Consider the following 65,450-nt stretch of genomic DNA (forward strand, 5'->3'; position numbering starts at 1 on the left):
AGTATTTAATGGAAATGAGTAAAATGTGACCGAATGGCCCAGACTGCTAGTAACACATCCACCCTTGGCTGGGGGGGGTGTTGGCAAGGTGCTTCCATGACTTGACATGGTGAAGAGTGACAGGTCTGCCAGCTGCCCAGCTGACCCCTGGGTACCAAAGTGGCACCCAGCCTACAGTGCAGTAATTTTAAGAGCTGTGAGATGTGAGAACTGTTTGTTGCCAGGAAGATGGAGACCACTGAGCTGTCGTCATGGTGACCATCCCTCTGTCCTCCAGAGGAGACCGTGCTTCAGACTCAGTTTAAGCTTTTGCAGTGAAGTCCCTGCAGGCTGTGGGGTGGAGAGGGAAGGAGCACAGCTTCCACATCCCTCCCTGGTCTTCTAACAGCCCTCTTGCTTCTAACGGAGAAGCTGGAGGAGATACATCTAAGGTTCGAAGGCGGAGGAGGAGACAGTTCAAGCATCATCAGATGTGTCGTGATGTTCAATCACCTGACTTGGGGAAGAGATCCACTGAAAGCTTCTTGCATTTGATGCTCTGTTGCTGCCATCACACCTTCTGGTGACAAATGTTCTCACGAATCGGCAATGAGCTCCAGTCTTCGCATTGCGATTAATGAATTCTGACAGACAGTTTTAGAGAATGTTCATGAGCATTTACACTTTCTTCAAAGCAACTGATAGTGTTGACAGTGAGTAGTGCTGCTGTCTCACACCTCGTGGCTTTGGTGGCCTGTCCTCCTGTCATGATCCATCAATCAGACTGGACAACTCACTCATTTTCCTACCTCCTCGGCTAAGAGTCTGGGAGTGACGATTGACTCAAGTCTGTCTTTCTTTCAGCACCCCAAAGAAACAACCCGGTCCTGCAGATACATCCTGCAAAACATCCACAGGATCTGTCCTTACCTCACAATTGACTCTACCCAACTACTTGTCCAGGCCATGGTGACGTAACGTCTGGACACTGCAGCTCTCTCCTGTGTGGCCTTCCTGCTACTGTCATCAAATCTGTACAGCTGATACAGAATACCGTGGTACAAGTTGTGTTTGACTTGTTGAAGTGTTCCCATGTATCTCCTCTTCTCATTTCTCTGCACTGGCTTCCTATAGCTGCCCAGATCACATTCAAGACCCTGGTTATTGTCTACAAATGCATCAATAGAACTGCTCCCAGCTATTTACCGGTCTTGATCAAAAGCTACACCCCAGCCAGACCCCTTCGCTTGTCTACTTCTGTTTGCTTGGTGGTCCCGCACATGAAAGGTAAAGCAGAGGATCTCGGTTCTGGCTCCGTTGTGGTGGAACAACCTCCCCCTCTCACTCAGAACTGCTGAAACTGTCTACATTCAAGAAGGGTCTGAAAACATCTTTTTCGGACTCACTTTGCCCATCATCTCTTAAGTTTATCTAAGGTGTAGATGTTCATGCACCATAACTTTATGATCATTCCCAGATAAACTTTCACACAGCTCCTCTTGTGATGTAACATAAAGGTTAATATATATGTATATATTAAAAAACTTTTATGCAGATACTCATGTGATGAAGACTGGTTCATATGGTGGAAAGAACCTACTTTAGAATCACGTCTGTATCTAAGTGTCTCTTTCTAATGTAATGAACACATTGTATTTTCGATGAGATGTTCGTCCCTTTTCTCCAAAGTGTCTGATAAATGATTACGTGTAATAAATGTCATAAATGTAGTCTGGGGTTTCATTGTCAACTGGTTCCTCTGAGAGCTGCACTCGGGTTCTGTTATTGCACCACCTGCAGCACCGCAGTTTTGAAAGTCTGAGACGTTCGCACTGCGTTTCCAAAATCATCCATCTATTTCAGAGGCACGGCAGCGCAGCGGATCTACAGTGGGCTCTGTGTCACACGGTGTAAAACACGGTGCATCACAGCGGTGCGGGGAGCTGAGCGAGGAGTCGGCAGCAGCGATGCGAAGAGAGCATGTTGTGGGCAGAGCTACGGCTGTCGGGAGGTTCTCCGATCCAGTGGCCTACAAGCTCCTGTAAATACTCTGCTCTTTACCACGTGGGAACGATGCAACGCAAGGAAAAAAAAACAAAAAGAGCAGAGGAGAGAAGCACTGGGGTTCGAGACACACGACGGGCTGCGAACACACGCTCACATCACACATTGAACTCCACCACTGCCTCGTCTCAGCATAAATTACCTCTGGGCTTTTTATATTTATATATGCTACAAATTTTATTCCCATAAAAATATATCTCCGTACAAAAAATCTTTTCTCATTCCCACATTTCTGGCCCGAAGGTCACATTCACAAATATTCCTCATAAGTCGCATCTGGTCGACGGCAAACAGCACAGCACGGAGACGATGGCCAAGATCCCGTCTCAGTCGCCCTCGGTCCACCTCTGACACGGCACACGTTCCGCGCGAACAATTTCAAAATATAAATACAAAACAATCCAGGGCACATGATCAGACATGGTAAATATGGTAAACATAAAGATTGTGCATGTCCCAGAAACACCTTTTCAATTTACTGCATGCAGTCCGGTCCAGTACAGTACACTCACTCCAGTACAGTATAGGATACTCCAGTCCAGTACAGTACACTGCAGTACAGTACAGTCCAGTATAGGTGGACCGTGGATCCTCAGAGACACGAGCCAGGCCCCTCCACACAGGAAGTGTCCACCCACAGTACATCTTTGCACATGCTGGACTCATCCTCATCCCATGTAACCTGATGGTCCCACCTCACATGGTGGAATCCCACAATGCTTTGTGTGAACAAGGATGGTTCCACTGGGCCACGAAAAACATCAACACCTCAAGCAGGACTCCAGGCTCCAAGAAACTCGTCCGAGCGTTGGAGAAACGGGTTCGACCCCTCAGGGGACGACTACGGTGGAAAAGTGTGTCGTGGAAGACCTACAGGCTGTGTGTGCAGAGAGGTCACAACAGGGCTACATGGGCGGTTCAGCTGAAATGGGGGCATTAGAAGGTGTCAGTCAGGACTTCTGCACAGTCACACTGATATCCACTGCACCGACAGCGGGGCAGTGAGAAGACGGAAGAAGACAAGTGAACTCATGGACGCCAGCCTTTCCCTCACTTCAGACAATGCCACGGGACCAGGACCCTCGAGGACCACCCTGCTCACGTTTTCTGCTGTGAGGTACTGAGGACCTCCCTCCAGCAGGGAGTGCTCTTTCTCACGGCTCCTCATGAGGTGTCTGCTGACAGTCGGAGATATACGGACAGCAGCACATCCTCCAGCTGGCAACCGACTCCTCCATACCTGGACACACCACGGCGGTGGATGGGCTCTGGGTGAAGATATGTGGTATGACGGCCATCTTCCGCAGACTCGGTAGCCAGTCACTGGGATCCTGGGGGCAGGACAGGAAGAGGAGGGACAAGGAGAACATCAGGCGGGCTGGAAAGGAGTGAGATGTTTTAAACTGGGACCCAGATGAAGACACCGTCTGTTCGCTGTTGACAGCCAGGTGCCCTGGGCTAGGTCTCAGGGGTCCAGAGTCCATTCCGGAAGCCTAGGATGGAGGGATCATGAGGGTACACCCTGGATGGGACACAACGCACTGCAGGACTCCGCCCACAGTGGTCTATGAGCACGGGCTGCTCTTACTTCTGCTGGGAAAGGGGTCTCCCCAAAGCCTTCTGGAAGCACAGCTGCAACAGTTCTCCTGAAGACCCACCTGAGGAGTTATACCGTGGTGCACACCGTGCTGATGGCGACCTGGGGCTCTGCAGGCCTCTGCCTGGGCTGGTCGTACACGGGGTTCTCAAAGGTGGTCCTGCTGTTGCTGTTCTCGTGGGTCGTGCATCCTGGGTACGGAGCCCTGGGCCTTTTCCTGTAGGGGCCAAAAGGACAGGGTTCAGGGTCTGGGTCAGCGGGGGGGCTACAGTACATGTGTTTGTACAGATAGAGAGCGTGGCTATGGTACCTGTGTTTGTACAGGGAGGGGGTGTGGCTACAGCACCTGTGTCTGTACATGTAGAGGGCATGGCCACAGTACCTGTGTTTGTACAGGTAGAGCGCAACCCCAGCGATGCTCAGCGCCATGACGGGCAGCAGGACAGCTGCTACGATGGAGCTGCTGTGGGAGAAGTTGTGGGGTGAGGAGTTTCCTTCCTTCCTCTGACTCACCGCGTCTGCAGGACGAAAGGAAACAGGAGCCCTACTTCAGTCGTCACGTGGGAACAGGAATAAGTCACAGAGCCACAGCTAATGGAGGACGTCTCACTCGTTCTGTGTGATCAGCGCGGGGTGGGGGTTCCACTTTTAAGTGAGGACCTTGTGCTTCCTCCCAGTATATCCAATAAAAGCTGTACGTACATGATTATTGACAATTCGCTGCATCAGGGTCACACATCAATAAAGTTCTATTTTTCTTTTCCAGACCAAAGACGCCAGAAAAACTACGACAGGTTCAATAAAGAGGTTCATCTACAGCGGTTCATCAGATGTTCACCATCCGTCTCCATAGCAACGGCTTCCTCACCTATCCTCTGCAGGCCAAACCGGCCGAAACCTTTAGCCCGGACGAAGCCCTGATAGATGAACGCCTGGCTGGATGTGATGTAGGACACCTGGAAGAGCAAGGCACTGTCTGAGAGACGCTGGAGCAAGAGGTCAGAGGTCATTTGCCTCGTACGCTGCATGGTGACCACTGGGGCTGATTCCTCCTTTCTCTCTCTCTCTCACACACACACACACACACACACACACACACATACACACACACTGACATGCCCATCCAGTGCCCAGCCATCCCTCTTGAACTTGCTGAGGAACATCTCCACTGGTCCCTGGATGTGCAGCATCTCAAGTAGGAGGTGTGAGTCCTCCGGCCTGTAGCTCCCTGCAGAAGACAGTGAGTTGAACTTGAGGAAGCAGGAGGTTCTGTGGGTGGAGTCAATATACAGAATGGGTGGGGTCAGGCACTGTGGGTGGAGTTAGAGTACCTGCTACTATTATCTCCACCCCACTGCGGTCGGTGAGAGTCGCCCTGATGCTGCTGCTGGGCGACTGAAAGGCTGTGATCACCAGCATGGCTGGATGCTTCTTCCCCAGGTATTCATAGGAGCCCTTCCACTGAGAGCTCGAGGTGAACAGGACGTCAGGCCCTGGAACATGGTGAGAGAGACCAGCACCAAGACACAGTGAGAAAGACACAAAGAGACACAGTGAGAGAGACGCAGAGAGACCAGCACTGACCCTCCTACCTGGCAGTGTGAAACTGGGCAGCTCCTCCTCCATCAGCTCATGGTTTTTGTCACTCGGTCTGTTATTTGCTGGAAAACCACAGACAGGAGAGAGCGGTGAACCCGTGACCTGTGACACGCAGACGGAAGCAGAAGAACACGCCTTGCGCACCACAAACACAAAAAGCTCACGTGTGCACGTCGGCCGTTTGCCCGTCCAGCTGCCGTCCGAGCGACACGTGCGGAGCTCCGAGCCGCCGGCCAGAAGAAAGCCGGGCTGACAGGTGTACAGCAGGGTGTAGCCCAGCGCGGGTATCTCCAGGGCACGCACGTTGGCATGGGGGGGCAGCTCCGGTTGGTGGCAGCGGTGCGCTGTGTCGGGGGAAATGGGGGGGTTGGGGGCCACCGATGGAATCACACACATTAACAACAGGTAAGAGTGGCCGTGGACGCAGAGCACACCTGTACACCAGGGCTGAGTGCCGCTCCAGGTGAGGTTCGCCTGACAGGTGCGAGACGTGGAGCCTTGAAGCAGGAATCCTTTCCTACAGCTGAAGAAGAGCGACCGGCCGATCTGGGGGGCAGAAGGGGGATGGGGGGTCTGTAGCTCAGTTTGCAGGAGCACAAACACACACACACACACACACACACACACACACACACACACACACATACATACAAACATACACAGGGCAGTCCTCACCTCAAACCCTTGGGAATTGTTCTGATGTCCAAACAAAGGGACACCTGGGTCCACACAGCTGGTCTGCCTGGGATCTTCAACAGAAACAATCTAGTTCATCTCGGGTCTCCCATGATCACAGGTTGTGACTGACAGTGAGGAGCCCCCCCATTGCCCCGCCCCTCCCCCATCCCCCTCCCCCTTTCTCACTGATGCAGGAAGGCTGGTCTCCACTCCATGTGCCGTCTGCCTGGCAGTAGCGCCGGGGCGCCCCCACCAAGACGAGCGGGACGGGACACGAGAAGGTCACAGAGGAGAGGTAGGTGAAGCCGCGCTCCTCCCTTCTTCCCTGAGCCGGAACCCCGGGGTCACCGCAGGACATGGCTGTGCACAGAGAGCAAGAACAACGGGAGGCAGCAAGGATTCGGTAGGTTTTGCATTTGACTCATCGAATCAGTGAGACGTGTCAGAGAGCGGACAAACACCCGGATTTATACACGTGAAAGAGGAACCACTGCTGGAAGGGTGGGACTGATGGTCAGGTGTACAATGACGAGGTAGACACAGTGTGGTCTAGATGACGAGGTACAGACGTCGATGTACAGACCCCAAGTCCAGCATAACTCACGGAGGCAGTGAGGTGTCTGTCCACTCCACTCTCCAGTACCCTGGCAGGTAAGCACAGCAGGCCAGGAGAGCCGGTGGCCTTCGCTGCAAGAGTAGCTCACGGTCGAGCCCCAGCGGAAGTCGGTGCCCAACACATGGCCATTAGGGATGCTGGGAGGTGCTCGGCACACGATGGCTACAGGAGACAGAGGAACCACCAGAATCCATGAAACCAGAGTCATTTCCACAGGGAGGTCCTCATCCATTCATTCTGAAACTGCAGGAAGCCCCAGGGTCGTCAGACAATCGATGGAACGACAAATTTTGGGAACAACAGATAACGGCTGAAAAAAATTTTTTTATGTTTTGGATAAAGAATTCAAAATAAAGGAATGTGCGGGTGCTACGGTGGCACAGCGAGAGCGCTGCTGTCTCACAGAGCCAGCGTGGTGCGAGAGAACGTGGGTTCGATCCCCCCTCAGTCTGTGGGAAGTTTGCATGTTCTCCCCGTGTCTGTGTGGGTTTCTTCCCACAGTCCAAAGACATGCTGTTCAGGTCCCCCATAGTGTGTGAGTGTGTTTCACCAATGCATGAATGAGTAACCCCTTGTAAGTAGTATATCTAGCAGTGTAGTCACTGTGGTGAATAAGATGTGTGGGCTGATAGTAACACTACATAGAATCTGTTGTAAGTTGCTTTGGACAAAAGTGTCTGCTAAGTGAATAAATGTAAAATGTACTTTTTCAAAATAAATTGCAAAAACAGGCATTGAAACCAATAAAAAAAAATGTACACGTAGAGATGTACATAGACTGTGAGTGTAGACCAATCACAGCTCATGTTACATCAGCCAATCAGAGAAAGCCTTGTGTCTCCCTCTCAAGGTTTGCAAAGCAGGCTCTTGATTGCATGTTTCACAGCACTTGTTACCATCCATCCGTCCATCCATCCATCGTCAACAACCACTTGTCCTGAGAGGGGTCGCAGCAAGCGTTTTTTTTTTTTCATTTTAACTTAAGACTTAATTTGACTTGCATTATTTTACAGGAAAGTATAAATTAATGCACATGCTTGTATTTTCATATATTTGTAAATGTTTCTATATATATTTTTTAAAAATAAATTATTAGTAAGGTGATCAGAAATCATTGCGATTCAGATAAAGTTTTATGCAGCTCCTCGTGCGATGAACATGATTCATACGGTGAAAGACAGTAACTGTAGTGTAGAATCACACGTCTGTATCCAAGTGTCTCTTCCTGCTGCTCTAATGAACACTTTGTATTTTCTATAAGATGTTCGTCGCTTTCGACTAAAGCGTCTCATAAATCAATACAATATACATGTAAATGGAATATAATAAAACACTGAGATCATATTGGCATGCATATTAAATGTGTGTATACACACAAACACACACACGTGTACAGTACACAAGAACACGAAATACTGGGAACGGATTTTCGGTGCAGTGAAACCCCCCCTAGAGACCCTTGTTCTGAGGACGGACTGACAGACTGACGGACCGACGGACCGTACGTTCCCATTCCCGTGCACTTCGACTCCGAGGGCCTCCTGATCTCTGAGCTCCTCAGCCTGTCACGGAGTGCGTGGCCCACCAGCCTTCACGGGAAGTTAACGTGTGCTGCTCGTTCCTGCGATCTTGTTCTTCAGGAGCTCGTGACCATGACGAGGACATAGACCAAGTGGGTCTGGAAGGTTTGACTTCTTCATCACAGCTTTGTACAGCACAGCGTTTTCGGTTCTATAAAGGCTCTACAGCAGGATGGGTTGGACTTCTGGAACGAACGGAGACCATTCTAGCTACGTCTCCACCCTGACCCTGCAGGGATTGAGGATTTTTGCCACCCGTCTACATATCCCAGCATTTGCGGCAGCACAGGCTACCTGTTCTATGAGGGTGAGTCTCCCTCCTGCCAACTGTGTTGAGGGACAGCATAGCTCCTCGCCGCTGTGGCCGTGCGGAGTAGACGGTCCACTCCTCTGGAACTGTCCCTCCCCAACGCAGGCCGCTCCGCACCGGCCAGATACCGGGTAGTGGACAGTACCATTATTAAAGGGCGCTGGGGGTTCGATGAGGTAAAGGACGGGTTTGCAGCGTCCGGCGTTAGCGGGTCCCACTCGGCCGGCGCCACTGCGATGCCCAAGAGGCCCAAGAGGATTGTCGCTGTCCTGGTCCTGAGGACACAAACTTGGACTTTTCAAGGGTGACCGGGAGCAAGAAGAGACACAGGAGGGGCGTGGGGCCAGTCATCGGTACTACGCTGGGGGTGCCTGTTTTGATGGGCACCCCTAGAACGGCCAAGAAAACCCCGCCCCCCCGTCCAGTCGGACCTGATCGTTCAGGTATGTCGATCAATGGTTTGTCCCTCCTAGGTTCAGTTTTTCAGGGTCTGGTGAGGGGAGATGGGGGGGGAGGGTCCCGTTTGAGAAAATTGCTTAATCTCTTCATTTTAATGCGATGTCACTGCAATTTTAACATTTGCTGATATTGAACCCTGTTTAGAGAGTTGTTCGCTGTCAGATATTGTTCTTGTCGTTAGTTAATACAGTTTGAATGTTGCTGTGATTTTCATACATGCTGTGGGCAGATGCATAAAGTTACGAATACGTTTGGGAGTCTCACACAGACAGCGATATTAATTGATTATGTGGCTCACAGCGTGTTTCACCATGTTGTATGTCAGACGGTGATTATCGCTGTTAATTTGAACATGAGTTTTTGTAACCAAACAGTTATACTTGTTATGTGTCCTTTCAGCAAGAGCGCAAGAAAGGTTGTTTCTGATTATTCATTCATTTTAAGTTTGTCTTTGTGGCGTCTCATGTTTTTAGTGTCATCTGAGGACATTGAGTTATGTGTTGCTATTGTGATGATTTTATTGAGTCAGGTGGAGACATAATTTCTAAGTGTTTTGTAATTGGATTAAATCCAGTAAAGGAAAACAAAAGATGTGCTCTATTCCAGCGTGGCGTCCTGCCAAGCCCAGTCCTCACGAGACACTAACCGTAACGTGACCAGGTAGTGGCAGTGTGTCACAGCTACATTTGCAGATGCTACCTCTACAGACAGGCCTGCTCCCGTTCCAGGTGCGGTCCTCGGTGCAGGTGAGGCTGGCAGCACGGTCATTGTCCAAGGCGTAGCCCGGGGAGCAACCGAAGGTCACGCTGCGGTTATAGGTGAAGTCATCGCCAAGCCTAACGCCATTGGCCGGCACACCCGGGTCACCGCAGCTGATCACTGTGTGTTGGAGAGGATCAGAGACAGACAATCACTTCCCATGCCATATTCCCGTGGACATTCGGCAGTGGGCGGGGTCTGTGAGCCTCGGCCAATGAGATTACTGCACATTCGGTGGACACAGCGATGGACTCTTGTCCTTCTCCAACACAACTTCTCTGCATTTCTGTGTATGTTCACTGAGGAGGGATGGTACTGGTACCACTGCAGAGCGGAATGCTTCCGGTCCAGGTCCCACTGGCTGCGCAATGGCGGGTCAGCGGTCCAGCAGAGTAGTAACCTTCGCGGCAAGAGTAGGAGACGGAGTGAGAGAAGGCGAGTCCATCGTGAAAGAGCACCCGGCCATTGCGAGGAGTTCCCGGATTGCCACAGGACACCGCTGAGAGGGCCACAGGGAGAGTGGGCGGGGTTTGGGTTAGAGAGCAGGTGGGTTAGGGTTCGAGGGAGAGAGAACGGGGAAGGGAGCAAGAGAGAGAGAGAGGGAGAGGGAGGGTGTCGATGGCAGAATTAAATACGAGAAACAGATTTTAAAAATGCGGGTAAAGTTCCTCACTGTGACTCCACTCGTACCGCGGCAGTGCGGCTGAGTGCCGGTCCAGGTGCCATCAGCCTGGCAGCGGCGCAGGGCAGAGCCCTCCAGGATGTGGCCCGGTTCACAGCTGAAACGTAGCGTAGAGCCTATCGCCAGCCCCGCCCCCACACGGAGCCCGTGGAGCGGCACCCCTGGATCACCACACACTCCCTGTGTCCCGCCTGGAGGTGGAGAGAGAGTCAGCACACACACACACACACACACACACACACACACACACACACACAGGTGAGCTCACTCCGGCACAGAGGAGACTAAGGGCTCTAGACACCTACCCAAAATGAAGCGAACGACACGATACCTGAACAGTGTGGAACAGACCCGCTCCAGGTACCATCCAACTGGCACATCTGGGTCGAGTTCCCCACGAGGGATCGCAGCCCCAAGCAGCTGAACCGGATGACAGCCCCCAGAGAGCGGCGCTCTCCTGAAACCTGGATGTACGGGGGCAGTCTGGGGAGGACACACTGCACCTCTGCTGGATCAAAGAGACAGACACACTGATGACATCAAAGTGTGAACAACATCACAGAGAATGAGGTGCTGGAAAACAAAGGAGAAGCTGGGAGAGTAGCAAGAGGGCGGAGATGTTACCAAGGGGTGGAGACAGGACGGTACCAGGAGGTGGAGACAGGACAGTGCCAAGGGGGGAAGATGAGACACTACAGAGGGGCGGAGACAGGACACTACCAAGGGGTGGAGACGAGACAGTACCAAGGGGCGGAGACAGGACGGTACCAGGAGGTGGAGACAGGACAGTGCCAAGGGGGGAAGACAGGACAGTGCCAAGGGGGGAAGATGAGACACTACAGAGGGGCGGAGACAGGACACTACCAAGGGGCAGAGACAGGACACTACCAAGGGGTGGAGACGAGACAGTACCAAGGGGCGGAGACGAGACACTACCGAGGGGTGGAGACAGGACACTACCGAGGGGCGGAGATAGGACACTACCAAGGGGCGGAGACAAGACAGTATCAAGGGGCGGAGACAGGACACTACCAAGGGGCGGAGACGGGACAGTACCAAGGAGCAGAGACAGGACACTACCAAGGGGTAAAGCCCATGGCAGAGGGAAAATGGAGGGCCAGAGACTCACGGAGGCACGTTGGCAAAACTTGATCCCAGCTGCCGTCCCCCTGACAGGTGAGCATGCTGAGGCCCAACAGCTCGTACCCAGGGTCACAGCTGTAGGACACGCTGCTCTGGAAGCCAAAGGTGAGGGATCCACTGGATAGAACCTGACGGGTGCCATGCTCCACATGACCAGGGTCCGAGCAGGACGTCACTGGGGGAAGAGCCTGTCCATCACTACTTCAATCACTCACAAAGACATCTGACAATCACATGAAGAACAATGTTGTTTCGGGGGACATCCCCACAATTTACACACAGTTCTGCAGTTCTACCCTCATCTGGTCCTCACCTGGTCCTGACAGTAGACAGATCTACCCTTGAGTCAAATAAAACAGAGGTTTAACTGTCATTATTTATTCAACCAAAAATACGACAGCTGGCAGAACCCTCGTGTGGGCGAAAGGACAAGGACCGTGAAAACCATCAGCAGATCTGTTCTGCTCAGACCTGATCGTTCACTAGACCCCAACCAGACTGCTACGCTCCTCCAGCTCTGACCGCTTGGTGTTCCTACACACAAGAGGACCAAAATCAAAAGCACAAAGGTGGAATGACCTCACTCAGAACTGCTGAATCTCTCTATATTTAAGAGGGGTCTCAAAACTCACTTCTTTCAGACTCATTTCTCGCTTGAACTCCTATGTGCTCCACAAACATGTACCATGTTTTGTGTTTAATAATGTTTAAATTATTTGGACAGCTGGCAGCAGAGCGGTAAGGGCCGCTGCCTTTAGACCCAATGGTTGCAGGTTCAAATCCCACATGCAGCTGCAATATCCTTGAGCAAGGCACTTACTCTAAATTACTCTAGAAAAATTACCCATCTGTATAAACCGGTAAATAACAGTAATTAGTTTAATATTGTAAGTCACTTTAGAGAAAAGCCCCAGCTGAGTGAATGTAAAAAACAAATTTAAAATATTGTAACGACCCGCATTGCTGTTTAATGTAATTGGTTGGCGTTTGGTGACGTACAGGGAATATAAGGGGGTGGTTGCGTCTGTCAAGTGAGAGAAGGAGGAGAGAGTCTGGGGGCGCTAAGCAGGCTGGGAAGGCTGGCTGTAGGCGCAGGTCCTGGAGGAAACGGGGTCCTTGGACCGAGAGCACTATTTCCCTGGTGCTGGTGTTCAAATAAATCCTTCGAAATGAACCCTGCCTCTGCGTGATTCTTCGCCCCGTCCAAACCCACGGAGCTGCGCGCCACAATATACAGCTATTTGTGTAATGTACGCTGGTTTGTACCATGGTATATGAATTTGTTTGTACTTAAGAATCACAGTCTGCACCAGAATTCTCTCCCTCCGTTGATGTAAAGCACCGCTGTATTGTTCTCGGAGATGTAAATTGCTTTGGAAAGAAGAGTCGATGTGAATAAATGTAAATATAAATGTCCATTTGACACACGTCCCTCAAGCTCAAATGAGGCTCAGGACACAAACAGGGATCAGTCTTCTGGCACAAGACACAGGATGTGAGATCAAATGTTATTGCTCATGCGTTAGTCACCAGGCCAAGTGTCCTCTCGTTCCCTGAATGCTCGCTCACACACACACACACACACACACACACACACACACACTGTACCTTACAGCCTCCTTAGACACACCCCTCACAAACAGAAAGACACACTTACTGCTACATGTCGGCAGGGTGCTGCTCCACTGTCCGCTGGGCTGGCACTGGGCTTGGAGCGCCCCCTCGAGAGCGTAACCGATATTGCAGACAAAGCGCACGATGTCGTTGAGATCAAAGTGCGAACCCTGTGTGAGGCCATGTGTGGGGTTTCCAGGGTGGCCACAGGAGACAGCTGCAGGACCCACAAAAAGAGAGCGCCTCACAGTGGTGCAGAGCGCACGTGTCCATCTGGGGATGTCTCACACACACACACATGCACGCACGCACGCACGCACGCACGGAGCACATACTCACGCACACATGTGGGAGCTCTTCCAGACCAGGTGTGGTTCTGCTCACAGGTGAGCACAGACTGGCCAATGATTCGGAAGCCCTGGTTACACTGATATACCACGCTGTCTTGGTAGCTGTAGTTCTTCTCCAGCATCTGGCCATTTACTACAGGATCTGGAGGACCACAGTGGCCAGCTGGCACACACACAGACACACACAAAATAGAGTTAAATTAAGAAAGATAGTTGAGCTTGACAAGTATGAGGAAAGGCCTAACACCTGACGAAAGGAGGAGTGGAGGACATGTCCGATGTAAAAAGATGAAAGTCACACGAACTCGGTGGTAGCTGGGTAGGTGGGTTGGGGTAAGTAGTGCTGGGGGGAGCCATACCTATACAGTGGGCCTCGGTTCCGCTCCACAAGCCACTGGCCAGGCACTCCCGCACCTGCGAGCCCATGAGGGTGTAGCCTGTGTTGCAGGAGAAGATGGCAGTAGCTCCATAACCACTTAGTGTCCCCAGCTTCTCCCCATTGGACGGGGAGGCCAGATCCCCACACGAGACTCCTGACAGAGATGGGACACCGGTGAGGATCGAACATGTTTCGCAACAAAGTGACACTTTGACCAGTGATTCTGTATAAAGTAGTGAAGACACCTGGTCTTCGGCAGGAACTCAAATGGACAAGTCCTGCTAGGAACAGACCAAGCAGAGCAAGGTCACTACAAGCCAAGGTTGTGGTCATAGTGCAGCTGCCTCCGGTCACCCTGTTCACATCCTGCCGATGAGCTAAACAGCAGCACTCACTCTCACAGGTTGGCAGGGGCTCGGGGATGTCCCAGGTGCCGTCACCTTGGCAGCGAATGACCCGCTGTCCCCTGCAGTGATAGCCAGGATCACAGGTGAGCAGCATTGTGGCACCATACTGATGGTGGATACCGGAGAGAAGCCGCCATCTCCCATGATGCACTGCAAAGTGCCTGGTATCTGGGCAGGTCACCGCTGTAAGACACCAAGTCTGAAGTCACGGCGATGAGCCTTGACCTCCAGGCCAGACCAGCGTTTGCATCAGTGGAGCTGCAGCACTGAGCCACACTCTGTGAACCCTCACCAATGCAGCGGGGTGGCATCGCGTCAGGACCCCAGGTCCCATCCTCCAGGCATACGAGAGGAGCCACCTGAGGGCTTTCCAGTCTGAAGCCCAGCTTGCACTGGTAGGATACTCGAGATCCCAGGCTGAAATCACGGCCGATTACTGTGCCATTTTCTGGGGCCGGTGGCACACCACAGGACATCACTGAGGGCACACAGGGTACAGCATACAGGGTACTGCCCTACGGGACATGGACAACCGCAGCGACCACGGATAACTGCATGGTATATGGAGATGACTGTAGGATGTACAAATAACTGTAAGGAGCATAGCTAGGGTACCACAGGGTATATAGAGATAACCGCAGGAAGTAGGGACAGTGTGTGACCTTGGCAGAGGGGTACAGACACGTTCCACCGGTACAGGCCCTGGGAGTCCCGGGTGCAGGTGGCGCTGCTTTGGCCGACGAGGCGAAAACCACGGTGACAGCGGAAGCCCACGGTACTGCCCAAACTGGAGCCGGTCAGGCTGTGGACTGAGCCATTCGCTGGGGCCAGGGGAACACTGCAGTAGGAAGCTACACCAGAATGAGCCTGAGGTCAGACCTTTGACTGATCTTGTGTTTTGACAAGAACACCATTGATCAAGAACAAATAGAAAGTTAAATATGTAGTTACTGAGAAGACGCTTACCGTAGTACCAAATCAGGAAGTCCTTGGGAACAAACTCCTGGTCAGAGGACCATAAGAAGTAGATGTTATTCGAAGAACTGGTGATGCTCAGTGGGGACGAGTAGTTGCCATTCAGGCTGATGAGGAGAGGGCTCTGACTGGATGGACCTGTGAGGGACAGGTCCCGGATCCGATCACGTTAGACCACAGACTAGAGGGAGGAGAACAGGAGCTTTTGCTGGGGACTAGTGCACAGCCAACTCACCGTCAAAGATCTCCATGCGGTCAAGAAGTGAACTCGTAGTGAAGTGCTCCACCGTGATGTAAATGGTGTAGCCAGGTTGCAGCTGGACCCTCCAGGAGCAGGTCTGAAAGGGCAGGGAGCCCCCAGCTGTAGACTGACTCAGAATGACCCCTGTGGAGTCTGTCAGAACCTCATCTGTGGGACAAGTTGCTGGAACAAAGGGAGGAAACAGGTGTCTAAGAAACGGGCCACCCAGGTTTCTGGAGCTTTACTCTGTTAGCAGGTGGTATCAGTGGGACAGTGTTAGCAGCAGTGTGTGAGCAGGTGGTGTTAGCAAGGCACGAAATAACCAAAGTTGTTATAGACCTCTCCCTAATCTATCGTTTTTATGCAAAATTCTAGAAAAGATCGTAACTTCCCAAATTGCAAAATATCTTAATCATCATAATATATTTGAAAATATATTTCAGTCTGGTTTTCGCAATGGTCACAGCACTGCAACGGCACTCACATGTGTTGTTAATGATGTTCTCATCTCTTCTGGTGCTGCTCAGATTTCTATTCTTATGTTACTGGACTTGAGTGCTACATCTGATACTGTAAACCATAATATCCTACTGATTAGACTTGGAAACCTGGTTGGACTAAAAGTTACCGTTCTCAAGTGGTTTGAATCGTATTTCGCTAACAGTGAACAATTTGTATTGAAATCTGATGACTGCACCCCCTCCATCTCAACTACGGTTCAGTACGGTGTGCCTCAGGACTCTGTGTTGGGTCCGTTACTGTTCTCACTCTATATGTTACCACTGGGTGACATTATTCGCAAACGCAGTGTGAATTTCTACTCGTATGCTGATGACACACAGCTATATGTATTGTTTAAACCTGATGATCCATCACATGTGGTGTCTTTTGCTAATTTTTTTACCAGTATAAAATTATGGATGAGTAAAAATTTCTAAATTTCTAAAAATCTCTAAATGCCAGTAAAACAGAGGTACTTGTGGTGGGTGGCAAAACTCTCAACATAATCCCACCAATCTTTACAACAAACGGTATTAGCTTCAAGCGTACAGATTGTGTCAAGGATTTGGGTGTCCTGTTGGATGGGAAGCTGTCATTTGTATTTCATGTAAATGCTTTGACTAAGTCGTGCTTCCTTCAGTTAAGAAACATAGCTAAATTACAATGAATCCTTTGTAGACAGGATTCTGAGAAACTGGTTCTTGCTTCTGTTTCAAGCAGGCTGGACTACTGTAATGCTTTATTGTCGGGTTGTCCATACCAGACTGTATCCAGGCTACAGTTGGTACAAAATGCTGCTGCAAGAATTGTTACTAGAACTAGGAAGTTTGACCATATAACACCGGTACCTAAATCGTTACATTGGCTTCCGGTCGCATTTAAAGTTGATTATAAAATCCTACTTTTGACCTATAAGGCAGTACATGGAATTGCTCCGTTTTACCTTTGTGAGATTATTGATTTGTATATCCCAGGACAATATCTTTGTTCATTAGATGCAGGTTACCTTAAAGTACCTGTGATCAATAAGACCTCAGCAGGAGGTTGCTCCTTTAGCTATAAAGCAGCTAAACTGTGGAACAGTCTACCAGTTACTGTCAGAAATGCCCTGTCTGTCTCAGCCTTTAAATCCAGGCTTAAGACTTACATGTTCATTCGGACATATCATTAAGCAGTGCATTTCCAGTTGGATGCGTTTTTTTTCTTTTTCCCCTCTGTATTAACCTGTCTAATCAAGTCATCATTTACTAACAATTTCTTCCTTGTTGAGCATTGCTCCCTACTGAAAAATCTAGAGATATTGGTGGTCCTCGTAGCTTGGATTGATGGTTGAGGTGTTCAGTTGTTCACCAAGCTTGGCATTTAGGTTGCAAATGTTTCATCACCAGTCAAGGTGACATTATCAGTCACAACTTGTGCACTGATTTTGTCACCTTGACTGGTGATGAAAAGTCTGCAACCTAAATGCCAAGCTCGGCGAACAACCGGACACCTCGTTGTTCCCTATGGTAAGACCTGGGGAGGCTGGCTGGCCATCATAGCAGTACCCCATGCTGACTGAAGCTGAAGACCACCTGCCATGATGGATGAGATGTACCTTTGTGAACTGGGACGTCAAATTAACAGTCATCTGCAATGTTATTATTAATTATAAATTGTCTTGGAAGTCTTGTTTAATCTAGAATGCAGTCAGCCACTGTCACTTGGCCTCCCAGAGCTTTTTTCTCCCTTGACTTTCAGTTGGGAGTTTTTGTTCCTTTCCTCTGTGGCCAGGTGCATTATTATAGCTTTAATAACTGCATGGATAATGTATTACTCTAGTTTACAGTCATCTGTCTTATGTGTTTCTTTCTTACTGCAACTGCGTACTTGTCTTATGTCTTTTGTACAGCATTCTGTGTCACTGTGTGAGAATAGCGCTCTATAAAAAATAAATTGAATTGAACTGAATTTAAGTGGGGGAGGTGCGGTGGCGCAGTGGGTTGGACCAGGTCCTGCTCTCCGGTGGGACTGGGGTTCAAATCCTGCTTGGGGTGCCTTGCGATGGACTGGCGTCCCATCCTGGGTGTGTCCCCCTCCCCCTCCAGCCTTGCACCCTGTGTTGCTGGGTTAGGCTCTGGTGCACCGCGCCCCACTTGGGACAAGCGGCAGTGTGTTAGCATCTGAAACACGTCTTTGGAGAGTGGGAGCAAACCAGGTTCGAACCCACTTCTGTGTAGTCTTCTTAAGTGTCATAAACACACCTGAGATTCATGTGAGCAATGGTGTTGCATTTGAAGTGATGACAGTCAATCCCTCTCCACTCGAACCCATCACTCTGGTTACCAGCATTTGTTTTTCTATGTGTCTGCGTGCTTCCTTTGTTCTTCTAATGCACAAAGTATTCTCTCCAGGCACCAGAAAATCCAGATACAAACCAAACATACAGCAGAAAATGCAGTTCACCCCACCAATGGACACTCGAGCAGGTATCCGATACGACCCTGCCAGTCAAACACCACTAGCCAAGGCTGTCCGAGAACAAAATATGGAAAATGACACCGCACTCGAAAGAGGAACCAGGAGAAGAACAAGCAGCAACCAAATGTACCTTCACAGGAGGGTGGCGGCCCCTCAAACTCCAGGTGTGTCCCCAGTCGACACGTCAGGATGTCGCTCCCGCTTAGCCGGTAGCCTGGCATACACTTGTAGCGAACAACGTCCCCTGCAAAGGGAGATCAGGGAGCAGAGAAGCACTGGAAGCCATGTGAGAAGCCCCACCCAACACAGGAAATGCCTACAGTGGCCTCACAGAGTGTTTGCTCAGCCTCTCCTGGTATTTACGGAGTCATCAGCAGTGCTTTGGACTGATGAAGAGACAAAAAAGCTCCTGGCCAGTGACCGAGCTGGCGGTTCAAGTGCAGTGTCAGCGCTCGGTGAGTCTGCATCTGAACCATTACCAGCACTGTAAGCACGTGTACAGTCGAGGCTTCACTGCGCGGAGGAGCCGGCGTGGAACCACACAGGATGCTAGACTCACCAAATCTCTACTCACCCATCCTGAACTCCCCGCTGACCATCAGCACCTCTGCATTGGGTACCGGCGGCGGCTGTGGGCAGAACTCTAACCTGTAGGCTACAAGTAGAGCCATGGGCAAAGTGGAAGAGTGAGAGTGAGAGTTGAACCCTTTGTATTGTGTCATAGAGGCAAATCCCACCCCTTGCCTGCAACTCATAAAGTCAAATGAGATGGACGACACACACGACAAGTCCCACCCAAAACCTTGGGTGACTGGAGACATACTGCCAGCTCACCTTCGTAGGTGATTCTGAACAGTCCACCCTTCTCTGCATCACTATGGAAACGGATCAGCACCTGGTTGGAGGTACTGCGGGGGGCCTCAGCTGATTTCCCCTGACTGAACAGACCTAGTTTCCGGGACGTCTCCTGAGGTCCGTCCCTGTGGGACAGGCAGAAGACATCCCTACGAGTACTGAGGATTGCCTTGATACAAACATCATGAGCAGCACGATGCGTGGACTTGACAACCATGAACATCCATGAACATTATCATGGACAGGTCTGCTTCCGGGCATGGCCCTGACCCTGGCACGCCTCCACCACTCTGCTCACCAGACAGTGATGAAGTCCTGAGGCCCATGGACCTGCAAGAGGGGAAAGCTGAGCTGCACCCCCAGGCCTGTTGCCACGGTGATCAGCCAAGTGCAATAGGCAGAGCTGGGATACTCTCCTGGATACCCAGGGGAGAAGATGGTCCCATTCTCCGATGTGAGGTTCCCCCCACAAGGTGCTGTGGAAAAACAGGTGCGAAATCAACACAGAAGCAAATCAGCGCAGAGTTTGCACAGAGAATCAACACACAGAATCAGCACATATTGTATTATTGTCACAATTAGCATACAGAAGTAGCATAAGGGATTAGGTCATGATTCAGTTTATGTCAACATACAAACAAGTCCACACTGCCCTAAACCTGTACAGAATAAAGGAATCAGGCAAATTATGAGTAGCAGTCCTGCTCTCCAGGTGAGACTGAAACTCCTTTTGATATATGGATGGGTATGCGGAGAAGGAAAGCGCTTTTCATCCGGGGGGGCTGTCTGAGCAGGAGGGAACGGAAGACGAGGACCTCAGGGATTATAGAAGCAAACAGGGGAACCGCAGAGAAAAGCCAACACCTCCACCATGGCTCCCACTTCTTTTCTAAGGGGGTGGGCATGGCTCACCTTCACACCTGGGCAGGGGGTGGTCCCAGTCTCGAGTGCTGCCATGCCCACATGTGAGGACAGCGTTGCCCATCAGCTGGTACCCCGGGTGGCACATGAAGGAGATGGACTGGCCCGCCATGTAGCCAGTACTCATCACCATGCCATGGTCAAAGGGCTCTGGGTCAGGACACTCGTGTAGTTCATAAGCTGAGGGGCAGAGCCAGGAAAAATATCATCCAGTCACTTACGGAGATCAAAACACTGGGAGCCAATCAACTGAAACCAAGGCAATAGAATATGAGCCATTAAAGGATCCTCAGGGGTTTGTCAGGTGTGAATCAGGAGTGTTGTGGCACAACTCACGGGCTGTTCAGCACCATTTTCTTACCTTGGTACTCCAGCCTAAAGCCCTGTTTGTTCTGGGAGTGATCGCTGCGGAAGTAAACCGTAGTCTCGTGGGAGGTGGAGAGAACGGTGGGTGGGACGCCGTCCCCACTGAAACGTCCAATCACAGAGCTGCTTTGAAAGGGGCCATTGCGGATCTCGAGGAAGTCATGGTTGGCCTCCGTGGAGAAGTTGAGGAACTGGATATGGGCACCTGCTTGGCAGTAAATGGTCAAGGTCAATGCCATATTGAGAAGAGGAACATCACAACCACAGCGCGTCATGCAGGCCAAACAGGGAGACACAGCAGAAGGACTGAATTTCCCCTGTTGGTGTCCCGTACCGCTGTCTGAAGGCACCCCCAGAGCCAGAGGCCTCACCGTATCCCACAGGCAGGTGGAGCGCCCAGGAGCAGTCACTGTTACTAGGGTAGTTTCCTGGGAAACCTGGACTCAGGACGACGCCCACCATTTCTTCCCGGGTCCCTCCACACTCCGCTGGAATGGGGAACGAGAGAAACGGAGGATATGAGCGGGTGCCCATGTGGGGCTGTATCTCCACAGCAAGCAAAGTTGCACACAGACACCGTTTACCGATGCAGAGAGGGGGAGGGAAGTTCCATCGCCTCACCGTCCCAGGCATGCAGGTCACATGAGAGCGCCCCTAAGAAACACAGGCCACAGACACGGGCTTGTCGGTTATTTGGGTGCCACTGGCCTGGACCGGCTCCCTTGTGCTTCAGCGCAGGGAACAACTGATAGCAGGAAGCACAGAGTCACCACAGACACGGCTGAGCACCAAGAGGTTGTTTACACTGGTCTGCTGCGACAAATTCCTCACCAAATGATGTCACTCCTATGATAATGCGACCTCTGACCTGTACGTCCTCACCTGCAGGGCATAGCCTGGATCACACTGGAAAGACACCACGCTGTCTGTGTGGAAGCTGTCTCCCAGCAGCACTCCGTTCATGGGCACAGGCGGCTTGGGACAGCTGTTTAATGACACTGCTGCGGACAGGAAGAAGTGGGAGCGCCAGTGAACTAAACCACTAGAGGCCACACCCCCTCGCACTCCACACACACACACACACACACACACACACACACACACACACACACACACACACACACACACACACAGACAAACACACACAATGACTGGGCCAAAGTCAGATCACCTCCCTCTTACTTTTGTACTCCAGATGGAAGCCGGCTGCTGACGCACTGCTGTCAGAGGAGAAATGCAGGCGGAGCTGGTTAGAGGTGCTGTTCAGAACAGCCGGGACTTTCGTACCTGAGCCACAGCACCGAGAAAATGAGCAGAAATGTGAAAGTAGCCCAAGACATTTACATTTATTCATTTTGCTGATGCTTATCTCCAAAGCGACATAATTGTAAGTAGCTTAACATTGTACAAGTGGGTAAATATATATATAGTGTATAGCTGCATTATTTTACTGGAACAATTCAGGGTAAGTACTGTGCTCAAGGGTGCTACAGCTACAGCTGGGAATTGAACCTGTGACCTTTGGGTCCAAAGGCAGCAGTGCGAAGCACTACAGTACCAGCTTAAAAGACATGAGCCTAACATCAGATTTGACAATTGATATTTTAATAAGTGCACCCTTAGTACCTGAGAATTTGCCCAGAAGGATGTCTGTGTCATGTCCACCGTCATACACCTCCAGGAAGTCCCAGGGGAGTTCGGTCACAAAGCTCATGACCTGAATCTGGTCGATGGGGTCAGAATTCAGATATGAGGAGTAGAGTGGACTGGACAAAACAGGCCAGCTTGAGAACTTATGTCCTTTTCCTGACAGTGATCCACTGAGTGACTCAACATCCAACACATCCAGAGGAGCAGACTGTATGTTTGAGGTGCAGAGTGAGTTGCCAAACCCAAGAAAGTTACCTGAATGCCAGAGCCCTGAGGAACTGCAATAGTCCACACACAGCTCAGGTTGTTCAGGTATGTCTCTGGAAAGCCGGGGGACAGAATGATGCCAGTTCGCTGGGTCAGGTTTCCCCCGCAGGGAACTAGCAGAGGGTGGAATGGAGGGCGGGAGGGGCAAAGAGGAAACCCCATTTAAACAGAATAAGGCTCACTTCACCTTTCTCCCTTTCGTATTGCTCATATTCACTTCCTACCCACACAGCTGGGGGTGCTGGCATTCCACTGTGCTAAGGCACCGGGGATAGTGAGACACTCAATTGCTGTGGCCCCCTCCAGCACAAAGCCACGGTTGCATTCAAAGCGGATGACCACACCCACAGAGAAGATGTCACCCATCCGCCTGCCATGCATGGGATCAGAAATCGAAAGGCACTGGGTAGAGCTGGTCCTGGGGACGGCTGGAGACACATGGAGAAAGGGGAGAGGAGAGATGAGGAGGAGCAATTTACAGAGAGGCACGGGGGGGGTGCTTGAGATGAGAAGGTTTTGTGCAAAAAATCCTTAAAAACACTGGTCTCCACAACAGTTTTCATTTTAGTAAAAGCAACATGACAATTTGACTTCACTCTATGGAGTTATCTAGTCAACTTTTATTAAATCAAAGACAATGTTAAAAGATATTAAAGCTGTTCATTAACACCGTGTTTACCAACAAAGGCAGCAGCTCTGACACGATGAGCCAGGGAGGAGAGTTGAAACAAACTGACCCTGGTAATGCAGATGAAATCCCCGTGAAGTGGCTGCTCCTGTGGAGATGAAGCGTACCAGCACCTGGTTGGAGGTAGCCAAGGGCAGAGACTCGCCTGCAAGGGGAAGGGGCAGTGAGGTCAGGAATGAGTGAAAAACACTGAGTGACCTGACTCAGTTGTGTCACCAGGAAGAACAGTACGATGGCCAGTCATTTAGGTGCTAAGTCATCAAAGTTATGGCTATGGTAATGGTACAACCATCTTACCGTAGCTATGGTGAAACCGGGGGGGTCACCTGTATGAGACCATGGATTGCTCATACAATCACCTACGTGTGGGCAGAACTGTGGAAAGACTCACCTGTTTGGAAGCCTGACAGAGAGCTCAGGACTCTTGAGTTTATCGTGTCTCCATCATAAAACTCAACAAAATCACTCATGGCCGTATGGAAGAAGAGAAACTGGCCAAAGACCACTGCAAACCAGAAAGAGAAAAACAATGATGGGTTGTTAAGCAGGTGAGGATTCAATGCCTCTAAACTGTCTTCAGCTACATGGAGCAACAGAAGCAACACAGGATAAATACCACTCCTGTGGTTTAGGTGTGAATACACAAGTTCTCCACAATGCATGTAGGACATTAGCTCCACCTCCTCACCGTAGTCCTCCGGCACAACCACGAAATACAGGCAGCTCCCTCTACTGGTGTAGTTACCAGGGTAACCTGGGGATAACACTGCGCCTTCCATCCCAGAATATTGCCCTCCACAAGGAGCTAAGCAAGAGGGAGGCAGAGATATTACCACAAACGCACTCATTATACTTTTTTCTGAGATGTATGTCACTTTGGAGGAAAACATCTGCTAAATGGATAAATATAATTGTAAGGTCATTGCCAGTTCGTTTCATACCCTATGGCTTAGGCAGTGCTCCTGCAGAAACACAAGGGGGAATCTGGCATCTCCAGCATGGTTACTGCCCACCTGTGCACTGTGGCCGAGGTTTGTTCCAGATTAACCTCCCATCATTCCCCACGGTGCAGGTGAGAGTGGCGTCTCCCTGGATAATGTAACCGCTGTCACAGCTGAACGTGACTTTGGATCCCACTCGTAAGTCGGTACCAATAAGGGTTCCGTTTTGAACCGGGTCTGGCTGGAAGCACGACTCTCTTGGGTTCTCTGCACAGAGATTAAGGCAGTGCGACTGAGCTGTAAGACAGTGAAAAACCCTCTAAATAAAGGAACCACCCAGTGGTACAGACAAAAGGGAAAAACAAAGTTCTGATCCTGACCTGATATCCCTGGCTGTGATGGCGAGCTACTTACTGCTGGGAGCACATTCCCGGCTGATAATAACAGGTGAGGTCTGGGCTCCAAGTTTTAACTGATAAATTGACTTGTGGCTCTGGAAACTCTCATCCAGTCCTGGATTTAGTACACAACTAAACCTGTAGTCTTACAGGAATGGTCTAATGGTGTAATGCTTAATGGCACATGTGTTTTAATGCTGCCACAAAGAAGTGTTAGACTGCTCCACTGTTCTGTTCCTTCTTTCTACATTTGGGAGACTAACATAGCACCACTGTGTCCTTGCACAAGGAGGAACTTGGGGTTTTAGAGCTGCTCTTCTATTCGCTCTGGAACTGAGAGAACAATTTAGATATGTACAAAGTGCAGCAGAAAAGGGCAGTTTCCTGGGCTTCCTAAGAGGTCTAACTCAAAGTTTTTCTTCCTGCTGATGGACTTTCTTCATTCTCTTCGCTTTCAGTGAGGGGGAGTGGGAAAGCTGCTAGACCCTAACCCTAACCCTCTGGGTAATGGTAAGTAAAGTGAGAGGGGAGCATACCAGTGTACTGGAGCACAAAGCCACTACTGCTCTGGGAGGCGTCACTGCGAAAAGCCAAGAAGAGTGTGTTGGAGCTGCTCTCAAGGTGCTCAGGGACATCAGTCCCAAAAAAGCTTCCCAGAAGCGGACTAAGGGAGTCTGGCCCATCGTAGACGTGGAGGAAGTCGTAGCTGGGCTCCAGGCTGAACCTGGAAGCACAAAGAACGTTCAGGGACGAGAGGCACACTAGAGACAACTGTGCACTATGGTGACCTTCTCCGAGTACCTGCTCACTGCTCATACTGTACTACCACTGTACTCATTCATGACCTCATACTCTGTGGGTTTACTCCGGTTATACTATACTGCCACCCTACTGATGTATTCTGCTTGCACTTCTGCACTTCTGTGCTTCCTGGGCTCACAAGGTCCATCAACAAAGGACATCTGGGCCAGGTCAGCAATGGAACTGTGAGCTCTAACTCTTCTTACTGCTTGAAGAAGAGGAGAACAATGTAGTCGGGCTTCACGGTGATGGTCCAGTCACACTCCTGGCCATGTGGGTAAGGCTCTGGGTATTCTGGAGAGAGGACCAGTCCATCTGCGCCTGACAGGTGACCTCCACATGGTGCTGAGGACAGTATGGAGATGAGACCTAGTACACCAGATTTGGTTTGCACACACTTCTCATTAAACACACTGCTCCACTTGACCCTCAGGCTGTGTTGAACATCTGACATCCACATCTGGCCCTCACTACACCAGGACACCCGAGTTAGCGCTCATCACATTAGGTCCTTAGTTTCTGCTAACTAAAAGCTCTGTGATCTTTTCTCCTAATTTTCAACTCATATTGTGGGTCTGAAATGCAGATCAGGCTAAAGAACACAGACTCGGAATATTCAGCATAAATTACTCTTCAGGCAGGAACATGAGTGATCCTGCAGCGACCTTCTCAGATTGCTTTCTGCTTCCACAGGAGAGCCGACTGGAGGGCGTCCAAGGCGGAGCACAAGGAAAGAACCAGAGAGAGGGACCAGGTGGCACGTGAGCGAGTAATATGTGGCTACCTGTGCCTCTCCCCTGCCTCAATTACCCCCAGCAAGAGTTAAACGAGGGGAGTCAGACGAGGTCCTTCATGCGAGCAGGGATGTAGCAGAGATACGAACACAGACAGAAGAGTGTGTGACGGGTGAGGCCCCACAGGTGAAGCAGTGGTGTTCCAGGTGTGTGTGGCTCTCACCTACGCAGTGAGGAACATCTGGCTGCCAAAAGAAGCGGCTGTTGACCTCTGCACAGGTAACCCTGCTGGAGCCCTGCAGGACATAGCCGGGGTCACACTGGAAGAGCACATGGTCGCCTGGTGCCACGCCATCCCCACGGCGCGTTCCATTGGCTGGTGAGCCTGGGTCATTGCAGGAGGTGGCGGTAGATACTGGAACACAGTGCGTTCTGGGTAATACTGAGAAATGCAGAGGAAACAGAGGGAACAGACACACACACACACACACACACACACAGATGGGCGCACACACCTGAGAATTGTGCAACAAAGCCCTGCTTGCTGGTAAAGAAGTCGGTGGTGAAGTGCAAACTGACGGTGCTGAAGGTGCTGTGGGTGTCGGGGGGCAGCACTGAGCCGCTCAACTCCTGCAGCAGAGTCCCGCCCTCCTGGGGGCCGTCCCAGATCCGCAGCACGTCGCGAACCTCCTCCGTGTGGAACAGCAGGAAGTGCAGCCTGGTGGCGTCAACAGACACGTGGGCATAGAGACAGGGAGCGACAGACGGTGTGGACCACCCTGCTGGGCCATGGAGGAACAGACTGTGTGTGTGTGTGTGTGTATGTGTGTGTGTCGGGGGGGAGATTACTGACCCAATTGTGCTTCCAGGTTCTGCTTCGATGATCCACTCACAATGCAGGTTGTGGTCGTACGGCGCTGGATAACCTGGAGACAGGATGCGGCCGGTAGCCTCGCCCTTGATGTGTCCCCCGCACTCAGCTGAGCGCACAAACACACACACACACACACACAGAGTTAGCAAAGGGTCCTCAGAGAGTGATGGCACTAAGGACACTTCACCAGAGCACACCCCGAGTACGAGGTCAGTGGCTGCTGGAAAAACCGACATTCAGATGGATCACGGAGGTTTATGCGAAAGAGAAGCTCAAAGAAACTGATCTGTTTTCCTCCGTCGTGCCTGGAGCACAAGGAGCTGCGTGACAAATGACAGCGAGAAGAACTTCGCTCCCGAGCCCTGGTTCATTTGTCAGTCTCAGGGACTTTAATCTCTAGCCTGGACCTTTTGATGGAGGACATGTCACACAGGTGAGCTGCTCCTCAGGGCCACAGAGACAGGAAGGCACAAGAGAGGAGGTTGTGTGTGTGTGTCTGTCTCTATGTGCACCAGCTGTTCCCTCTGTTAGTGGCATTGAAAGGAGCTACTATCCCATCACTCCCGGGGGTGTCTTACCCACACACTGTGGAAGGGGGCTGCTCCACACTCTCCTGTCCCCCATCAGGCAAGTGAGCACAGCGCTGCCCCTCAGTGTGTATCCCGCATCACAGCTGTACAGCAGCGAGCTGCCAGCAGAGCGACCGCCATCCACCTGCCTGTAGCCAAACGGGGGGGTCCCTGGGTCCTCACATTTGTCCAGCTCCACACCTGGGGGGCAGGAAGAGATCGTATCGGGGGTCTGCTCCAGAGAGACACACACACACGCACGCACACACACACACACACACACACACACACACACACACACACACACACACAGAGGGTGCTCTAATACAGGTTGATGGACTCACTGTTGAAGTGCAGCTCAAACCCCCGACTGGTGTTGGCTGCGTCGCTGATAAACTCCAACCACAGAGAGTTGGACGTGCTGTTCAGAGTGACCCCCAGGAGCTCGGTGCCCGAGAACGAGCCCAGGAGTCGAGCCCGGTTACTGGTGCCATCATACACCTACACACACGCGCACGCACACACACACACACACACACACACACACACACACACATACACACATGCGCGCACACAGGGTGCATTATGAAACACAGGCTGCGGTGGTCATACATGTTGTTGAACACTTCAGCAGGTATGTGCAGCACAGCAGATAGGTGTGTGTGTGTGTGTGTGTGCGCGCGTGCTTTAAGGACATGCTGCTAGAGCGTTCCACATGAACTCACCCGCAACACATCGCCCTGCTGCAGGAGGAAGTCGCGAGCCCTCAGCTGGAGCCCCTTGCCTGACTGTGTGCGAACAGAGTAGATGCACTCGTGCTCGTTCCTGTAGGGGGCGGGGTAGTTGGGGGAGAGCAGGAGGCCCTGGGCGCCCGTCACCGAGGAGCCGCACTCGACTGCAGGGACACGGCGAACCACGGAGCACGGAGCAGCATTTCAACACGTTGTTTCCCCTGAGCAAATTCTTCACTGAACATCTCAGAGACCACACAAGCCAGACCACGGTTCAACCAGCCCGACTGCAGCCCAACCGCAGCCCTTCACACTCGACTATTTCCTTCTACTGCAACAATGGGGCCAGAAATGGGCCGACGCTGGTGCCTCTGAAACCTGGAGTCTGAAACCTTTCAGAGTGTTGGTGTGAGAGCAGCTAGTAGCAAAAGCCATGTGACACAGAACAAGCATATCCACACACGCATACACCCACACGCAGGCACATACACACACACCCACACGCGCGCGCGCACATACACACACACACACACATACAGCATTACGGCTCAGCAGAGGGAATCGGGGTTTCATTTGCCACATTAATCGCCCTGCTGTCCTGTTTTCCTGTACACTCATCACACACATTACACATGACTTTATTTACTGTAGTATACTATAGTTATTTACTGATGTGTTCTGTTGAGTGCTCTGTGTTACCAGTACACATTGCTGTACCACGACCAGTTGAGTACCACATAAGCAGTGCGGTACTGGGGTTGGGCTGCTCCAGTGTACTGCAGAGTTACCAATGGCCAGCCAGCCGGACGAAAGCACGGGATCACCTACCCACACACCTTGGCAGGGCGGAGCTCCAGAGCCGGCGCCGCCCCCCCAGGCAGGTGATCTGAGCTTGGCCGTCCAGACGATAACCTGGGAGGCAGGAGAAGAGCAAGGCGTCACCCACGCCGAACCGGACACCCCTACGGGTGCTGAAAGCTGGTGTCCCAGGGTCGTTACACGGCTCCAAGTCGTACTCTGTGGAGGAGGATGAGACGCGTAAATGATGGACACGGAGGATAACGGAAAGGTAGGGTGAGGACACAGGCAGAGGGTCACGGTGCCTGTGGAGCACAGCAACATTTCAAGCGTGTTTCTAACAAGGTGAGTGAGCAGCAGGAGCTCCAGCACACAAGAGGGCGACGTACCGACCAGTCGCCCACCGGCACCTCTCCCCACCTGAGAAGGTGATGTTGAAGCCCTCGTAGGAGACGGAGAAGTCGGACAGGAAGCGCAGCTGGACCGCGTGGTTGCCGAAGAGACCAGCGTTGAGCGGGAGGGGCAGTGTGGAGCTGCTCAGGCGCCACAGTGGCTGGGAGAAACTGCCGTTCTCCGTCACCAGCAGGTGGTCCTGGGGGCTCTCCAGGTGGAAGATGTGGAAGGTGAGCTGCACACCTGAGAACACGACACAGAGCAAAGTGGAAAAGACGCTGAGCCAATGATGTTCAGTGGAGCATCGGCACCTCCATCACAGTGGTCACTGTACCGCCAAACTGAGTCAACGTGTGGCCACACACACCTTTCCTATGGGAGGTCTCTATCACCCAGGTGCAGTTCAGGTTGTGTGGGTAGAAGTCAGGGAAGCCAGGGGACAGAATGGTGCCGCGAGGAGCCCGGATGTGGCCCCCACACAGAGCTGCGGGGGGACGGGATGGGTCAACATTGGAGGCACAACATCACGCATCCCAAAAAACTGATTAAAACATAATAAAAACCTAAAGCACATCAGTTTGACCCTTTGCCATCCATCCCCACCAAGCACTGAGCTCTTCTGTATTCGTGGAAACAGCGTGTCCATATGCTGGTGGGCGGAGTCTGGCCGTACCATCGCAGCTGGGCAGGGGACGACTCCACTGGAAGTTGGGCTCGCACTCCAGAGGTTCCAGGTCGCTGAGGGTGAACCCCGAGTCGCAGCCGAACGTCACCAGCGCCCCCACGTAGAAGTCATCGCCGTGACGGCGGCCGTTAACAGGGACCCCGGGATCGACGCAGTGATCCGACCGCTGTTGAACAACTGGGACAGACGCGTTTGTTTATACGTGACCGAACGTGGACATCCTGCCACTGAGTTTTGGTACAGCACTAAAATTAACCCCATGTGCTTTTAGTTAACGTGTAACCGATATACCTGTGTCATCTGGTAGTCATCACGTGTTGAAGAGAAGCGATAATAATGGTGTGGTTATAAGACACATACAATACATGAAACCAAGACTCTGCCCAGCAGGCCATCGAGAGGAATCTTACTCTCGTAGCGGATGAAGAAGCCGGCCTCAGAGTGGGTCTTATCAGTGGAAAAGAGCAGGTGCAGGAAGTTGGAGGTGCTCAAGAGGAAGAGGGGCGCCTGGGTGCCGTGGTAGCTGCCGATCAGCGGAGACGAAGGCCAGCGGCCGTCCCGCACCTCCAGCACGTCATAGTTGACCTCCGTGCGGAACCTGCAATGTTAGTTGGAGAGAACGCTGAAGGAGAGGCATTTTGCAAATAAGAGAGTTGTTGAGCATCATACGAGACACTGAGTGTCATGGCAACACCCACAAGCGCAACGACAGCACCTGGTACCAATGAGCCCGGCCAGGTATAAAGGCAGCGGCGTCCCGGCATCGGGTGCGGAATCTTACAACGCTTGCCTGCTCGGCTTGTGTATTCAGCATTTTGTTCCCAACACGCTGTTCCCTGGTCTTTGTTCCCGTTTCTCCTGGTTTTTGACCTCTACTTGTTCATCCATGTTCTGAATATTGCCTCACCCCTGAAATGACGTTTGCTCCTTGGAAAACCCACGCCTGTCCCTGACCACCGATTTTGTCTGCTCCTGTGATTGTTAAGGAAATAAACCTACTCGCACCTGGGTCCAAACCTTACCTCCTGTCTCCTGGCCTCGGCACTGACACTGAGTGAGGAAGCACAGCAGTCAGAGACACGCACGCACACACGGGGCACTCACGTTTCAAACTCGATCTTGATGGGGTAGCCGGGGGGGGCCTCAATGATCCACTCGCAGTTAAGACCTTCCTTGTAGTGCTCTGGCCATCCTGGGGACAGAATGACCCCCCTGGGGGCCTTCAGAGCTCCTCCACAGGGAGCTGGGGGGCAGAAAATGTGGAAGGCTGAGCTACATGGGCTGTGCACAGCTTGTGTGTGTGTGTGTGCGCGCGCGCGTGTGTGCATGCGCGCAAGTGATTGCTGCACGCTAACACGTGCCTTCACAGAGTGGAGCAGCGTTGTCCCACAGCACCATCCCATCCTTCAGGATGCAGGAGATGCTCATGGCTCCCTGTGTTCTGATGAAGCCCTCCAGGCACACGAAGATCACCGAGGTGCCCAGCTGCAGACTGGTGCCCAGACGTTTCCCATTCACTGGCACACCGGGGTCAGGGCACTCATTCTGCCCGAAAGCTGGGGTAGCACGACCCACACATTATCCACACACACACTCATCATCAGTTAACCACACACTCTTGTCCAATAGCCGGACACTTCTGTAACCCCACACCCACATCCCCACAAGCCCATCTCAAAGGAGCCAATTATTAACATTTATACTATTAACACCGTGTCACTGATGAATGTCACCGCCGAGAGGACACATGTGAGACATGTGAGACATGGCCCTGTATTCAGCGGTGAAGGTGATGGAGTTAAAATCATTTGTGGCAGAATGGGATTTAACCCATGTTTGGAAGGCTTGGCATGGTACTTACTGGTGAAAGTGATGTTAAATCCCCGACCGGTGGTGGTGTGATCCGTCTGAAACTCGAGGCGGGCCACATGTGTGCGAGTACTGATGGGCGAGGGCAGACTGTCACCCGAGAAGGTGCCCAGGACGGGCGATTCAGCCCCGCCCCCATCCTTGATGGACAGAAAGTCAAAGGACTTTTCCATACTCAGGTCATTAAAGGTGATGCTGATGCGGCGTTCAAGGGGGGCGATGATCAGCCACACGCAGTTCATGCCGTTGCCATAGTTCTGGGGGTAGTTGGGTGACAGCAGGACGCCCGATGGGGCGGTGAAGTTAAAGAGACAAGAGACTGTGGAGGGGGGCAAAGCAAGAAAGGAGAGCCAGATGAGAGCAGCACTACCATGTCCCTTCGGGGAGAAGACGGATGTTGGACTGTGGGCTCTGTGTGTCCCTCTGTCACTCCCAGGACACCGGTATAGCTCCACTGTTCATGTGTTTGGGTGCCCAATGGGGGGTAGAGACACCAAGGAGACGGACAATCAGAGCTGAGGTGTTCACCACTTCATCTCCTCCACACTGACAGCTCATCTCCGCATGGTGGAGCGTGCAGCACAGCAACACGGCCACGCGAACCTGGATGCTTATTTGAGCACCTCGGGAGGCCTCGAATCCTCAGGGGGTGAGACCCCATCGTGTGGATCAGGAACCTCTTGAACTGACATTTATTCATTGTTTGTTCACTTTTCTGCTACTCGACTTACATTGTTAATCTACTTACAGTTATGTTACCATTCATACAGCTGGGTATCTTACCAGAGCAATTTAGGGTAAGTACCTTGCTCAAGGGTCCTACAGCAGTAGGTGGGGTTCGAATGGACAACCTTCAAATCACGATGGGGATTACCCTTTGTGAGCAGAACAAGAACAAGCTCCAGCAGCGCTCTGCAGGTCAGTGTGTATAACTGAGTCTAACTGGTGCAACTCCATCATCATCTGACTGCGTCCATAGTGCAGCGCGACGTGAACACACACAGTACATCACTTTGGTGTTTCCAGGAACGGGGGAGGAGAGAGGAGCTGTGGCTAACTGTGCATATTGAGTAGAACATTAGCACAACACAGCAGCTAACAGTCCTGTGTGTGTGTGTGTGTGTGTGTGTGAGAGAGAGAGAGAGAGAAGAGAGACACAGCTCACTCACACGTGCAGCTGGGCTTCTTGGCCGACCACTGGTTGTTCCTCAGACACGTGATGTTCTTCGGGCCGACCAGCTCGAAGGCAGGGAGACACTCGAACTGCAGCTGATCCCCGTGCAGGAAGCTGGAGCCTCGCCGCCTGCCGTGGGGGGGCACACCGGGGTCACCGCAGCCAGCCTGCTCCATCTCTACAGGTAAGAGCAGAATCCCTCAGCGGAGCCTCAGCTGACTCCTGTCTTGCCATGAACACTGCAAGCTTTTCAGAGGAGAAGGGATCAGGTCTCCATCTTTACCTTCATACAAGACCCTGAAGCCCTACGACACACTGCTGTCATCTGTCTTGAAGTTGAGCCACATCTGGTGACTGATGCTGATCACCAGGTCCGGCGTTGTGGTGCCTGTCAGTCTGCAAAGGAACCGGCAAGCGAAGAGTTGTACTCACGTTGGGGCAGGGGGTGCTGCTGGAGAAAGTTGCTCTGGACGGCACTTACGTGTGAAAAACAGTTTTCTGGTCCCCGACAGAAGCTCCATCTCCCACCGTGAGAGTGTCATAACCTTGCTCAAGGTCAAAGCTCTCGAATGTCAGCTTGATCGCCTTCGACAGGTAAAAACCAAGGTCAAGACCGTTCGTACTTTTAGTAAGAGCTTGCAGGTGATGGAATGATGGTCACATGGGTTTATGCGGTGGTGAGACGATGGGATGAAGGAGTGATGGAATCGCTCCAGTAAGTAACAGTGCAGGTGCAAACACTGGGAGCTGCCAAGGGTCAAGGGCTTCATCCATTGCAATTTTCTTTTGAAACTTTTGATGGATCTAAAGCTGCTCTTAATGGAAACTTTTCATAGTTATTATCCATCTACTGACCTTTACAGATCAGATGGATGGAAAATCATTGAAAAGGTTCTGTTTCTGATCCTTAGCAAATGGAATGAAAAATAATGTTTTGTTTTATTTCCGTTTGCTTATATTCTTAAAGAACCTGCAGGTACATAGTTTTGTTTTATACCTAGAATTAAAATAACAGAGTATGAAAGTAAATCTTTTGTAAAGTAAAACATCAAATAAAAAAAACAAGAGTTAAAAGTGAACGGCACTTTTTATGCCACAAAGTGAGCGTTTCAAGCTGTTTCAGGAATCTTTCAATTAAGCGTTGGGGAAAAAACGAACTCAAGTGAAGGAAGCAGCAGGTCCTGGTTCCAATGAGCTGATGGTTGGCAGTGGAGTGAGATGATCAGGAATAGAGCAACTGACAAACAATCAGAGTGTCTATTGAGTGTTAAAGCTGCATCCAACACACTGCTGAAAACAGGGGGTTGTCTCTAAAATTGAAGAGCAAAGAATACAGCTAAAGAGCATCCTGTCACTCGAGGAGCAGCTTCTGAGCTCAAGCCTGGAGGCAGAATGTGTCTTTGGGTGTGGGGGCAATGACACGGCCCCCAGTGAACAGCTGACCTTGGACGTGTCTGTTGCCGTGACAACCCAGGAGCAGTTGGCGTTGTTATCATATTGAACGGGAAAGTTGGGTGAAGCGATCGTACCACTGGGGCCATGGAGCTGTCCACCACATGAAGGTGCTGAAAGGAAGCAGCAAACAAGCAGTCTTTTGAAACTACCCAACAAGGACCTGTCCACCAATCAGAGCTGGAGATGGTGCGTGTACTGGGACCTGTCCACCAATCATAGACAGAAACGGTGTGTGTAGTGTGTACTGGGACCTGTCCACCAATCAGACATAGAGGCGGTGTGGGTACGGGGAGCTGTCCACCAATCAGAGTTGGAGCCGGTGTGTGTACTGGGACCTGTCCACCAATCATAGACAGAAACGGTGTGTGTCCGGAGAGCTGTCCACCAATCAGAGATGGAGAGTGTGTTTATCCGGAGCTGTCCATACTACCTTTACACACGGGTGGACTGTCACTCCACCCAACGTAGCTGTCCATCACAGGAAAACAGGTGATGCTCTTGGACCCTTGTAGCTCATAGCCGTCATCACAAGAGAAGTACACCGTGGAGCCTCTCCTGCAGAGGACGCAACACACAGCCCATAACCCAGTGTTTGTGGACAGGCCACACCCAGGTGTTTGCATGCTCCACCTCTCACCTGAAATCAGAGCCCTTCCTGTTCCCCTGCGCTGGGACTCCGGGGTCAGGACAGCGGTGCAGTTCTTGAGCCACTTGTGACACTGAAAGGAGGAAGGGGCTCGTAAGCGGGAGGCGTCTCTCTCTGTCTCTCTCTCTCTGTCTGCGTTTGTCTGTCTCTCTGGATTTCCCCCCCGACACACACACTGGTTCCACCAGGCAGCTCATCTCACTCACACACGGACGTCTTCTGCTCACGGCTCCTGCTGGGAAGGAGCATCAGTCCTCGGGGCTTCAGCTCGTTCGTTTTCTTTACTGCAATACACAAACACACACACACACATAGTGAGTCACAAGAGTGTGTGTGTGCTCAGCACAGGTCAGTCACACACAGGCATGTCTGCCCATGCTCACATCCCCCTCTAAAAGTCACAGTCAGCAGGACCCTACACTGGGTTACAGTTATTTATTATAGAAAGATGAACACCAATGGATGTCCCACCCATTCATTTGCACAGCACAGAGGCCCTGCTTATGCCCACCCCCCATCGAATCCACAGCACCAGGAACCTCCACCCCCTCTGCCCACCTTCAAAATGAGCACTGAAGCCCTGTAGCTGACGGGTTCCGTCAGTGATGAAACGCAGCCTGAGCCAATTCCTACTGCTGAGGACAGGAGGCGGGAGGGTGGAGCCTGTGAACCTGCGGGGCGAGCGAGCGAGCGAGACAGAGAGAGAGAACAAGAGACAGTGTGTGTGCCTGTGAGTTTGTGTGCGCGCATACACATCAGACTCATACGCTGCAGAAATACCTGGTCGCCTCCACACCTTACAGGGTGGTCCTGGATCGAGGCTCAGGTACCATGATCATGTCTTTGGTGATGATGTCACTGGAGTCCAGGCAGGGACCCCACAACCATCTGGCCCAAATCCCAGTCCTCTAAACACCTCAGCAGCAGGTGCCACCACATGCTCTCCTTCCTCAAACCTTGACCGTGCGCAGGTGTGGACACACCTCACTGATAGACAGCACGACAAACACACTGCTTGGGGCGCAGGGTACCACAGCCGGACGGGGATTCAAACCCAGGCACTTTGAGTGGAAGGCAGACGCTCTGATGACCACTTGAAGGGGGTGCACACATTCTCTCTATTACTGGCCTAGCATACACACACCTACTTACACTGGTCAGCTGACACACAGCTGGGTATTTTTACTTTATCCTGGGTACTGTACAGTGGCTTCAAACCCAGGTCCTTCCCACTAAGGTAAAGGAGCCTAAGCAGCACCTGCTGGACTTGGGCTTGTGAGCAAACTCTGTGTGTGTCTGTGTGTCTGTGTGTGTCTGTGTGTGTGTGTGTGTGTGTGTATGCGCGCGCTGTGTTCACACTCACCACAGTGAGGAGCCCTCGGCACCGCTGACCTCCAGCACGTCGTATCCCTCCTCGAGCTGGAAGGTGGAGAAGAGGAGTGTGATCGTGTCCCCCGGGTCGCTCACAACGGTCCAGGTGCAGTCGCAGTCGCTGCTGTACTCCTGCGGGAAGTTGGGACTGGAGACGGAGCCGCTGCTCCCCCTGAGGGTGGTCCCACAGGCGCCATCCGCTGCGGAGCGCACGCACACACGCACACACAGACACACACACACAAGCGCCCGCGTAACAAAGACGTGTACGGCGTGACGAAAAGGCCTCGTCGGCAAAATGTCACTCAGGACGTTTTTATTGGAGGAAAACAGGTGAAAAACAATGTGTTGGACAGTGACCCGAAATGTTAGAGAGAGGAGCTGCAGCGGAGTGTGTGTACGTGTGCGTGCGCGTGTGTGCTTGTGCGTGCGCGTGTACCTCGACAGGTGGGCACCGGGAAATCCCAGGCGGCGACACCAGGCGCTGCGGTCACACAGGTGAGCACGGCGCTGCCGTCCAGCACAAGCCCCGCCCCACAGCTGTAGCGAACCTCGTCCCCGACGCCAAACCTGGACCCTTGAAAGAACCCGCCCCGCAGGGGCCCCGGCGTCCCACACGTGTGTCTGGGCAGAGCTGCGGGAAACATGGGAGAGCAGGAGTGTGGGAAGCACAGGACACAGCGCATGCGTGCGCACACACACACACACACACACACACACACACACACACACACACACACACACACACACAGACAGACACACAGCAACTACTTACAGTTTGTTACCCATCTGGGAAAGCCCTACACTAGCAGTTGCCTCCTCAACTGTGGAAAAGCCACATTAAGTGAAACCACAGGAGGCCGCTGCTGCTTTCTACCAGGACATGCTGGTGAAGACCAGCTGATGGTCCCCAAAGTGCCCATCCAGGGCAGTGGCTGCACCCCTACCCTCACACCTGGCCCCCCCGCCAACGACACGTGAAAGCCGCCCAAAGCCACAGACCCCGACGACAGCTTCCCCCCCCTCAGCTCCACACTGCCCCCGGTGGTCGCCCCACAGGCGAGGCTCTACCTTTGTAGGAGACCTTGAAGCCCCGGGCGCCGACAGCGTAGTCCGACAGGAAGGACAGCGTGAGCCGGGGGGTGGAGCTAATGATGGGAGCGGGCATGTCGAACCCTGTCAATCTGCAGAGGGGGAGGAGGCAAACAGATAAGGGGGGGCATCAGTCAAACCTCAGTACTTAGGAGCAGAAATCAGATGGAGGTGAGAACTTGAAGACCATGGAAAACAGAGCTATGAAAGTTGAGCATGGAGCAGGAGAGATGAATGGAATACCTTAAGTACATCTGCTGGGGGGGGGGAGCTCTGTGTGTGTGTATGTGTGTGTGTGTCTTTTCCGTTACAACCTTCTCAGCACTACATGAAAGGGTGTTTGACGAGTCTTCATCACTGGAATAATAATTATTGCACAAGTTCCTTTGCACTCGACCCTTTGAACTTTTACAGGTCAGTGGGTTTGAGTCGTTACACACGCTGCCCTCACTCACTCTCTCTCTCTCTCACACACACACACACACACACACACACACACACACACACGCACACGCGCGCACAATCAGCAGTCTGAATATCTCTTAACGCCACTGTATGGCGTTGATCAGCTGCTCATGGTACTGCAGTCAAACAGGGTACTTCTGCGTGAAGCTGTGTGTTAAAAAGAGCAGCGAGACAGACGGACAGAAAGGGGAAGAGAGAGACAGAGAGAGAGAGAGAAAGAAAGAGAAAGAGGGAAAGAGAGAAAGAGAGAGAGCACACCGTGGGGGGTGGAGCTGAAAGTTCAACATCAACAGAAAATGTCAAACTGTCACCTTGTTACTCAGCAACTGCAGGAAAACTGGCATTAGACTGGAAGTGACAAAAGCCTGTGTGTGTGTGTGTGTGTGTGTGTGTGTGAGAGAGAACCAGAGCCACCAGAGACAAGGCTTTCCCACAAAAAAGGGACGGAGTGTCGTACCCAAGCGGCCCCACTTTGACACAATGTATCGTGAGCGGCCGTTTTGTGGAGGAAATTCTTGTGGCAGAACTTTCCGGAGCATTTTTGCGTTTCAGGTCGGAAAACTCAGCGTCGTGATATGTGACCGGCTCTAACCACTGCGCCACCTGCTGGACCTAAAGCATTTACCCTGCCCCACACAGAAGTGCACTTTTGGACGGCATGATTTTTCCCAGGTGGACCGCGGTCACTCCCAGGTCAATGCTCCAGGGCCCGCAGGACCTGATGACTTAGAGAAGGAAATGACCAGTTCCACCCTGTTGTGACCAGAGGTTCAGGCCCAGTTCAGAGAACGTGGCAGGTCTCTCTGATGGGGGGGTCTCCAGAATGGACCACATGGACCCCCAGGGAGGAGGGGAGGGGCAACAGCACAAAGAGCACGGATGAGTCAGACCCCCAGTGGAGCATGAGGCCCCTCCCCCCTCACCTGGAGCGCAGGACAGCGGCGCCGGGAGGTCCGTCGAACACGGAGAGAACGTCAAAGTGCTGCTCGAGGGCGAAGCTCTCAAACACCAGCTGGATGCGGTTGCTCTCGGCGACCAGGAGCTCCCAGGTGCAGCGGGCGAAACTCGGGTAGCCGTGCGGGTAACCTGGGCTCTGGAGGGAGCCGGCCGAGCCGTCGAGGACGCGGCTGCAGTTCTCGGCTGAGGGACGCGAGAAAGCGGTCGAGGTCACGGGCGGTCGGCCCTCGTGCGTCACAGCGGCGACCGCAGGAAGGGAAGTATCGTTTTTGGGCCTCATATTGGTCAAAAACAATGTAAAACACAAGTACACACACGATATTTCACTGCACTAAAAACTATGCTTATTTTCGACTCTGTAAACAGCATCTTCCCGGAAGAGTTACGTAACACGTATTAATAATCTCACGAAGACGCATTAATAATCTCATCAACATGCATTAATCATCTCCACTGCAAGCCTGAAGGAGGGACTTCTGGACACAGCTGGGACACAGAGTTCAGGTTGCGACCCAACATCATGCCGTCTGCGAGGCGTCGCCGCGCACGGAGCACAGCCAACTGCTGGTGCTCAGCGGCGCCCCCTTCTGCTCCCTGCGGAGAAGCGCCGGCGCATCTGAGCAGGAAAACAGGCCTTTGCTTTCCAACAGCTGACAGGCTGCCATGAGTTCGCCTCCATCGAGGGAACTTTACCGCGGTATCGCTGCGGAGATGAAGCTGCACCACTGCGGATTTCGGGCAAGAATAAAATGAGGAAATTGAATTGACGTGTAAACGAGAAGCTGAGGCCTCGCCGAGCGCCAGCACCAGCGCCCCCCGCAGCCCCGTCTCGTCTCCGTGCCACGGAGGCGGCCAGAGAGGGTGCATTTGAACCCTTGCTGGGGGGGGGACGGATGGGACAGGACATCAGTCGTAACGCTGGGGTACAACAGGGTACAACAACGTCCATCAGTGAGAACACTGGAATAAAAGAGGGTGCAACAGTGAGGGCCAGGTGATCAGTATTGGTTTGGTGATCAATAAAGGGACTCTGATCAATGATTTGCTTTGGTGATCAGTGGAGGGACTCAGTCAGCCCTGTGTTTCTGTACTGTACTGTACTGTACTCTGTACTGTGGTGCAGGAGCACTGGAGCTTAACAGCCTATTATAGCCTATAGGCACTCACTCAGTACCTTTCTACTCTCTCTCTGTCTCGCGCACACGATAGTGAAATATAATAAATAACACCTGACTGTCACGACCTGCGTTACCGCACTCCGCCCACTGCCGTATCTCGCTTTACCCCCTTCGTGCGGTAACTCACCCCGAGCGCACGCGGACAGGAGCCCCGCGCACAGCAGAATCCCGCCGCAGCGCCGCGATCCCGAAGCGCTTCCTCCCCATCCGCGGAACGGTCTCGCGCCGCGCGCCCCGGCCTGCGCTTCCTCGCGTCTCGCTGCGGCGCCGTCGTTCCCCGCGGCGGTCATGGCGCGTGCGGGCAGCGCGCGACCCGCGGAAGGTTCACGGTGCGGCGGAGAGGAGCGCCGTGCGCGAGACGAGGCTCCTGCTTCTGGACGGAACCATCTGGGTCCTCCGGCAGGGATGTGGGAGAGCGAAGAAAGGGAGGGAACGTTGGATGGGAATGAAGGGAGGAATGGAGGGAGAGAATGGAGGAAAGGAATGAAGGGAGGAATGGAAGAAAGGAAGGGAGGGAAGAAATCAAGGGCATAAATGGAGGAAAGAAATGGAGGGAGAGAATGGAGGAAAGAAATCAACAAGGGCATGAACGGAGGAAAGGAATGGAAGGAGAGAACGGAGGGAAGAAATCAAGGGCATGAATGTAGGAAAGGAATGAAGGGAGGAATGGAAGAAAGGAATGCAGGGAGAGAAGGGAGGGAGAGAATGGAGGAAAGGAATCAAGGGCATGAATGAATGGAGGAATGGAAGAAAGGAATGCAGGGAGAGAATGGAGGGAGAACTGGAGGAAAGAAATGGAGAGAGAGAATGGAGGGAAGAAATCAAGAGAATGAATGGAGGAAAGAAATGGAGGGAAGAAATCAAGGGCATGAATGGAGGGAGAGAATGAATGGAGGAAAGAAATCAAGTGCATGAATGGAGAAAAGGAATGGAGGGAGAGAATGGAGGGAAGAAATCAAGACATGAATGTAGGAAAGGAAGGAAGGGAGAGAATAGAGGAAAGAAATGGACAGAGAGAAGGGAGGGAAGGAATGAAGGGCACAAATGGAGGATGTGAATGAAGGGAGGAATGAAGGGAGGGAACAGAGGAAAGGAATAGAGGGAGGGAAGGAATGGAGGATGGGAATGAAGTGATAAATGAGGGGACTGAATGAAGGAAAGGAACAGGTCCCTATACCTGTCCCTCATGGTGTCCCACACAGGGTCCCTCATACCTGCTCCCTATTCCAGCACTATGATTTAACTCTTTCCTTCCCCCTGACACCTGGGGGACAGTGTGCACGTGGAGGTGGACACTGCTATAAGTGTCTTTGCCAGATCCCCAGTCCTCTGTGTGCAAGGATTCGACCCAAACGTTCCGCTACTCCTTTCCACCCCAGTGTCTCCAGAGAGGAGCAGCTACTGGGGGGGGCACTTACCTGCGGACAGCACTATTCTCTGGAAGTTCTTCAGCTCGCGCCGTTTCGCCGTCCCACCGGCGCTGGGCGGCAAACGATGACATTTTCATGGTCTTTCCTCCTGTTTCCATCACAGATTTTTGCACCTCTCAAGGAAAAGGGGAGGCGATGTCTCCCACTATTTGACCACATCTGCATCCTTCTCAAATGACCGCACTTGACCACACCTACATGTGTCTCATGACCGCATCTGTCTTGTTTCTCCGCCTAAACGGAAAACAACTTTGACGTGGAGATGCTAGCGACCGTTTTGCCTTGGTAACCGCACCTCTTTTGACTTCCTCCCCCGTCCCACGTTTTCGCTCCATTGGTTCGAACGTAGTGTGATTAGGGGATTAGAGTGAAACAATCAGAGAAACCACAGAGACTTGCAGGGGCACTACCGCTGCACTCAGGTAGTCAAACATCTCCACACTGCAGGTTCGAGGCTTTGCTGTCCGCAGCACGGTCCCCACGAGCATGGCGGAATTCCACTCGCTCCCTCGGGGGGCGCCGTCAACAAGAACTGGGCGTCACCGCAGCTCCTGCGCAGCAAGACCAACAAGTACCGAGCGGCGCTGGGCCACAGGTGTATCTTGGTGGCGCCGTGTTCCTCGTGTCCGTGGTGGCGGCCGACAAGTTGTGGGATGACGAGCAGAAAGTCGGGCTGCGTCAGCGCCTTTCATGACCGCTCGCTTTGCAGGTGTGCCGCCGGGCCCTGCAGCTCATTTGCATCACGTGCCCCTTGTTGCTCGTCGTCATGCCACTAAGACCGTGCACGAGGCCTCCCGGCTGCACTCCGCTCTAGGAAGGAGCGTTGCGTCCTACGGTGGACCTACCTGCTCCGTCTGCTGCCCAAGTGCACGTTTGATGCCACCTTCCTCTCCGTGCTCTGCCGCATCTCCGGCTATGGTCTGCAGCACGTCTTGCCGTGCCCTGGCGCCACGGACTACTTCATTCCCCCCACCGAGAAGAAGCTCTTTGTGGTCATCTCCTCAACCATCTGAACCTGCGAGTGGGTCGGTCAGGGGCTCTAGCTGGCGGCCGAGCCGTGTCGCAAGGTCCTCTGGGAGCAGCGAGGACGGGAGGCAGGAAGACAGCACATGGCGCCCTCACATCTCTGTCCTAGGGTACAGCGCCCCCCTCAACCCCACTGTCACCGGCCATGCCCTCAGAGGTTTTCCCAAGGAGAGGGTCACACACTGCGGAGTGATGCAGAGTGTTGGCGGCACGGTGGCTCAGTTTGCGTGGAGTTTGCATGTTCTCCCTGTGTCAGCATGGGTTTCCCCCCACAGTCCAAAGACATGCTGTTCACTCATAGTGAGTGACAGAAAGAGTGTGTGTGTTCCCCTGATGGGTGGATGAGTGACCCATTGTAAGTAGTGTATCTAGCAGTGTAAGTTACCATGGTAAGTAAGGTGTGTGGGCTGATAACACTACACAGAGCCCACTGGAAGTGGCTTTGGAGAAAAGTGTCTGATAGATCTGAGAATTTACATTAATTTACATCCATCTACAGATGATGCCACTAACACTTTTCTCTCTCCCCTGACTCTCTCTGTCCTTTGTCTTCTAGACCAGCACGCCCCATCACTACCCCATGGCTGTCTGATATGTTACGTGCTAACAGGTCCAAACTGCGGGCTGCAGAATGTAGGTGGCGTAAATCCAAAACTCCATTGGACCTGGATGCTTACCAGTCACTCTTAGCTGCTTTTCAGTCTGCTGTCTCTTCAGCTAAAACCTCCTTCTTCCACAACAAAATACAGTCTGCATCCAAAAAAACCACACCGTCTCTCTGCCATCTTCTCATTCCTTCTGTGTCCCCCGCCACCTCATCCTCCCTCTTCTCTCACTGCTGAAGACTTTGCTTTGTTTTTCAGAGACAAAGTCAAAGCAATCACTGACAAGTTCTCAGCATCAACCTGCCCAGTTCGCGCTGGACACCTCCTCCCTCGGTCCGGTCATCACCTCCCATGGATTCAACTGCCACTGCTACGCTGATGATACCCAGCTCTTCCTCTCCCTTCCACCTGGAGCATCAGACATTTCGACATATCGCTGCCTGCCTGTCGACATTTCTGCATGGATGTCTAATCACCACCTCCAACTCAACGTCTCCAAAACAGAGATTCTTCACCTCCCAGCTGGCCTGTCCTCCTGTCACAACCTGTCGATCAAACTGGACAACTCTCTCATTTCGCCCACCTCCTTCGCTAAGAGTCTGGGAGTAACAATTGGTGCAAGTCTGTCTTTCTCTCAGCACATCGAAGCTACAACCCGGACCTGCAGATACATCCTGCATAATATTCATAGGATCCGTCTCTACCTCACAACAGACTCTGCCCAACTACTTGTCCAGGACATGGTGACATCCCGTCTGGATACTGCAACTCTCTCCTGTCTGGCCTTTCCGCTACTGCCATCAAACCTCTACAGCTGATACAGAACGCTGCTGCTGCACGAGTTGTGTTTGATTTGCCAAATTGTTCCCATGTATCTCCTCTACTCGTTTCTCTGCACTGGCTTCCTATAGCTGCCCGGATCAAACCAAGACCCTGGTTATTGTCTACAAATGCATCGTTAGAACTGCTCCCGGCTATTTACAGGACTTGATCAACCGGTACACCCCAGCCAGGCCCCTTCGCTCATCTACTTCTGGTCGCTCGGTGGTGCCGTGCAAGAAAGGCAAAGCTCGGAGGTTCTCGGTTCTGGGTCCGTTGTGGTGGAACAACCTCCCCCTCTCACTCAGAACTGCTGAAACTTTGTCTACATTCAAGAAGGGTCTGAAAACCCGCCTTTTCCAGATCCACTTTGCCCAAGATCTCTTCAGATCGTCTATGGTGTAACTGCTCAGGCATTGTAACTTCATAAGCATCCCCAGATACAACCTTTATTCAGTCACTACTCTGGCATTAAACTTGCTTATTTGTGTATCTTATATTTAAAAAAAATAAAAATTGGTGGAGGGTATCAGGATTTGTCTATCCTGTGTCTTATGCACTTATTTGAACGATGTGAACCTTAGTGCAGCAAGTCGTAGGGAACAAACTAGATTTACTTGAGTCACACATGTCTGCAGCCGTGTCTCTTTCTCTCAATGTAATGCATAAATTGTCCTTTTGCTGAGATGTAGGTCGCTTTGGACAAAAGCGTGTGCTAAATGAATAAATGGAAATGTGACGCTGTCCGGCACATCAGGGTAAAGCAGTGTGCTTGACTGCATGTGTGCAGCCAGAGCAACGAGAGAAGTGTGTGGGAGGGAGGCAAAGGGGGCCATGCGCACTGCGGACTGAGCGTGACGACTCATCTACATGACAGATCTGTCATTAGACATTAGCGCACGTGGGCATGTCTGTGTGAGCTTCTTTGTTCGTCGCTCGTTCTGTATGGGAGCGGGTTCTGCTAAACTGCTGGTGCTTTGTAGCAGTTTAAGATGCTGAATAATTACGACTAAATGTGAATAAACATGTTAAAAAATCCAAAGCGCGACACCCGCCGCTGCGTACGCTCATCCCGCTCTACATTCAGAAACGAGCCGAACACACGCCTTCGCGCTGTTGCCACGCCCACTGCCACGCCCTTGACCACGCCCTTGGAAACGCCCCCTACCCCTTCGTAGGCCCTGTGATGATGTCATATCCGGTATGGGGCGTCGCCTCCGTGATCGCTTCCGACATGAGCTTCCCGTACGGACAGGTAAAGAGACACTTCCGGGTTGTATTTGTTGTTTAAAAGTGTTTTTTTGTTCCCTATTAAGTTTCACAGTTCGAAGAGTCTCCGTGGGACATAAGCACAGCGCTGTGATCGCGCTGAGCTCTTATTACTGACATACATTGTTGGCATGATGAGAAAGGAAACTCGACGTCGTCGTTAGCAGCATGTAGCTCCGCACTGCACCAGCAGCGGAACACAAGTTGAAGTTTATTTCTTTGTTTTTCTCGTATCGAAAGTTGTCAGAAAACGAAATAACTGATTTTGTTGAATTATCGAATGAATGTTTAGTCTCTTGGTTGGATTTATCGTTGGTTTCTGCAAGTTTTCGCTTTGGTTAATGAAACATGATATAAGCTCAGGCAGGCGGCGCCAGGCTGGCACTCACTCTGACTCAGTCTCTGGCAGGCTGAATCAGTGACTGTGTGTGATTCACAGTGCGAAACTGGCGAAATCAATCAAAATATTAATCATTATTAAATATCAGTCTATAAATATTAATCCGTACTGTTATTAATCAATATTATAATATTGTAAAACATTTAATTTTGGATGTGGTGACACTGGGAGATTGTTTACTAGTGGTGCATATGTGTGTATGATGAGTCTTTTCTCCCCTCGGGCTTTGCTATAGGCTGGACTCTGTACATGCGCACTGGAGCGCATCAGCAAGTCTTCTTATAAGTTATACACGTGTGTGTGGCATCCAATAAAGATTTCGAAGGTGTTGGAAACCAACCCGGACGGACGGGCAGCGTTTGTTATTTTCTGAAGCCCTAACGGTCTCGGCGAACCCGACAAGAACGCTCGGTTACAATATCAATCCATACATAGTCCTGTTGAGTGTTGTTAATGATTGAAATAAAATAAATAGGGAGAGCTGAGCTCAGACCAGAACCACTCACTCACTGTTCTTCCTCCTGCTTAGTTTCACCACCTCGAGTGTCGAGTGTTTTCTTATTATTCCACTACTACTAGTCAGACTGTACAAGTGGAACTCCTGCTCTGAACACTGGAGCCCTCCAAGCTGTCGATGATGACCAGTCCCTCTCTACCGCCAGGGTTACCCCTCCCAAGGGACTCGGTACCCCGGGGGGGCCTATGGGGGCGGAATGGCCCCCGGTGCTCCGGTCCCTCCCCAGAGGGGGTCCGGTGGCGGCCCCGCGCCGGGATACGCTCCGCCCCCGGGAGGACCGGCCCCCGGGGCTCCTTACGGCTCAAACCGCTCCCCGGGTGCAGGCGGGGCCCCCGGAGCCCCTTATGGAGGAGGGGGGTATTTTGGAGGACAGGCTCCTGGAGCACCGTATGGGGGATATGGACAGCCTCAAGGAGGACCCTATGGAAACCAGGGCCTTGCTGGTGAGAGCTTTTTTTTTTTTTAATTTTTGTTGCATGGTTTGACATAATAATAATAAATAATAGTAAGAATAATAATATTATTAAGACAGAGGTGCCGTAGTGGTTAGAGCAGCCACCTTGAGACTTGAAAGACCCAGGTTTGAATTCCAGTGCATACTGCAGTGCCCAGGTACTGACCCTGAAGTGATGCAGTAAAAACTACTCACTGTATAAAGGGGTTAATCAGTGTAAGTAGCTGAACAATGTGAACGACTTTGGAGAAGGTAAACAAATAAGCGTCAACGTATAGTTATTATTTGTGTAACTTGGCCCCCAGGTGCCGTAACCGTGCTTCTCCAATCCAACGTTAATCGGCGGTCGGGCTGCTTCTGCTGACAATTGCACGTTCCCCCGTAGGTAACATCCCCCCGGGCGTGAACCCTGAGGCCTTCCAGTGGTTCCAGTCGGTAGACACTGACCACAGTGGCTTTATCTCGCTGAAGGAGCTCAAACAGGCACTGGTCAACTCGAACTGGTCTGCCTTCAACGACGAGACGTGTCTCATGATGATCAGTAAGTACGGGGAACTAACCGAAACCCAACAAACAACCGCAGCTGAGATCGCAGGATGAGCTGCGGGTTCTCCTTCTGGAAAACCGCGTGAAAGAGTCAGTAAATGTGGTCATACATGTTGTTACAGATCACACCAGTCAGTTGAGGTACTTCTGGACTGACTTCTTCTCTCTGCCCCACACAGACATGTTCGATAAGACCAAGTCAGGTCGCATGGACGTGTTTGGATTCTCTGCTCTCTGGGTCTTCATGCAGCAGTGGAGGGCTCTCTTCCAGCAGTACGACCGGGACCGCTCGGGGTGCATCAGCGGGACCGAGCTCCACCAAGGTGAGAACGGCGTGTCGCATGCGTCCAGAGGAGGACAGGACCTGTTCACCTTCCTCACTAGGTGACTTCTGTCTAACTGTGAGCCTCCTGCATGTTTATTTCTGCTTGCTGCTCCAGCTCTGGGTCAGATGGGCTACAACCTGAGCCCCCAGTTCACCGAGAGCCTGGCCACACGCTACTCCGCCCACCGCGGCCACAGCGCCATGCAGCTGGACCGTTTCGTTCAGGTGTGCACGCAGCTGCAGTGCATGACGGAGGCCTTCCGCGAGAGGGACACTGCACGCAGTGGCAACGTGCGCATGAGCTACGAGGACTTCCTGTCTGCCGCCATCGTGCGGCTCATGTGAGAGAAGAAGCCTGGAGAGCCCCGGACTGCTGCTGGAACCCGCCCCGCTCAGCCGTGCCCCGGTACGCTCCTGAGGAGGAGAGGTGAAAGAGGACAGGAAAACACAAGGCTGGCGAAAGACTACTGCTGCTCTAAACTGAATTGTGTGTGTGCGTGGGCTTTGCATGTTTCAGAGCAGCTCTGGGAAGGGTTCACCTTAACTACAGCTAAGAGGTTGAGTTGTATCGCTGTGGTGACCACCTCAAACAATAGCAGGAGGACAGTCATGTGACCAAGCCAGTAAATCCTGGGACTGGACCAGAGCTGCTGATCCACAAGCAGCAGAACCCTATGCTCACAATTCCTTTTTATTCCTGGTTGGTTCAGGGACCAGTGTGTTGTGCAAAATCTATAGGTGTAGGGACCAGGTATGAGGGACTAGAAATGTTCCTGTCACTTTTTTTCTGTATATTGAAATTAATTTGGAAAGAAATGTCAAGACCTGCTAAGGGAAAGGGTGTGAATGAAGACAAAGCAGCAGAGATGTGGCTTGGTCACGTTTCCTTTACTCCGTTCAGCAGCAGGAACCCGGTTAAGGTGCTCATGGAGTCCTTGTTTCGCACCTCTCTACTCACCCCTTACTCTTGTTTCGCTGTAAACCTCTCACATAAACAGGCCTTGTGGCTATGAATGCATATGCAAAATGAACATGTGAAAGTATGCGATTGTACAGGCTTGTTCCAAATAAATTAATATGCTTGAATATGAGTTTTATTATCCATGAAACACATGATTTAAGTACACTGGCTACTTTGAGTGGTCGAGTTACACGTTTTCAGAGTTTTCCCCAATATTTATATGACGATGTTTTCTCTTGTTCTTTTTTTGAATCTGTTTATTGAAGTGAACATGACCTCTGTTTACCCATCAAGCAGACAGATGGCTGTACAATACAGCAGGAGTGTGGGAGTGGATATATTCAACTCACTTTGTGTTCGTGGCTCCTGTCTGCTGTTCCCGAGAGTCTGTGGTCAGTAGCAAGATGAACAACACTGCAATCTGTCAGTCATCGGTATTGAATAGGTCTTTGTGCAGGAGACACAGCTAAAATTTCAAATGAGTTTTTTCTTCCATTTTCTCTCACAGCTATAGTATGTAGTTATTGACCCAGATGCACAGCTGGCTAGTTTTACTGCAGCAGGTGGGATTTGAACCTGCTTCTTCGAGGAGAAATGCAGCACCCACACCACCTGCTGCAAAGCTAATAAAAGTGTTGAGAAACAGCGTTTTTATTTCCTACAGCTTTATCTGAGGTTTCTACAGAACCTGAGCGCAGCACTCAAATACGAGCGTATTGACAGTGTCGGCGCTAAAGGAGATGAGGAGCTGGTGCAACTGAACTTTGTCAACGTTTTTCACAGCCACACACGGTTTGTGTGTGTGCGCGCGTGCGTGTGATGATGTGCACCTGCTGGACCGTGACCACACTGTGCTTCTCGATCAGAGTGAAAGTTGTCTGTGGTCTCACCCGTCGTCTGGCACACGAGCGGCGTCTCCCGCTCTCTGGGCTCCACCCTACAGACGACACGCAGCGTGAGACCGGGTCTCAGCTGGGACACCTGGACACCCTGTCTGTGAGAGAGGAAGTGTGACGCGTGACCAGAGCTCTGGCTTGAAGGACACAGTGTGAGCAGCTCCATTCCAGCACCTTCTTCTGTTGCACACCTCTTTCTTCATTGATCAGCCTTCATGAAAAGTCCTCTCAGTTTTGGTATCTCACACCGTATCGTACCGTACTGTGTGTGGTGCTACCAGAGGTCACAGTCCACCTGGGTATAGCCCTCATGCTGAAAAGCAGAGTAATGGTGCTGCTCTCTGCCGCAGCTGTGTGTGTGTGTGTGTGTGTGTGTGTGTGTGTGTGTGTGTGTGTGTGTGAGAAAAAGATTCAGTGGCAGGTAGATGTTATAACTGAGGTCAGAGGTCAGCGGGAGGGTGTGTCTGTTACAGCTCCTGAAATGAGAAGGGAAGACACAGACATGTTTCATTTGTCTCTCACACAGACACTCTGCTCCTGTTCTTCTCTCACGACGGCAGGAGAACACTTACTTCACCTGTAACACACACCAGGAGAACAAGCAACCGGGTGTTGGGTGAGAGCTGCGTGTTGTGTGTGTCATGTCGTGTCGTGTGTGAGCCGTGACGTATAAAAATCTCTCATGGTTTCGGGGGCTGGGGGTGTAAGTTTTACAGCGAAACATAAGTAACATTTTCACTGACAGTGTTTATTACATTAACAGAGCGATGGTGAAAAAAGCGCTTTCAGAACATCAGTAGTGAAAAACAGTGATTCGTAAAACAGTTCATTTTGAGACATTTTTACTTTGTTATGGGTGTTACTTTCCAAATTCTCAGGTTTTCTACAGCTACTCGCAGGGCTTCTGTTGTACAGTATTTCTGAATTTATCATTACAATTGTTGGGCGGCACAGTGGCGCAGCAGGAAGTGCCCGGTGATGGACGTGGGTTTGAATCCCACTCAGTGTGCCTGTTGTCTCCGCGTTCGTTTCGGCTTCCCGTAGGCGCTCTGGTTTCCTCGCGTGTGTGTCGCCCCATCCAGGGCAGGGCACACCCTGCCTCACACCCCACACCTGCTGGAGGCGCTCTGGATCCCCGCAGCGACACGGTGGATGAACGGAACGACCATCTCTCGGTTACGGTTATGAACAAACGTGACGGATTGATCCAATCCCTCCTCTTTCTGTCCCGTCAGTCCAAGATGCGGCAGAACAGCACTTTGTCAGCAGCGGCGCCGGCGCCGAGCGCAACCGCGAGTCCTGCTGGCCCCGCCCACTGCGACGTCAGCAGCTGGACCGCCTCCGTCCTCATGCCGGCCGTCTACTCGCTGGTGTTCTGCGTGGGCTTGCCGGCCAACGCGCTGGCGCTGCTTGTGCTCTGCAGGAAGGGCGGCCGGCTGAAGGCGGCCATGAAGGTGTACCTGCTCAACCTGGCTGTGGCCGACGGGCTCTTCTGCCTCACGCTGCCCCTCTGGGTGCCCTACTACAGCCTGGGGGCCCACTGGCCCTTCCTGGACGTGCCCTGCCGCCTCGCCGGCTCCCTCTACTACGTCTCCACGTACTGCTCCGTGTGCTTCATGACCCTGATCAGCGTGAACCGCTACCGCACGCTGACCGCCACCCGGCACCTCTTGCCCATGCTGCGGAGGAAGGGTGCCGCCTCGGTCTCCGCGCTCACGTGGTTCGCGTGGCTGGCGTGTGCCGTGCCGTCCCTGTCCGCGCCGCAGCTGCGACTCGACTCCGGTCTCGCGCGCTGCTTCCAGGACGTGGAGCCCCGCATGGCGCTGGCCGCCTGCGGCTTCTCGGCCGTCTCCTTCCTGACCGTGTTCTTCTGCTACGTGTCCATCCTGGCGTCCCTGGGAGTGCGACCGCCGCGCCAGGGGCTGCACCGTCGCCGGGCCAAGGCCGTGGTGCTGGGCATGCTGCTGGTCTTCCTGGGCTGCGTGCTGCCTTACCACGGTACGCTGCTCCTGTGGGCCCTGCAGCGGTCCGAGCCCCGCTGCCCGTCTCCTGCCCACCACATCACGACCGCGCTGCTGAGCGCCAGCAGCGCCGTCAACCCGCTCGTCTACTGCTTCTCCCTGCCGCAGTTTCGCTCTGCGCTGCGCGCCGTCCCCCTGCTGCAGGGCATGCTGGGAGGACACTCCCTGCCGCCGCCCCCCGCCAACCTCCTGCAGAAGTCGAAAGGGAGCTCGAGGAGCACCCAGACCTAGAAGACAGAGCCCCTCCTCCGAGACCAGGTTCGGTCACAAGTGAGGGACAGAAATTTCTGGAACCGACGGACACAGTGCTGATGGACAGTAGCATACGGTGCACGTGGTCCATACCGCATCGCCACGGTCATTATGTTATTGTCACCTTTTCCTGTATGTTGTAAATAAATTATTGAAACGTTCAACTCAGCTCCTCAACCTTGCACTGCTTTCCACTGCTGGTTGTGCTTCAAAGAAGGGCTGTTCCTGGTCCTGTATGGTCATGTTGTGTGTAGAACTACTGTACCCTGGTCCTGTACGGTCACATACAGCCTTACGGGACACGCATTTGGACACGTTTTGAACGCATTTCTCTCCCACATCAGGGGAGGGGATAACCGCACGGGCAAACGCTGAGCGACAGGGTCATGGTTCGTCTGAGGAAGAGCGAACGGGTTTCGTCTGGTGACTCATGGACAGCGCCGGTCTCCACCCTGCAGCGCCCAGGCGTCGCACCCCAGCTTCCTGTCTGTGAGCCACATGAGAGAAAGAGGCGCCTGCAACCGTACTGCTTCCCGACCAAGCTCAGTGACAGTTAGGGCGCGTTCACAGCGCGAGTGTGTGGCGTTCAGAGTGGAACAGATACGGTCACGGCGAACGTCTCTCTGGGCTTCGCTACAGGCTCTTCAGCGCGTGTTCCACTGACCGCAGCCAAACGAAAGCCATAGCGGCTCCGCCCCTTTTCTCCAAACCAATCAGGACAGAGCCTGCAGCGTCGACACTGACCGCAGCAGCACCGCCGTCGCTCATGACATCCCTCTGCAGATTGACATGAGTGGAAGGGAAAACGATGCTGCTTTGCCCTTAGCTCATGCATCTGTCCAAAGCGACCTCTAGCGTTTGGACAATTCTTACTCTAGTATTTCAAAGTTACTGCGCGGTGAGGTCATGGGAGTGTCTTCCAGCACTGAACATGATGTCAGTTACACAGCAATGAGGGAGACATGACCAATGACACTGTGGCGAGGAGAACGGTTCCTCTGTGGTCCATGACTGACACGGTTCTTCATGTCCTCAGGGACCGTTCATCACAAGGCCCTGACTGACCCACTAAATACAGCACAGTGGTCTATGGAGTAAGAGTGTGACCGCAGTCAGAGCGGTTCAGTGTGATACTGTGACCGCAGACAGAGGTGTCTCATGATGGCTGAACAATATTTTTCTCCATCAAGATCCAGGGCAGTTCATCAAGTTGGCAAAGCCATTGCGCTCCTCAACTGAATGACCATGCAAGATGTGCACAGCCGTGCCTGTGAGCTCGTGAACGCACACATGAATATTAATAAGCTCTGATATGGAAGTGTAAAGATGAATCCAAAGCAAAAAACATGAGGGGCAATTTGCAAACATAACACGACCGATTTCAGAGCAGCTGCTTGTTGGACCGGAAGCAACAGAGCGGCTTTCTTGAGGTGTGTGTCACCTACAGGAAAATGAAGGGTTGGGTGTGTGGGTAGGGTTAAGGTCAGGGGTTAGGGTTAGGGTCAAGGTCAGGGTCTGCATCACCTACAAGGCTGTCACGGGTCGCCCATTATCGCACACAGCAGCTCCCTGAAGGAGACACACACAGCAGTGGTCCTTTCCTGTACCGTAGTACTAACCTCGCTTTTACAGTGACTTAAGGAGCCCGGCACGATGATTTCCGATGAGCACAGTAATGCTGATGAGAAGAGAAAGCGCAGCTGCTCCGCAGTACAGTGACGAGGTGCAGCCTGAGGCAGAGCCCTGCGCAGAGTGCAGGCGATGACGGCCACCAGAGGGCGCTGTCATTTCACAGTGGCAGGTTGGGTTAGAGGTCAAGGGTTCGAGGTTACAGGTCCAACCCAGGAGAGCACGCGTGTCATGATTTGCCGACAACCGGGTCGCCACGGAAATACGTTCCGGTCGCATCCACGTCTTTTTCCTCTTGTCAGTCCGGGGTTCGTGCAGCGCTTTGGGCCTCAGAAGCGGGTCTGTCCCTCAGCCAGGTAGCGCTCCGTGCCATCGGCACTCTCCCTAGTAGAGTTCTGGCGCAGGGCGGTGGGTCGCCCGCCTGCACGTGGGGTCTCGTGGGCCTCGGGACGCGGCCGCCCCTCCCCCGGCTCCGGAGACCATTCCCCGCTCGCGGAGACCGGCCCCTCCCTGGCGGCGCTTCCGCTGGGCTTCTTTGGTAACGGAGGGGGGGTGTTTCTCTCCCCCTGGAGGGCGGATGGTGGCAGATGTTTGGAAGGAAGAAGAAGGAAAGCAGATGTGTTGGAGGTGGAGGTGGTCAAGTCAAGAGGGAGTTCAGAGCAAGAGAAAAGCTCCCTCCTTCACGCTCCTCCTTCAGGACCCTGGAGGAGGATGGAGAAGCTCACCTGGTCGGGTGGCACCGTCCAGCCCGAGTCGCGCAGCCGCTGCAGGTCCAGGAACTCCAGCCGAATCTCCTCGAGGGCCAACTGCAGCAGCTCCCACAGCGCGGCCAGGGTGCGAGTATCGCGGTGGGGGGTGGCTGTGGGCTCCTGTGCGGAGGGGACAGTGTTGCAGCTGCATCATTCACACCTGCGCAGAGACTCCGTGTGTAACAGAAAAGAAGATGAGTGTGATGAGCTTGACCTTTGACCTCCATATCCACGTTCCTCACTGAGACCAAAGACTGGAGCTGAATAAACGTGAATCGTTGGGAAGAGATGAGATGATGATGTGTCACAATAGCTACACACTCCCGTCTCGTCCACACACACTGCAACAGTTCAAAAATGACATTTTAATGTTACGCTCACCAGGCTCTTCTGGCAGAGCTGGAAGAAGTGTTGGACCTTGCGAGACATCAGCAGCTGGGCGTCCTCTACTGCACTGCGGATCCTTGCCATGACTGAGTGATACACGGAGACCACATGTCATGCATGTAGATGTCACATATGTCACATGTAGCAGCGGCGCGAAGGATGTAGGAGTCAGGAGGTAAAAAGCCGCGTTCTCACCTTCCTCGGGAAGCTGGCTCAGCTCGGCTTCCTGCTCCATCCCTCGACACCAGCCTTCTATCCTCTGTACCTCCAAGCGGAGCAGATGGAGGTAGAACTCAGCATCCTGCTGGCCTGAAGACCCAAGACCTAAAAATGGGCTTAAACCCAGACTCAGTGTGGACACCGATCTTGAGGCTGGACGGCCCCAAGAACCCTGGGGCTGCCTGTACCCACAGCAGTAAGATTGGTCCTGGACAGTCCGCTGGAGGGTGGTGTCCCACAGGGCTTCAACACCTTGGTCCGGTAACCCCTCATCTTCTGCAGTCTGTGTTCCTGTTGTCAAGCTGCTGGAGTCCTGGAGCGTCTTCCTGCATGGATAGTGGACAGGTGGACAGTTGAGCTGGGAAAGGAGAGCTACGCAAAAGAAAAAAAGAACGTGAGAAGGAGAGGCAGGGAGTGGGGGAGGGGGGAGCTCTTCTCCATTCTCCTACATACCTCCTGTCCTTTTCAAGATACCACCCATCATCTTCTTTCTGAAGACATCTCATGTCACCTGTACCCGCAAGGCACCTTCCACCCTCTTGGTCTTGGATGAACCTCCCTTCATGTTCACTACAGAGGAACCCCCTGTCATCTAGATCTTGAAGGAAGCTCTCATCACTTTCACTCTGGATGTATTGCCTGTCATCTTGGTCTTGAATGTACCTCCTGTCTTCTTCACCTCTGAAGTACCTCCTGACCATTTGTTCTTGATGGTACCTCCCATCATCTTCATGCCAGCGGTATCTCCCATCACCTCGTCCCTGGAGGTACCTTCTATCCTCTTGGTCCTGGAGGTACCCCCTATTATCCTCCCCCAAGAGGTACCGCCTGTCCTCTTCGACTTGAATGCCGACGGACTGCATTTCCCGTACTGCTTTGCTGTCTGTATCTGAGTCAGAGAGTGTCCCCAAGGTGTCTCTCTGTCACACACAGATCATCACACCAGTCTCAGAACCAAGACAGACATCGACATTAACAGAGACTTCAGCCTAAACATCTCCACCATCAAGAGTGCTGGAGATGAGCGCCACACACACATCAGCAGAGCAGAACAGAGGTCAGAGCCCGGACTTGCCTGTATCGCAATGGATGTCCTGCAGCTGCACCCGCGTCCATCCCGGCCGGAGTTCACGCTGTCGTCTTCGCGCCCTCTTGGGTTCGTCTGGTTTCGGCCCAGAAGACTGGCGCTCAGGGGCTCCAGACCCTCAAGGAAGAGCATTTCTGGGGGCTCGCACACCTTTTCCAGCATCTCTGTGGAATAACTGCGCTGCTTGCTCCCTGGGCCTTGGAGGAACCCACTTTGAGCAGAAGTGTCCTGGGACCAGGTGTCTACCCACGCCGTGCCCATCCAGGGCGAGCAGCAGCCCCTGTGTAAATGTACCCCGCTGCCCTCCATTTCATCCAGGGACTGGCTCTGTGGTCTGCTCCTTTGTGGCCTTGGCAAACGCAGACTGCCTGTCGACGCCGTGCCGATGTGGGCTGCGACCCTGAGGCGCATCTTGGACATGCGGGGTGGCAGGGGAGGGGGGACCTTCCTGTCCTGTAGGAGTGCTGACATGGACAGGGACACACTTACACCAAGCAGTGGCTGAAGAGGGGGTACAACAGCAGAAGATGTGGATGTCCCTGCCAACAGACACAGGAGTGTGCAGGTGAAGCAGGTAAAGCGGGTAAAGCACCTAAAGCAAGTAAAGCAGGTAAAACAAGTAAAGCAAGTGAAGCAGGTAAAGCAGGTGAACCAGGTAAAACAAGTAAAGCAGGTGAAGCAAGAAAAGCAGGTTAAAAAGAAAAAGGTCAAGGAGGTAAAGCAGGTAAAGCAGATGAAGCAGATGAAGCAGGTAAAGCAGGTCAAGGGGGTAAAGCAGGTGAAGTAGTTAAAGCAGGTAAAGCAGATGAAGCAGGTAAAAGAGGTGAAGTAGTTAAAGCAGACGAAGCAGGTAAAGCAGGTAAAACAGGTCAAGGAGGTAAAGCAGGTGAAGTAGTTAAAGCAGGTAAAACAGGTGAAGCAGGTGAAGCAGAAGCGGCTCGCAGAGCTCAGCTGGACGAGTCCACAGGTGGAAAAAGACGGCTGGGGAGTCGGCAGCGAGGCCCTGAAACCCCACTAAAGCTCTGGCTCTTTTTCTTTCTATCTACGAACAGCACAGTCGTCTTACGTTTCACACCAGAAGAAGGAAGCGAAGTTATGAAATATAAGTGCAGCAGCGAGGTCCATCTAACCCCCCCCCCACCCCACCCCAAAGGTTAAAATGTCCACGTTCAGAATCAGATCGAAATTCCCATCTTTCGAACGCTCGGCCCCCAGAAATGGTGAGGGAAAAGAAGGAAAACGGCGTCGTGGAAACAGCGGAGAAGCTGCGCTGCACTGCGTGTAAAACCCGGGACACGGAACTCACTTCACGCCCTTTTCGTAGCCGGAACGGCAGACGGGAAGCAGGTGCGCTGGGGGTCTCTGCGGTGAATTTTACCTCGGTTACAACAGCAGCGAAGGCAAATCCACCCGATCAGCTGATGAGACGCCTGCATTACTGATCTTTCCCTCATCACGACTTGTATGAATCACAAACAAAACGTGTTACACACCTGTGCTCTTCGCTGTGTTTGCAAAGTGGGAAAACGTGGTATTTATTACTATTTATTACGGTCGACCTTTTCTTTACCAGCAATAAAGGCAAGAAGGAACAGGAAAGTTGAGCTGGAGGAAAGAAAACAGGCTGATTAGTTACAACTAGTGTTCATACAGTTAAATATGTTTATAATTAGTTATTATTATTGTATAATTATAACAATTATTGGAGGATCCACATTTCAGCCCTGTTGCACTAGCGTGATGGGACGGACCAGATTTTGACAGGCGGCCAAACGAAACTGAAATACAGTGAGCGGCGAAGCAGGAGGGACACCTGAGCCGTGATGAGCGAGGGACAGGGGTGCGGTGGGCGGAGCCTCTCACCTGCGGTCGCCTTGGCTCCGCCCCTGGACACGGGAGGCAGGCAGTCGTCCTGGGACACACCGGCCTGGATGGCACAGAGGTAGCTGTGGCTTCGAGCGCGGAACGTTCCGGGCAGGTCCAGAGCCTCCACCGCCTGAGACTTCCACGGGACAGGGCAGAGAGTCACACACACACACGCACACGCACACGCACACACAAACACTTACTGCTGTTCACCGAGCCTCACCTGGGTGTTGGGTGGGGGGCAAGTGCACATGTGGTGTGGACCGCGGTTCTTTGGCAGAGAATGAACACTTCGGAACGGGTCACTGCAGTGTGAACAGGAACACCTGGCAACGGACGGCACACACAGAAACACACGCTCCTCAGGCCCGACGCAACACTGACCACACTGCAACACTGGCCATCCATGAGCACTGCCCCTCCGTGTCCCCTGCTTCAGCCAGGTGAGTGACAAATCAGTAAAGACAAGGAGGGAGAGAGGACCGTACATGGTTGCAGAGTGGTGGTCCATGCTGACCGCGCGGCGGAAGGGCTCTCTGTGGGCAGTGACTCCGCCTCCTTCGGGGATCCCGGGTTCAGCGCCGTCACCCTCTGCTATGGCCTTGATGTAGCTGCCGCTCCGCATCCTGTGACACGGCACCTCCTCGGAGCCCGCGTTGTTAGCGGCGAGGTCACCAAGACACGTGTTCCCGGGAACCTGTCTCGCGCGCATGCACACATGCGCAGACACGCGCGCGCGCGCGCACACACACACACATGCAGAGAGCTGTCGAATGGACACAGGCTTTACACACTTTCCACCCTGGGCTCCTTTCCCAGCTCACCTGTAGGTGACGGCAGCGATGCTCTTTCACCTTTGACCCCAAGGCGTGCGGACAGTTGTCCCGCCCCTGACTCGCGCTCGCTGATGTCCACAGGCCCCTGCTGGCTGACTGCCTGCTCTGCTCCCATGCAGCCATTTCAGTGCTGTGCTCGGGGGCCACAGAGATCCTAGCGGTCAGCTCCCGGTCCAGGGTGCTGTAGCCTCGCATCGCTCCTTGGCGCCCCCTGCCGCTCACCAGGCCGCTGCCGTCCCGGTCGAGGTGCTGCTCGGAACCCCACGATGCAGCGGCTCCGTTCTCGTGGGACTCTCTGCTCTTACTGCGATCGTGGCTCCTGCTGCGTCGGCCGGAGCGCAAGCCATGCGGGACGGGGCCGTGTCCACCTCCGCTGTGCCCCCCCTCTGCCCGGTGCCTGCCCCCGTGACCCCCCGGCCTTTTGTCCTGAGGCTCAGGGCCTCCGCAGTTGGACTCGAACCTCGTGGCAGGGTCCTCCAGCGAGTGGGACTTGTTGAAGAGGCGCTGGACGGAATGCACCAGGTGTCGGATACGATTGGGGCTCTCGCCGCGCTGCCCCCCACAGGCTGAGCGGTGGTACTGCAGGGTGCGGAAGGTGTCCATCTGTGCCGGGGGGCGGAGCTGCGCCTTCCTGGAGGCGAAGGAGCCGGAGGAGCCGGAGGAGTGCGGGCACTGGTGGCAGGAGGCAAAGGGCTGCTGGCTGCCATGGGCACGGGGAACGGTGCCCCCTGCAGGCCAGCGAGCGTAGTCAAGGCGTCCACGAGGCGTTCGGCAGTCGTCCGACACACAGCGGCACGACCCTGGCGGCTGAGTGCGGCCTCCTTGCTGCCCCTTGATGGGCATGATGGCTCGGCCCACGTGGAGAAATGGGCCGGTCGCCTGGGACAATGAAACAGCAGCGAGACAAGGCTTAGGTTCACGGGGTGCTCTCCAGTCTGCGCGCACACACACACACACTCTCTCGTTCTCATTTTCAGTTCTAAACTACTCCTTCACAAGACTTCTAGGAGTGTGAACATTTTTTCTCTGGATAAATAAACATCGGGGGAACAAAGTGAGGTCTGAACTCTACGGATGTTCAGTGTCAAACGAATGGAGATAAAATGTTTCACGCAGTTTCATATTAAACGTCTGTATTGTCTTTGTAACCATAGGGCTTCCTGGGTCCGTGTTCATTTTTCCCCCCGAGGACAATAATCCAAGTTCACGTTTCAGTCGTCGGCATTTTCCCAAAATAGCCCAGCTGACAGCGAACACAGCGTCTCGTACATAATACGATTAATAATTAACCTTCATTTATCACGCCTTATTCCACGTTCACCGACAAATCAGATTATCGTGTTTACACCGATTTAGCTGGCTGTTTATACAGCTGGACAGTTTTTACTGTATCAATTGAGGATAAGTACCTTGGATCAAGACTCCTGCAGCAGAGGTGGGATTTGAACCTGGACCCCTCAGCAGAGTGTACAGCACTGTAGTTGGGGCAGCGAGACAAACTCCTGGCTTTGCTATAATTTGCAAAGTATAACAATGAGCTGCAGTTACACTGGCACAGCATCACTGAGCACCGCTCTGCAAGACAATTCTGTGACTGACATCATCGCTGCCGGAGTGACTGAAGTTACATTTCATCGCACTCGAGATGTGCTGTGCCTCGTTGATTGTTAGTTTTCAATAACTCTCACACGCACGCCGTCCGAAACCTCTCGTCCCATACGGGGTCGCGGGGAGCCGGAGCCTAACTCGGCAACACGGGGCGTAAGGCCGGAGGGGGGAGGGGACACACCCAGGACGGGACGCCAGTCCGTCGCAAGGCACGGCAAGCGGGACTCGAACCCCAGGCCCACCGGAGAGCGGGACCCGGCCAGACACGCTGCACCACCGCGCCTCCTCATTTTCAATAGCTGTAAATATCTATTTCTTTGTTTCGTACAGTTATCACTCCGTGACCCAAGAGTAGCCGAAATCGAGGTCCTGGTTGAGGACAAACTCCTCGAACCGGAGCCCAGAACGAGCCCATGCCAGTTGCTCCGCCGGAGGAGGACCGGCTGCTGGCCGTCAGGAGCTCAGCTGAGGCTCTGGTGTCGAGCAGCTGGTCTGAAGAGCACGTTTCTGCTGGAAAGAAGGGGCTCCCTGGACGGCGCTGCCCTTCGGACACAGCAGCTACCGAGTCTGTCTTTATGTTTGGAAACGAGAGCCATCAAAGTCTACTTTGTAACGGCTCCACGTCAGACGTGCAGGTCGTACTAAACCGTCAGGCGCGAAAGTAAACGTCAGCGCTGAGCGGAGAAAAATGAATTCGGTTCCAGCCAGCAGTTCAAACGGATCCCGGACCGCACGAAGACATGAAGGCAAAGCGGGATAAAGACGGAAGGCTGTGTGTTTAGTCTTACTTGTACGGCGCGCGCGTGTCAAAGAAGAGCCGCCGCCGCCGCCGCTTGCCCCCGCTGCCACGGGAGGAGATGTTTTATTCATTCCAGCCGCTTGGCTTGGCTTCCTGCTTCATTTTTCTGCTCTAATTCTTTGCTTAAATTGTGTAAAGCTGTTTTTTCCATCGAGTTCTCTCACGCACACACCCCCACCCCTTTACGCGGAACGCACGCCAGCATACCCTCGGGCCTGGAGATCCAGGACATGAACACATGAGGTTGAGCACAGAGGATGTCAGAAGTGCGGTAAGAGATGAGCTCTGATCTTCTCACAAACATGAGGAGATGCGCCATCGCGCTTCGGTGCAAATAACCGAGATCGGGCCGGACACCGACTTGAACCCCGGACACTGCGGTCACCCTAAATTTATTTCCTTGATTTTTTGTGGACAAACGCACAGAAAGATCTTGGTTCCTGTTGCTGGAATATTAACATTTTTAAGTCAAAGTTGTTTTTAAACGCAACGGTTTCAACACAACAGTGTTCGTTATCTGCAGCGCGTTGATTACGTGACTGCTTACTCGCTAAATTTACATTTATTCATCTAACGCTCTTCTCCAAAGCGACTTCCGGTGAACTCTGTGTAGTGTTATCAACCCAACCCACACGCCCTATTCACCGCGGTAAAGTCATCAGTCCACCCGAACAGCGTGTCTTTGGACTGGAGGAGGAAACCGGAGCACCAGCCGGAAAACCCGTGCCAACGGACCACCTAATAATTTTTTGGAAAAGGGTAAAAAAAAGCTCCAACAAAACAACTAATAAAAGTGGGCTAAACTCCTTCCCAGCGTGCGCAGACCTGTTTCAACCCCCCCCCCCAGGACTGCAGCCAATCCACCACCCCGACCTTCGCCTTCCTCCCCCAGCGGCCGCTCGGCGCGTCGCATCGACGGAAACGGCAGAACGTTCCGGCGCAGGGAAACCAGGCGGTGAGGTGGGTCGGCATCCCGCAGGCACGGAACAACACGGGAGCGAAACGAAACGACCGAGGCAGCAAGGAGCCACGATGCTGTGGGATCCAGTCTCTCTGGCGCTCACGGGGCCTCTGCGAGCGCAACTCGCTGTGTCCCGAGCGCCGCAGCCGGAGGCGCCACCGCAATCCAATAAAACCTAATTACGAGCGCGGCAGATTATGGACATGTTGTCGAGTTCGGCCACCGCTCACGGGGTGTACCGTCCACGCGGCTCGCCGGACTCCCCGGCCTCCGAGCGCCTTTAAAAGAGGAAACGCTTTTATTTATTCATGTCAACTTTATGGCAGAACCCGAGGCAAGAGCAGGAGAAGCATCTGCTCGGAGAGTAACAACAGCCGCACGTACGACGACGAATCTGTACCGTTACGCTTAGTAAGCAGGAGCGCCCTTAACGAGCGCTATTCCCATTAACCGACGAGCAGCGTTATCAGTGACGAGTAAGAGCTGCAGTAAGAAACAGAAATACTTTAGCGAGTGTTACTGCTGTTACTGGGGGTACGCTTGTTGTTACTGTGTTTTACTCCCTTTACCATGCGGTGCCCCCGATTGGTTCCGTATCTTTTTTGCCGCTTCACTGGGAAATGCAGAAACTTCATGCCCACCTCAAGGAGTCGTGTGTGCCCGTACACACACACAGAGAGAGAGAGAGAGAGAGAGAGACATTAGGGCTGAGAAGCCCCAGCGGAGTCCCTTGGTCTAAATTAAAATCGCTCTGGGGACACGAGCAGAGAGCAGCACTGCTGGAGCGAGCGAACGAGGGCTGTGCTCCGAACACGCGGTGCACAAGCTTGGAGGAAACGTGCCGGAGGACACGCTCGTGCCTGGGTGCAACTGAGAGCGTGACCAAGCGTGGTCAAGTCGCTTACATTTACATTTATTCACACACACATTTTCAGAACCGCTTGTCCCATACGGGGTCGCGGGGAACCGGAGCCTACCCGGTAACACAGGGTGTAAGGCCAGAAGGGGAGGGGACACACCCGGGACGGGACGCCAGTCCGTCGCAAGGCACCCCAAGCGGGACTCGAACCCCAGACCCACCGGACAGCAGGACTGTGGTCCAACCCACTGCGCCACCGCACCCCCTTACATTTATTCATTTTTTTCCAAAGTGACGAACGTCTCAGAGAAAATACAATGTGTTCATTACATTAGGAGAAAGAGACATGGCTGCAGACATGTGATTAAGTAAACCTAGTTTGTTACTTTCCACTTGATGCACCGATGTTCATCGCTCCAGTAGGTGCATAACGCTCAGGACAGATAAATCCTGATTAAAAAAAAAAAAATTGTAGGAAGGTTATTTTTATTAAGGTACATAAACATTTACATACAATACAGGAGCGGGAGCTGAATAAAGGCTTATCCGGGGATGATCGTGAAGTTACGGTGCATGAACGTTTACACGACACATGTGCTGGAGAGATCTTGGGCGAAACGGGTCCGGAAAAGGTGAGTTTTCAGACCCTTCTTGAACGTAGACAGAGTTTCAGCAGTTCTGAGTGACAGGGGAAGGTCGTTCCACCACAACGGAGCCAGAACCAGGAACCTCCGCGCTTTATTTTTTGTGCGTAAGCAGCCACTTAGTGGACATCAGAGCACCACGCTGCTCCTGGAGGCCCCTTGGATCGTGCCGAACACACTGGCACAGTTCGATGCGAACATGTTTAATGTACACCCAGAAATGTTGTCTCTGGCATCGAGACTACCGGCAAGCGAAGTGGTGGTTTCCAGGTCTCACGAGGAGAGCAGAAGCCCCACCGACAGCAGCACAGACGGCCAGTGACCCTATTTCTCCCACTTCTCACTGACTGGGAGTCATCGCTGAACCGCGTGGCTATTTGTAAACCGGCCTGTATCTGGTCGGCGGCCCCCGCCCAGCCGGCGCGAGACACACACACACACACACACACATATATGCGCAGCAATTAAAGTGCGAAGGGGAGGGAAGCGGAGCGTAAATCATCTCAGCTCCCAGGTGGGAAGCGAGTCGTCCCAGAAGAAATCCACTTTCTAATGGGTTTTTAAGGATGTGGATGACGGCGAGAGACGAGAGCCGCAGACCTGCAGCATCGCCGGTGCGGCGCTGAATTGACACCATTAGCACAAGCGAAAGCAAACCCAGATGATGCTGTGGATTCGCAGGAAGTCGTGACACGATCCTGTGTCAGACGCGTCTGTCGGGCTCCACCGAGCAGCACGGTCCACCATTGGACAGGGGGACGAGTGAATAAGCCCTGTATTTTCTCCAGATCTCTCTCTCTCTCTCTCTCACACACACACACACACACACAGAGTCCCTGAAGGGGGTCCATCCCACAGCATTCCGCTCCAGCCCCACTTTCACACACCTCACTGTACATGTCAGGTGCACTTTGAAAGCTTCATGGAATGATGGAGGTGTGCTCAGCCGGGGATGGAGTCCAACCCTGCCGGGTGCTGCGTCCCCGGGAAGAGGACCGAGGGTCCTGACACGGAGGACCTGCTGCAGCTGAGAGGAGGAGCAGCACAGTGACGCTGTACCTCATGTTCGCGTCACCTTCGGTTCTCAGAACATTGAGAAATGTTGGGAAACGTGAAGAAAAGTACAAAGAGAGAGAAGCTCCATGTGCGGCGTAACACAACCTTCTCACATGGGGCTCTGCTTTGCTCGGTTTGTCAAGGCGCAGCTCACGACGACAGCAGAAGGTCAAAGGTCAGGAGGTCCAAGGCCTCCAGGCGTGCAACGTGGATTGCGACGGACAGATCGTCTCCGTGCAGCACCGAGATCCTCCTTCGGGACGATCGGGACACAAGCGAGAACGCAAGCGAGCGTTTCTCGGGGCGCGCGGAGCACACAAGCAGCACGAAAACGCAGCAGGACGAAGGGGTTCGAGTGGCTTTTCGTGCTCCAGCCTCCTTCGCCGATGAAAGACTATTTAGCAGCGCAGCTGGTAGAGCCCTGACCCAGCGGCACTTTCGGCACCGGGTCACCGAGTCCTCCGGCACCTACACTCTGAGGCCAACCTTCATCGTGCGGGAAACGTCCTTCTCTGCGTTTCTGTGACGAAAGTGAACTCGGTTCCGTCTAAACGACGCTTCTCTAGGCACGAACGCCACAGAGGACAAACTCACCTGCAGAGGCTTTCGCATGTTCATCGCAACTTTCCCGTCGAGAGTTCGTGGAGGAACCAGAGACGCTTCCGTGCGAAGCCCTTCACGACCACACGCGTACTCACCTAGAGCAGCAGCCGCTGCTGCGACTCTCCGTCCGGGAGCTCTGCCGACATCCCCAGCTGGACACGTGTCTCCTGATCGCCCTCAGAAGTCCTACTTCCGCTGCAGGACAGGTGTTGACCGCAGAAAGAAGTGCTGTCGAGGGAAGAAACCCAGACGGATGCGATTCACTCCCCAGCGCTCCTCACGTCTGTGTTCATCCCACCGTGTGCCAGTGGTCCTCCGGACTCCCCCACCCTCTCTCTCTCTCTCTCTCTCTCTC

General features: G+C 52.8%; 5 protein-coding genes across 7 annotated transcripts; 2 read left to right on the forward strand and 3 right to left on the reverse strand.

Annotated features, from left to right (window-relative positions):
- Window positions 1-2,246: 2,246 nt before the first annotated feature.
- LOC108931311 (CUB and sushi domain-containing protein 1-like) lies at window positions 2,247-34,628 on the reverse strand. Of its 3 annotated transcripts, none has more exons than XM_029258425.1 (62): window positions 34,551-34,628; window positions 33,589-33,692; window positions 33,391-33,503; window positions 33,103-33,285; window positions 31,926-32,252; window positions 31,426-31,620; window positions 31,169-31,307; window positions 30,475-30,662; window positions 30,053-30,241; window positions 29,747-29,863; window positions 29,407-29,622; window positions 29,017-29,100; window positions 28,183-28,352; window positions 27,802-27,958; window positions 27,467-27,658; window positions 26,868-26,994; window positions 26,530-26,732; window positions 26,238-26,429; window positions 25,487-25,625; window positions 25,016-25,203; window positions 24,154-24,378; window positions 23,829-23,945; window positions 23,532-23,645; window positions 23,190-23,285; window positions 22,677-22,880; window positions 22,441-22,565; window positions 22,162-22,258; window positions 21,718-21,822; window positions 21,418-21,536; window positions 21,120-21,189; window positions 20,907-21,023; window positions 20,531-20,740; window positions 20,161-20,349; window positions 19,547-19,724; window positions 19,228-19,397; window positions 18,968-19,048; window positions 18,524-18,637; window positions 15,427-15,615; window positions 15,183-15,329; window positions 14,879-15,067; window positions 14,509-14,694; window positions 14,205-14,399; window positions 13,790-13,963; window positions 13,420-13,593; window positions 13,124-13,297; window positions 11,453-11,641; window positions 10,655-10,831; window positions 10,332-10,514; window positions 9,964-10,140; window positions 9,582-9,761; window positions 6,522-6,695; window positions 6,104-6,277; window positions 5,915-5,988; window positions 5,674-5,785; window positions 5,404-5,583; window positions 5,233-5,301; window positions 4,972-5,133; window positions 4,756-4,868; window positions 4,509-4,596; window positions 4,023-4,158; window positions 3,702-3,857; window positions 2,247-3,374 (listed from the first exon to the last, which is right to left on the reverse strand). In XM_029258425.1, exons 4-61 carry the CDS (start codon window positions 33,281-33,283, stop codon window positions 3,710-3,712), a joined length of 9,099 nt encoding a protein of 3,032 aa, XP_029114258.1. In that variant the 5' UTR covers window positions 33,284-33,285; window positions 33,391-33,503; window positions 33,589-33,692; window positions 34,551-34,628; the 3' UTR covers window positions 2,247-3,374; window positions 3,702-3,709. The 3 variants fall into 3 exon arrangements, with proteins under 3 accessions (XP_029114258.1, XP_029114257.1, XP_029114259.1); XM_029258424.1 differs by having other exon boundaries at window positions 29,017-29,205; XM_029258426.1 differs by lacking the exon at window positions 27,802-27,958 and having other exon boundaries at window positions 29,025-29,205.
- Window positions 34,629-36,567: 1,939 nt separating this feature from the next.
- csmd1a (CUB and Sushi multiple domains 1a) lies at window positions 36,568-40,561 on the reverse strand. The gene is made up of 5 exons (XM_029258567.1): window positions 40,399-40,561; window positions 39,060-39,276; window positions 37,651-37,763; window positions 37,019-37,213; window positions 36,568-36,779 (listed from the first exon to the last, which is right to left on the reverse strand). The coding sequence occupies exons 1-5, from the start codon at window positions 40,559-40,561 to the stop codon at window positions 36,568-36,570; spliced, it is 900 nt and encodes a 299-aa protein (XP_029114400.1).
- A 4,797-nt stretch (window positions 40,562-45,358) lies between these two features.
- On the forward strand, window positions 45,359-48,780 carry pef1 (penta-EF-hand domain containing 1). Its single transcript, XM_029258443.1, has 5 exons — window positions 45,359-45,406; window positions 46,483-46,780; window positions 47,177-47,332; window positions 47,517-47,660; window positions 47,778-48,780. The coding sequence occupies exons 1-5, from the start codon at window positions 45,386-45,388 to the stop codon at window positions 48,005-48,007; spliced, it is 849 nt and encodes a 282-aa protein (XP_029114276.1). The 5' UTR covers window positions 45,359-45,385; the 3' UTR covers window positions 48,008-48,780.
- A 1,980-nt stretch (window positions 48,781-50,760) lies between these two features.
- LOC114912305 (platelet-activating factor receptor-like) lies at window positions 50,761-51,771 on the forward strand. The gene has a single exon (XM_029258568.1). It carries the CDS (start codon window positions 50,761-50,763, stop codon window positions 51,769-51,771), a length of 1,011 nt encoding a protein of 336 aa, XP_029114401.1.
- Window positions 51,772-53,750: 1,979 nt separating this feature from the next.
- On the reverse strand, window positions 53,751-59,408 carry LOC114912306 (disks large-associated protein 3-like). Its single transcript, XM_029258569.1, has 11 exons — window positions 58,554-59,408; window positions 58,218-58,426; window positions 57,953-58,055; window positions 57,727-57,865; window positions 55,852-56,327; window positions 55,230-55,696; window positions 54,969-55,102; window positions 54,753-54,866; window positions 54,552-54,643; window positions 54,147-54,290; window positions 53,751-53,987 (listed from the first exon to the last, which is right to left on the reverse strand). The coding sequence occupies exons 1-11, from the start codon at window positions 59,406-59,408 to the stop codon at window positions 53,751-53,753; spliced, it is 2,970 nt and encodes a 989-aa protein (XP_029114402.1).
- Window positions 59,409-65,450: the final 6,042 nt, after the last annotated feature.

Source organism: Scleropages formosus, chromosome 15 (genome assembly GCF_900964775.1).
Source record: "Scleropages formosus chromosome 15, fSclFor1.1, whole genome shotgun sequence".
Lineage (NCBI taxonomy): Eukaryota > Metazoa > Chordata > Actinopteri > Osteoglossiformes > Osteoglossidae > Scleropages > Scleropages formosus.

Excerpts from the sequence above, each read along its gene's own strand:
- LOC108931311 (XM_029258424.1), bottom strand. The coding sequence starts at position 33,283 with ATGGAGCAGGCTGGCTGCGGTGACCCCGGTGTGCCCCCCCACGGCAGG. Across the intron at positions 27,959-28,182 it reads AGCAGGGCGATGTGTTGCGG|GTGTATGATGGCACCAGTAA; the intron begins GTGAGTTCATGT and ends GCGTGTGTGTAG. Across the intron at positions 24,379-25,015 it reads CTTTGTGCTCCAGTACACTG|CTCAGTCGCACTGCCTTAAT; the intron begins GTATGCTCCCCT and ends ACTGTCTTACAG.
- csmd1a (XM_029258567.1), bottom strand. The coding sequence starts at position 40,561 with ATGACCGCCGCGGGGAACGACGGCGCCGCAGCGAGACGCGAGGAAGCG. Across the intron at positions 37,764-39,059 it reads GCCGCTGTCCTGCGCTCCAG|ATTGACAGGGTTCGACATGC; the intron begins GTGAGGGGGGAG and ends CCCCCTCTGCAG. Across the intron at positions 37,214-37,650 it reads CTTCAAGGTCTCCTACAAAG|CTCTGCCCAGACACACGTGT; the intron begins GTAGAGCCTCGC and ends TGTTTCCCGCAG.
- pef1 (XM_029258443.1), top strand. The coding sequence starts at position 45,386 with ATGAGCTTCCCGTACGGACAG. Across the intron at positions 46,781-47,176 it reads TGGAAACCAGGGCCTTGCTG|GTAACATCCCCCCGGGCGTG; the intron begins GTGAGAGCTTTT and ends GTTCCCCCGTAG. Across the intron at positions 47,661-47,777 it reads CGGGACCGAGCTCCACCAAG|CTCTGGGTCAGATGGGCTAC; the intron begins GTGAGAACGGCG and ends TTGCTGCTCCAG.
- LOC114912305 (XM_029258568.1), top strand. The coding sequence starts at position 50,761 with ATGCGGCAGAACAGCACTTTGTCAGCAGCGGCGCCGGCGCCGAGCGCA.
- LOC114912306 (XM_029258569.1), bottom strand. The coding sequence starts at position 59,408 with ATGCCCATCAAGGGGCAGCAAGGAGGCCGCACTCAGCCGCCAGGGTCG. Across the intron at positions 56,328-57,726 it reads CGGAGCCAAGGCGACCGCAG|CACTCCTACAGGACAGGAAG; the intron begins GTGAGAGGCTCC and ends TGTCCATGTCAG. Across the intron at positions 54,867-54,968 it reads CCAGGACCAATCTTACTGCT|GCCAGCAGGATGCTGAGTTC; the intron begins GTGGGTACAGGC and ends TTGGGTCTTCAG.